The sequence below is a fragment of the Monodon monoceros genome, unplaced genomic scaffold, assembly GCF_005190385.1.
Source record: "Monodon monoceros isolate NGI ecotype Baffin Bay Population unplaced genomic scaffold, NGI_Narwhal_1 Super_Scaffold_18, whole genome shotgun sequence".
Taxonomy (NCBI): domain Eukaryota; kingdom Metazoa; phylum Chordata; class Mammalia; order Artiodactyla; family Monodontidae; genus Monodon; species Monodon monoceros.
In genome coordinates, this window is record NW_021703774.1 from 160363118 (window position 1) to 160433408 (window position 70291).

General features: G+C 51.1%; 1 protein-coding gene and 1 pseudogene across 5 annotated transcripts; one reads left to right on the forward strand and one right to left on the reverse strand.

Annotated features, from left to right (window-relative positions):
* Positions 1 to 7952: 7952 nt before the first annotated feature.
* On the reverse strand, positions 7953 to 44294 carry RPS6KA1 (ribosomal protein S6 kinase A1). 5 transcript variants are annotated; one of them, XM_029228470.1, is made up of 23 exons: positions 44142 to 44182; positions 39435 to 39480; positions 38034 to 38078; positions 29701 to 29817; positions 29346 to 29427; positions 27372 to 27452; positions 27111 to 27190; positions 25603 to 25709; positions 24839 to 24876; positions 24349 to 24491; positions 23901 to 23971; positions 23498 to 23586; positions 22474 to 22538; positions 22116 to 22218; positions 20560 to 20690; positions 18870 to 18995; positions 18559 to 18648; positions 18020 to 18178; positions 11004 to 11165; positions 10684 to 10760; positions 10285 to 10402; positions 9238 to 9375; positions 7953 to 8899 (listed from the first exon to the last, which is right to left on the reverse strand). In XM_029228470.1, the coding sequence occupies exons 5-23, from the start codon at positions 29374 to 29376 to the stop codon at positions 8777 to 8779; spliced, it is 1932 nt and encodes a 643-aa protein (XP_029084303.1). In that variant the 5' UTR covers positions 29377 to 29427; positions 29701 to 29817; positions 38034 to 38078; positions 39435 to 39480; positions 44142 to 44182; the 3' UTR covers positions 7953 to 8776. The 5 variants fall into 5 exon arrangements, with proteins under 5 accessions (XP_029084303.1, XP_029084301.1, XP_029084300.1 ...); XM_029228468.1 differs by lacking the exon at positions 39435 to 39480 and having other exon boundaries at positions 44142 to 44294; XM_029228467.1 differs by lacking the exons at positions 38034 to 38078; positions 39435 to 39480; positions 44142 to 44182 and adding exons at positions 30665 to 30852; positions 32587 to 32641.
* Positions 44295 to 48325: 4031 nt separating this feature from the next.
* LOC114898021 lies at positions 48326 to 50099 on the forward strand (annotated as a pseudogene).
* The last annotated feature ends 20192 nt before the right edge of the window (positions 50100 to 70291 follow it).

The window sequence follows — 70291 nt, forward strand, 5'->3', positions numbered from 1 at the left end:
GGTCATAGTCAAGGATTTGCCACCTGCAGGCAGCTCACCAGCACCCCCAGGAGGTTTGCCTGCACCTCAGCTCCCTCACTGTGACCCCAGGGCCTTTCTTATGGAATGCTGATCCTGCTGGTCTTGGTTAGCCAGAGGGAACTTGGGCAAGCCACAGACCTGGAGGACCCCTCTACTGAGACAAAAGTGGCCAGCTTTGCAGTCAGAGATTTGGGGTTCCAATCCCAGCAGTAGGCTTCCTTCTAATCTCAGAAGTCTGTGAACTTGGCTAAATCACTTATCCGCTCTGAAGCCTAATGCTCCAGAAAGGCAAGTAGTGTTCATCTTTGCATCTTCAGTGCCTGGAACATACATGTCTACTGAATGAACTACTGCACAGTGCTGGGACAGGAAGGCTGTTCTACATACTTGTAAAGTAAAAGTCTAATTATCTGCTCCCCTGGACACAATGCTTCTTAACATTTTAGGGGATCACAAACCCTTCTGAGAATCTGATGAAAACCCTGAACCCTCTCCCTGCAGAAAACTACACATGTGTATACCATTTTACATATCATTTCCACATTCCTGGGAAGCCCATGGACCTTGAGTTAAGATCCTTGGTTCTGGAACCTTCAGCTCTGAAGGTTCTATCAAGCATTTTTGCAACACAGCTACAATTTGTTCTGCACTTAATCTCTGCCAGAGCCTCTACTCTTATAACCCTCTGAGGATGGTTTACAGATAAGGAAAATGAAATTCAGAGAGGCCAAGTAACTTGCCCAAGATCACACAGCTAGTCATGGCTGATGTTGAGATTTGACTTCATTCTCATGCCTTCTGATTCTAACCCTCTGCTCATTCCTCCAGGTGAGAATTTAGACCATTCAGATGCTCTCTGAAGCTCATGCCAAGGGTCTGGGAACTATAAAGCTCTGTAGTAACAGCAGGAATGACTGCCCCAATCCGGTCCTCTGGTAAGAAGATTCTGCAATGGGTGAGTGACTCCAGGCCCATCCCAGGTGCAGGCCCCAGGCCCAGCTCAAACACGTGTCATCTGCCGCTTTATTTCTCAATTCAGCCCACAGCCCGGGGAGTGGTTATGGAGCGGAAGAAGGGAAGAGAAACAGAGGAAATTACTTATAAAAAGAAGTTTCAGACTGAGTCATAAACATGAGTTATAACTCAGAGAGAGGCTCTGAGGTAGGAGAGGAAAAGAGAGAGATGGTCCTTACAAGAGGGCTTCTTCTCCTCGTGGGACAAAGATGCTTAGATGAGTTGACCGGTATCTCTGCTCTAGAGAGAGAAACTGAGAGGGTGGAGTCTGTGCTTGGGGAGGAGGGAGTGGGTAGTAGCCAACGTGTGTTAAAGATTTCCTATGTGTCAGGCCCTGTGCCGTGTGCTTCTGATACAGTGCCTAGTTTACCTTCACCAGAGTAGATACTACTATTAATCCCCATTTTATTTATTTTTTTAACATCTTTAATGGAGTATAATTACTTTACAATGGTGTGTTAGTTTCTGCTTTATAACAAAGTGAATCAGCTATACATATACATATACATATATCCCCATATCTCCTCCCTCTTGCGTCTCCCTCCCACCCTCCCTATCCCACCCCTCTAGGCGGTCACAAAGCACCGAGCTGATCTCCCTGTGCTATACGGCTGCTTCCCACTAGCTATTGGTTTTACATTTGGTAGTGTACATATGTCCGTGCCACTCTCTCACTTCGTCTCAGCTTATCCTTCCCCCCCTCCCCGTGTTCTCAAGTCCGTTCTCTACATCTGCGTCTTTATTCCCGTCCTGCCCCTAGGCTCTTCAGTTAATCCCCATTTTTAAGATAGGGAAATTGAGGCAGAAAGTTTAAGTGACTTGCCCAAGGTCACACAGACAAGGGGTCCAAATTGGATTCTAACCCAGAAATGCTTATACTTCAAAAAAAAAGTTAAACAGCAAAACCAGGACAGCCCTGACCCCAGAGTCCGTGCCTAACCACAGCTCTAGACTTCTTTCTATGTCCTGGTTGCCATTTGCTTATAACCAAATGGCTCTGTAGACATACCCTCTCCTTTAATGCTCACAGCAGCCCCATTTGACAGTTGGGGAAACCTCAGGGCAGTGAAATGACTCTCCCAAGGTCACACAGCAGGTCAGTGCTGGGGCTGGGGTGTGATTTCAGGTCCGTCTGACTGCAGGTCCAGCGCTGTTCCCACCACCACTCCTGCCTTCACAGAGAGCTGGGCGGGAGCGAGTAGGTGGGGTCCACTGCACAGCCCGAGGGACGGGGATGGCCCACAAAGCCCGCCTGCTCACCTCCACGTCTTTCTCTTTTGACAGCACAGCCTTAAAGGCAACCATTTGCCTGTGGCTGCAGCTGCCTTCACTGGGGGTGGAGGTGGGAGTGTCATTTAGATTTCCCTCCTGCTACTGCTGAGTCATTTCTCCCTCCAGTCCTTGGAGTTAGTGGGAACCCCCCCCCCCCCGCCCAAGAAATGGAAGCTACTCAGAAGACCTCAGTTCAAAGTGGAGGAACTTTCCAGCCATACGGGGGACTGCCTTGTGATGTGGTGGGGTCTCTGTAGTGGTTGGCGGTATTTGAGAAGAAACCGGATAACCATCTATGGGAGATTCCTGTCATGGGCAGAGACTGGGTCTAGGCCTTTAGAACCCTTCTAACTGTGAGCTTTTATGAGTCACTGTAAGGTGAAATTTAGCCCATGCAGCAAGGTGGCTTAGTATGAGCTTTGGGGCCAAATTAGACCTGGGCTCAAAACCTGGATCAGCCACCTCGTTTGTTGCTGGAGACCCGTGGGCCAGCTTCCTCTCTTAGCTTCAGTTTCCTTGTTATAAGATGGAAATGATCATACCTACCTCATGAGATTGCTTTGAGTATTAGGGGTGATGTATATATTGTGCCCCGTAAAAAGTGGGAACTCAATCATGCCTACTATCATAGCCATTAAATGAATGGCCAAATCAAGGATTAAATCCATGTGTTAACCAAAGTACCAAATGTTTGGATGCATAACATTTGGGGGAAACCAGATTTTTCTCTGAGGGTGCCTGTCTCAGAAATAATCATGAAAAACACAAAATGTAAGTGGGTGAAAACAGGAAACAACTAGGGGCTTCAATGCCTGTGCCAACAACTGAGAGTTGGCGTCTCTGACTCAGACGGGGTGTGTAAAATCATCTAAAGAGTCCCCGACTGGGAACAGGAATATTCTCTAAGACCTTGACAAGTCCCATTAGTTCTCTGCATGTGCAGCCCAGGCGATGGGGAACTCACTACCTTCTGAGACTGTCCACAGGAAACTCCTCAAATTCCCTAAGGTGTTTCCTGCTGTTTGCCAGCTGGTAAATGTAAGTTTCTAACAGCTACATCTTCTAATTGAGACCAGACCCCAATATTATAGGAACCTTTATGACCACATGGCTGGCTGAGGGGAAAAGTGATAACCAGACAGGTCTGTGGAACATGTAAGTAGATCTTGGGCATCTTGGAAGCAGAGAGGTGGGACATCACCCTGTTAAGAGTGAGTTTCAGGGACTTCCCTGGTAGTCCGTCCAGTGGTTAAGACTCCGTGCTCCCAATGCAGGGGGCCCAGGTTTGATCCCTGGTCAGGGAACTATATCCTTCATGCATGCTGCAACTGAGTCTGCATGCCACAACTAAAGATCCCGCATTCTGCAACTAAGACCTAGCACAGCCAAAATAAATAGATTAAATAAACTTAAAAAAAAAAAAAAAGGGTGAGTTTCAGAACCACACAAACCTCGATTTGAGTTCTGCTCTGCCACTTAGCTGTGTCCTTGGGCAAATCACTTAACCTCTTAGCCTCAACTTTCTCATGTGTGGAATGGAATTAATCATATCTCTGGGAATTCCTGGTGATCCAGTGGTTAGGACTCTGCTCTTCCACTGAAGGGGGCACGGGTTCGATCCCTGGTCGGGGAATTAAGATCCTGCAAGCCACACGGTGAGCCAAAAAAAAAAGCATATCTCCTTCACATGAGGATCAAATGAAATAAAGCCTGGAAAACACCTGGCATCCAGCATCTCCACATAGTATTTGTTTAATAGACTGGAAAGGGGACTTCCTGGTGGCACAGTGGTTAAGAATCCGCCTGCCAATGCAAGGGACACGGGTTCGAGCCCTGGTCCGGGAAGACCCACATGCCATGGAGCAACTAAGCCCGCGAGCCACAACTACTGAGCCCGTGTGCCACAACTACTGAAGCCTGCACGCCTAGAGCCCATGCTCTGCAACAAGAGGAGCCACCTCAATGAGAAGCCTGTGCACCTCAATGAAGAGCCACCCCCACTCCCCACAACTAGGAAAAGCCCACGCGCAGCAATGAAGACCCAACACAGCCAAAAATAAATTAATTTAAAAATATGTATATTAAAAAAAAATAGACTGGAACGGATATTTCATGGGAAGGGGCATCCTACAGGGTGGAAGCTCAGGCATTCTTATTCAAGTGTTGAAGGGAAGAGTGACTCTGGAACTTGGGGACATCTGGACTGACAATTTTTTTCCCCAAGCCGGGTAATTTCTATTAGTGGGTTTTGCGCAAAGAGTCAGCACTCAGGAAAGTTCCTGGCTGAGATGTTGGTGGCTTGGAACTGTGTTTCTGGAGTCCACTGAGTTCCTGGGGGGCCGTCCCGAACTTATAAAAGTTAGAACAAGCTTGACTGTACAAGCCACACTTTTTACCTTCCAAAACATGTTCAGACTCACTTGCTCATTTGATCTTCAGGTTATGCTATGAGATGAGCAAAGATTATGATCCTCATTTAGCAAGTGAGAAAACTGAGGCTCAGAGAAGGGAAGTGATATTTGAGTTTTGGGGTTTAGCTGCTGAGAAAGCAGTTGTGGACTCCCACTCTACCCATCACCATTTCCTAGTTCTTGAATCTTCCCTCTGGTGCCTGGGGCAAGACACTGCTTGTCTTGTCTCAGAGCATCAGCTTCCTTTCCTCCTCCCTAGATGCCTTTCCAGGCTCCTGCAACTCTGTGGGTGAAGTTTCTATACTTCCTCCAGCACTACCAAGTCCACTGTTCCTGCATTCTCTCTTGCTCACCCATTCAACAAACACTAGCTGAGGACCAATATACTGTGTGCCGGGCCTGGTGCTAGGTGCTTGGGATACAGAAATGAACAAAACACAGCCCATACCTTCGAGTTCACAGACTGGGTAGGGAGAAAACACATCATCAACTAATTCCAAAGCTGTGTGATATACAAAGAGATGCAGTGAGAGCGTCTGGGGATCCCAAAGGAGGACTGCCAAACCCTGTCTGGGATGTCCTTGTTGGCTTCCTGGAGGTGTCATTTGAATTTTCCTAAAGGATGAGTAGAAGTTAGCCATGCACAATCCAGTGGAGGCAGGAACATGTTCAGGTCTTGTGAGCAGTATGGGGATAAGTTATGAGAGCTGATGCTGGGGCTCAGCGGGGACCAGATCACACAGGACACTGGCTGTCAGGCTAGGATGTCTGGGCTCTCTCTGTGGGCAGAGAGGAGCCACTCCAGGATAGATGCTGGGTCAGATTTGTGATTATAATGGAGTATGCTGCGGACACAAAAGACTGAAGGGGGGACTTCCCTGGTGGCGCAGTGGTTAAGAATCCACCTGCCAATGCAGGGGACATGGGTTCAATCCCTGGTCCAGGAAGATTCCACATGCCGTGGAGCAACTAAGCCCATGCGCCACAACTACTGAAGCCTGCGCACCTAGAGCCCCTGCTCTGCAACAAGAGAAGCCACCGCAATGAGAAGCCCGCGTACCGCAACGAAGAGTAGCCCGCGCTCACCGCAACTAGAGAAAGCCCGCGCGCAGCAACAAAGACCCAACGCGGCCAAAACTAAATAATTAAAAAAAAAAAAAGACTGAAGGGAATTAGTAGCCTGTGGCAAAGAACAAAAAATGCGGTAAACGGGGAGAATGGAGAGGATGGGATGGATCCCAAAAATATTTAGGGAACGATATTGATGGGACCAGGAGGAAGACTGGATGTAAGAAGTGGGGGAAGGGGTCAGGGATGGTGCTCAGGATTCCAGCTGTGATGATGGGGTCCAGGGTGGACAACCTAGGGTGGTGGGTGGGACAGAAAATGTTGGTTTCACTGCACAGAGAAGTGGAACATACCCAGGTCAGGGACTCAGTACTATGTGTGTCAGTGGTGTTCACCAGAGGTCCAGTGCAGCATTCCCTGCTCCTGTGGGGAGGCTGCTAGCTCAGAACCTGCAAGCCGAGGCCAGCTCAGAAGCTGAGCTGCTAGTGTCACAATCTCCTTCCATCATAAGAGGACTTACCTCTTGGGCCCTTACTTTCTTATCTATAAAGTGAGGAGGTTGAGAAATACCAGAAGCAAAAGACCCTCGTTGATAAAGCTTTGAATCTTGCCAGACTGGCAGGTCCCCACTCACTGACTGTTATCTCACAGTTTCTTTTGCTGGTTCTCCCCCCTCCAGGTCACCTCTAAATGCTAATAGGTGCTAGGGCTCAATCAGTCTCCTCGTCTGCTCAGTCCCTACGATAGCACTTCTCAGGCTCTAACTGTGCACGCAGATCTCATTGAAATGTAGACTCTGACTGAGCAGGTCTGGGGGTGGGCCTGAGATTCTGCACTTCTAACAAGCTCCCAGGTGATGTGGATGCTGCCTGTCCATGGACCACACTATGAAAGTCCAGCTTCCTGGCTCTACAAACTTTCTCCAAACTAATGACTCCCAAATTTATACTTCCAATCCAGACCTCTCTCTAGAACTCCGACTTCTAATTACAACTCTTGGTTGACACCTCCATTTGGATATTTTAAGGCATCTCCCAGAGTTCTCAAACCTGCTTCCCCCCAATTCTCCTTCAGTACTCAACTGCTCAAGTCAAAAACCTACAAGGTATCTGTGCGTCTCCTTTTTCTCTTAGCCTCTACATCCAAACTGACAGCAAGCAAGTGCGGTCTACTTTACCTCCGAAGCATATCCGGACCCTGTCTACTCCCTCCCCATCTCCACTCCCACCACCCTAGTCCAGGCGACCTCCTCTCTCGTGTGAGCTACTGCAGAAGCCACCGACCTGGCCGCCCTGCTTCTTGCCTGCCCTCTCCCCGCATCATTTCTCTACACATTAGAGTGGTCTTTTTAAAATATAAATCAAGTCATGTCACTCTCCTGCTTAATTAAATTCTTTTAGGAGCTAGCATCTCATCTAGAATTAAATCCTAACTCCTTACTCTGGCCTATAAAGCCCAGCATGCCTGGCCCTGGCCCTGACACCACAGCCCTGTCAGCTTCTCTCCAGTCCCTGAGCATGGCCAGCCTGTTTCCTCCTTGGAGCCTTTGTCCTGACTCTGCCCTCTGCTTCCTGGTCCTGGCTGGGCCCTTCTCATCATTCAGATCTCAGCTTGTGGGTCACCTCCCCGGAGAGGCCTTCCCTGATCACCCCATCTCTCATCCCAATTTAACTCTGCATGTCTCATCAGTAGCTGACCTTTGTTTACTTGTCTGCTTCCCCACTGGAAGCAAGACCCAGGAAAACAATGACCTTGTTTTCTACTTGGTTCACCGGCATCTGGAACAGGGCCAGCATAGGTACTCAGAAAAAAATTGTGTTAGGAAATGTCATTCCCCCAATGAGCCTCAGTTTCCCCATCTACTAAACAGCGATAATAATATAATAGCATCTTCCTCACAGGGTTGTTAGGATTAAATGAGAAATACGTGTAAGGCCCTGGCACTTGGTCACTAGTGGCTAGTAATCCCATTACTATAATCAATACCATATTGGAATCCCTGACAGGAATGTGTGGGCAGAGCCAGCGGGACTCCCACATGCTCCCCAGCTGAGCTCCAAGCAGCTGGGCTAATTGGCCCTGGCCCACTACTTGTCACTGCCAAAGTCCTCAACACCCAATAGCAGAGGGAGGGCAAATCCAGGGATGACAAGTGGAGACAAGCGAGCTTCAACTCAACTGTAAGTTTATTAGAAAGGCCGTGGACAGATGAACCCTGAGTTACCAGCTGAGGAAGGAATGAAAAAAGCCCCTGCCCCTCTTGGCCTGCCCCACAGGCCTCCTGTGAATTCTGTCCTGCGGCAGACTCCAACAGAAGTCAGCCAAAAAGTGCTTTCCAGATGCTCCTTCAGGGGCTGCCCGACCTGACTGCAGAGGACCCAGTGGTACGGCCAATGTGGATGCTGGTGCCTGGAGCTGGGAGCCACGGGGCCTTGGTCCTCTCCTCTAGCAGAAAGTGGTTCCAGAACCCCCAACAGAACAGAACAGAAAAGGAGCCGATGGGGATAGAGCAAGTTCTGCCAAACAGCCAAGGGCTCTGGAAGGTGACGCTGGACTGCCTTGGAGGTGGGTGCAGATGGCTACAGATGGCCAATTGTAGGGGTCCCCCCCAGGGGGACCCTAAAGCTGCTCTAAGGAGTCTCAGCTACAGACAGCCCTAGTGTGACTCAGTACCCCTCCTGGGGCTGCACTGGCTACTTCTGCTCCCAGAAAGGCAAATGGATCTTGTAAAAATCCATGGTGGTTGGTGCCATTTTTTTCTTAAAAAAAGACAAGAGTTTGTACAGTGAATCGATTTCAACCAGCAGAGCCTGAACCGAGAAGAGTGCGTCCTGGGGGAGGAGAAGGCACTTCTCACGCCCTCCCCGGGGTGATCTGGGCCCCCTCGGGGCTCCGCTCCCTCTGGCCCTGTGACTCAGGCCCGCTCCCTCTGGGAAGTACGCTGCCTCCGTCGAGCTAGCACTGCCCTGCGGCCCGGATGCTCTGGCCCCTCACAGGGTGGTCGATGGCAGCTTCCTCACCCGCCGCTGGGCCAGGATAGACGACTCGATGGGCTTCAGCTGAGGGGTGGGCTTGGAGCTGTTGAGCGCAGAGTATGTAGCTGCCATGGCTCCCTGGGGGAGGAGGTGGCAGTCAGTTCCCGAGGGTGGGAGGCGCGTGTGCTCCAGGGCCAGGCCAGCCCCTCCCAGTGTTCCACAGCCCCCACAGGCCCCTGTTAATCCCGCCTTGGTGGTTCTTCATGGTCATCAGTCCTGCCTTATCCATCAGACTGGAGGCTTCAGAGCTCAGGGGCTGAGCCCCCTAGAGGAGCAGGGGGGCCATGAGTGCACTGTAGACACCCCTGCATGTCAGACTGGGGCTCCCTGGGAAGAGACACACATGGCATCTCCTGGCTCTGCCACCCCAAGTCCCTGCCCATGGAACCTTGACTTGGCAGCCTGGGTGTCTATACCTTCACAGTCTGCAGGTCCTGGTGGGATAGCTGGCTCTGGGGGAGCTTGTCTTTCTGGGTGATCCACGGGTGCTGCAGGACCTGCTTAGCTGTGAGGCGCTGGTGTGGGTCCACATGCAGCATCTTGGATACCAGGTCCTGGAGGAACAGCAGGAAGGGGTTGGTGGGAAGGGCTAGCAGGGGCGCACACAGCTGTGTCTGTAAGGCAGCCATCTCCTGCCATCTCCCACCTGGACCCTTGCAGTGGCCCCTTCGATCCACTCTCCACACCACTCCACGGCCTCCCCGAGCACATGCCCTTCTTCAGGACTTCTTCCTGGAAGGCCGTTTCCTTTCTCTTCCACCTTCTAGAAGCCATGCAGGAAGGTGGGAAGAACCTAAGGCTGGGGTTGGGCAGGTTCAAAACCTGACTCCCCTGCTCATCAACTGCATCTCCTGGGCAAGTTACTTTAACTCTCTGAGCCTCAGTTTCGCCTCTGAGAAACGGGATAACAAAAATACCTGACTCATAAGGTTAATGCAAGGTGGCACTGTTCATTAAGGGCTCAACCTCTGTCTGACACAGAGGTTCCCATGACTGGAACCCATTGCTAACAGTGAAAGCTCAAACGTCCCCTCCTCTGAGAAGGCCTCTCTGCCCGGTAACCCGGGGCTCTGCTCGCGTCTCCACTGCCTGTACCCCTGACCAGGAGGACCTGCCTCTCCGCACCTGGCATCTCTGTTCCTTGCGTGCAAGCCTGTCTCTCACCTCACACTAAGTTTCCCCACGGCAGGGGCTGTGATGATGCAGCCCTCTGTTCCCCTACAGGGCCCAGAACACGGGAAGGGCCAGTAAATGATCACCAAGTTGTTTCCAAACAAGGTGTGGGGGGCAGTCTGCCTGGGAATCTTTCACTTGGAGAAATATGGCAACAGAGATTTGTGGGACATTCCACTTGGAGAAATGAGGCTGCAGGTCACCTGTTTGTGAAATGCTGAAAAGCCCTGGGATGGGACCCTGCCTCCCCCCCCCACGAATGAGCAGGGTCCAGATCCTTACAGACTCACCTTGGCTGTGTCTGAAACCGTGTTCCAATTTCCCCCGCTGAGGGTGAACTTCCCACTGCCGATTCGGGTCAGGATTTCCTCTGGTGTGTCACTGGGTCCATTGGCAAATGGAGTGTATCTGGGGAAAAGTCCACCCAGTCTGGGTATAGCCTCTGGCCTCCATCCTGGGGCCAGGGGTGGGGAGGGGTGGGGGACTGTGTCTCCCCCTTCAGACGGGGTGCTCCCAAGGGTGGCACTTCCTCCTCCAGGTGGAGCTCCCAAAGGCAGGGCCATGTCCCTGTCTTCAGGCCTTCCTGAGGCAGGGCTGAGTCTCTCCCATCAGACAAGCACCACCCCAGCTACACTAGGGCTGGAGGAAGGGGCGGGGGGCTGAGGGGGGCAGGCCAGTGGGGTACTCACCCCGCCAGCATGGTGTACAGCAGAATGCCCAGGCTCCAGATGTCGCAGCCCTCGTCATAGCCCTGGCGCTTCAGTACCTGGCAGGAAGGGAGGCAGGGGAGGGTGGTCTGTCTGAGGGGCTGTGGCGAGTGGCCCCATATGCTTGCCTGCTCCTCCCCAAAGGGTAGGACAAGGGTCCCAGGCCTGGGCTGATCCTCCCTTGGTACCCGGGCCAAGGCCACAGAGACGGGTTCTGGGCAGCGTGGGGCCTCTGGAAGGGACACAAGGCTCCCCGTGCCAGGTCCCCTCACTCTTGCAGCTGAGGAGGCCAGGCCACTCACCTCAGGCGCCACGAAGTTGGCGGTGTAGCAAGGTGTCATGAGGAGCCCGTTCTCAGCCCGCAGCTGCTTGGCAAAGCCAAAGTCGCAGATGCGCAGGCACTCAGGGTTCCCAGACTCGTCCACATACAGGATATTGCTGGGCTTGAGGTCCCTGTGCACAACCTGGGGGAAGAGGGCCCGGGTCAGTTCTCCATGTGGGCAGGCTGCCGGTGGCCCAGGTCCACTGCCAGGGATGGGAGAGTTAGAAGACGGGCCCAGAGAGGGGGCAGAAGGACCCAGAATCTGAGAGGGGAAGGGGCTACAAAGGGGCCTTAGTGCTGCTGGTATTGCCGACTTGAAACTTCTAGGTCAATGTCTGTGAGGCAGCTCTAACTTCACTGTCCACACGGAACTCCTCAAATCCGCCATCACACAATCTCACCTAATGGCAACTCCATCCTTCCCATTGCTTGGATTGAAATCGTAAGAGTCATTCTCAATTCCTCTTTTTTTCTCGTATTCCTCAATCAATCCATTAGCAAACTCTGCTGGCTCTACCATTAAAATATACCCAGAGCCCAAGCACTTCTCAGCCCCTCTCCTGGCAGCACGCTGATCCCAGCCACTATCATCCCTCCCCCGGGGTTACGGCAGCAACCTCCTAACTGGTCTTCCTGCTTCTGACCTCACCCCCTACAGCCTGTTCTAAACAGAGCAGCCAGAGCGATCCTATTAAATGTAAGCCAGATCATGTCCTCTCCAAGGGTTCTGCTCTCAAGAGGAAACGTCTTTACGATGGCCTGATGGCCCCACCTCATCTCTCCCCTGCCCCCTACCCACGTCGCTTGCGCTCTCTGGTCCTCTAGCACTCTCCTCCTTGCTCAGTTGGCTTTGGCCACAGCAGCCTCTTTGCTCTTCCTTCAACATGCCAAGAGCCTTCACACTTGCTGTTCCCTCTTTCTGGAATACTCTTCCCTTAAGCATCGGCCTGGCTCATTCTCATTTCTTTCAGGTTTCAGCTCAAATGTCACCTTATCAGTGAGGCCTTCCCTAGACCACTCCATATAAAATAGCAATCACGGACCTGCACTCCTTAGTCTCCTCACCCTGCTTTATCTTTATCCACAGCATTTACCACCATTGGATATTTACTTAATTGTCTTCTGAACCCACCCACTGGAATGTAAGCTCCACGGGTGTTTTGCTCACTGCTGCATCCCAGCGTTTAGAATAGTTCCCAGCACAAAGTAGGTATTCAATAAATAACTGCTGAATGAATGGATGAATGACACTTAACTAGTGAGGCCTTAAGCAAATGACTTTCCTCTGGCCCCGTTTGCTCATCTGTAACCTGAGGGGGCTGAACCACTCCACTTACTTTTCAACCACCCCCTCTCCCTTGGCATGGTTCTATTCATAGTCATTCCTCTATTACCTAATTATCGACAACTCTCAGATCTCTGACACTAACCCACAGCTTTCCTGAGTCCAGGCTCATATAGCTGCTTACCAGACTGCAACCACTGAATGTCCCATAGGCCCTCAAACCCAACACATCCCAGACTAAACTCATTCTCACCCTCCTTCTCCTCCTCCCATGAGCTCATGGTACCGCCTTGAGCACTGTCAAAGACCTTCAATGGCTCCCTACTACTTGCAAGATAAAGCCTGAAGTCCCCATCCTGGTGTGGAAGGCTCAGCTGTCCGTTCCAGCCTTTGTCTACCACATCCCTCAAGCGCCCTGAGCTCAGGCCAGTGGGGGTTCCTTCAGCCATAAATAGCCGTATCTGTCTGTGGAACGCTGGCTCACCCCCAGCACCGAGCACAGGGACTCGCACAGGGCAAGTGCTACGTGAATGCTGTGCAATGAATGAATGAATCACACCTCTGAAACACACAGAGACCTTGCAGGTTAGATCAGCTGAGTCTCACAAGTTAGTTGGCTTCACGAGACGGTCCTTGCATATTCCCCGTAGAGCCAGGCCAACAGGCTCAAGGGGCAGTTGCTGCGCACTCCAGCTGACAGTCACCATACAGCAACTCGGGCCCAGGTTTCAAAAGCAGCCAAATTACCAAACCAAACCAAATCCCAAACAAGAAAACACCCGCACTGTGGAGGCCAAATGCAGCCACTGAGCCAACAGGCTGTGGCTCGGGTGGAGTTGTGATTTCAGTCAGGAGGCAGATGGGCCAGAGTGTGAACCCTGGCTTTACCAGCAGTAGCTGTGTGGTCTTGATGCGTCACTTAACCTCTTTAGTCCTTGGTTTTCTCACCCGTAAAATGGGGCTGATGAGAGTGCTCGGCCCCCAGGGTTACAGGAAGGAGCATATGAGTTATGTACCAGAAATATTTAGCACAGGGCTTCGAAAATGGCAGCTGCTGTCATAGTAACGCCAGCACTCCCTGGGGCTGAGCCCCACCATCATGCTGGACATTAAGATACAGTGAGTGCTTGTTAGGACGCCCTTAAAAATTAGAAGACAAGAAGGGTAGGAAAATGAAGGGACAGATGCTGTGCAAAGCAGCATCCGATCACACACAAGTTAGGGGCACAGACTCTGGGGACAGTTTAGCGATGAGGCTTTTACTTAAGCTCCCAGAGCCTCAGCTCCCTCACTTATAAAATGGGCAGAGTAATACTAATACCTCCTTCATAGGTTCGTTGGAACAGTTAAATGAGTTGATGTGCAAAGTGCTTAGAATGTGTCTGGCCTGTGGAAAGTGCTATGTGGAGCGGCGGCACCTCTGTCATCACCAGCACCATCGGAGGATGTGCATTAGGGCGCCTGTGACCAGCCACACACACACAAAAGGGTGAAGTTCTTCTACATAAATCATCTGGCTAAACAGAGAAGTCGAAGTGTGAAGCCCTGCTGAGTTCTCAGACAAGCTGCCCCCGGCATGCTGGGGCCCTTACAGAAACAATACGAGGGAAGCAAGAGACCTGAAAGGGCCCACGTATTAAACAAAGAACTCTTGCAAAATAGATGAAAAAGGCAGACAACCCAATTTCTTCAAACGGACAAAAGACTTGAACAGACATTCCATAAAAGAGGCTGTCCAAATGGCAATAAGCCCACGAAGAGGTGCTCAACTTCATCAGTCATCAGGAAAATGCAAGTTAAAACCACTGTGAGATACCATTCCTCATCTCCTAGAATGGCTGTGATTAAAAAGACGGAAAATACCAAGTGCTGGAGAGCACCAGAACTCTCACCGCCCCTGGGAGGAGTGTAAGTAGGTAAAACAACCCTGAAAAACTGGCAACATCTACTAATGACGAACATACACTGCGCTGTGACCCAGCAGTTCCAGTTAGGTTTACGCCCAGCGTTAAAATGGGCAAGTGTTCACGAAAGACAAGTGTAAGAATGTCACGGCAGCATTATTTGTCACAGTCAAAAAACTGGTAACAACTCCATGTCCATTAACGGTAGAAAGAACAGTTAAATTGTGGTCTATTCATACAGTAGAAACCACACGGCAACGAGAAGGAGTGAACTGCAGTCACACAACATCGCAGATGAATCTCAGAGAGTGCTGAGTGGCAGAAGTGAGATATGAAAGAGTACGTTTATATAAAATTAGAAGTTCACGGGCTTCCCTGGTGGCGCAGTGGTTGAGGGTCCGCCTGCCGATGCAGGGGACACGGGTTCGTGCCCCGGTCCGGGAGGATCCCACGTGCCACGGAGCGGCTGGGCCTGCGCGTCCCGAGCCTGCGCTCCGCAACGGGAGAGGCCACGACAGTGAGAGGCCCGCGTACCACACACACACACACACACACACAAATTAGAAGTTCACTTAGAATGGTTATCCTTGGGGAGGGGAGGGTGCAGGGACTGGAAGGGGCTCGAGGGGGTTGGGGGGAACTGGAAATCCTTCAGTTCTTGATCTGGGTGCTCAGTTACATGGGTGTATTCACTTTTTGAAGATTTATTGAATTATACATGATGATTTGTTTATGTGATATTTCAATAGGAAGGTAACGTTAAAACAAACAGGAGCTCCCAGTGGACCCTGCTCCTGGTCAGCCCCTTCCCATTCCTCGGCTGTTATGAGATTCCCAGCTTCTAGACCACAGATGCTGCCAAAGGATAATCAGCCCCGAGAATCTCCCTCCAAATACCTCCAAGAGAGCTTCCCATTTCCTCATCATCTACCCCTGGTATTTGGAAAGGGCCAGAAGCTTTAGAAGCCCATAGATTCCAAAATCCCAAAGATTTCCTTTGGGCAAGAAACAATATTCTCCCATGACACCCCACCGAGCAGCTGTCTGTACTGGAGCGCACTACCCCTCGTGGAGGGGCTCACTACTTTTGGAGGCAGCTCCCACTCTATAAAGCCCTTCCCTGCTCTGAGTTTAGGGGGCCCACTGGAAACGCACTGCTTCAGCTCTGTCTTCTAAACCTTCTTTGGGTAACATTACATTAGCTAGTACTCACGTGAGAACAAAACAGGAAAAGGAAGCACATTTACTGTCTGACCTGACATGTTTCCATATCAGTCTGTTTGCACTGGCCATATCAAAAAACTAAACCACTTCAAACATGACCATTAACAGTACATGTGGTAAACAAACTGAAGCTCTGGTTATGAGGTAAAGATCTTTTTCACAAAACTTTTACTTTATTTTTACAAACCCTAATGAAAGGATTGATTCAGGCCAAGGTCCTGAAAGGCTGAAACCATGGCATGAAGGGTCGGTGAGGACCTTTATGATACACCTCAGGCCCACCCACTGCCCGCCACCCATTCACGCATCCCCAGACTGTGACCACCGACACCACTGATGACTAACGGGGGCAACGAGATGTTGGCTCAGGGACGTGATGCTTTGTGAAGTACGCTGTGCCTCCCATGGAGTGTTTATTGACTCCTTGATCCCCAAAAGAAGTTGAAGCTAAACCTAATTAAGACTTTGGAGCACCTTGCAGTTTACAGGAAATATAGGCAATAGAGAAACAATTAAAATGATGCCATGAGGAAGCAAACAGACACATTCAGAATGTGGGACAGGGAATTCCCTGGCGGTCCAGTAATTAGGACTCCACGCTCTCACTGTCAAGGGCCCAGTTTCGATCCCTTGTCGGGGAACTGAGATCCCGCATGCCATGCGGCACAGCCAAAAAAAAAAAACCAAAGAAGATTTGGTGAATCTTGGGACTTCCCTTACGGTCCAGTGGTTAAGACTCCATGCTTCCACTGCAGGGGGCGCAGGTTCAATCCCTGGTCAGGGAACTAAGATCCCCCGTGCCGTGTGGCTCAGCCAAAAAAAAACCCAAAAAAGATTTGGTGAATCTTAAAGGGAAATGTTTTTCCTTGTACTATTCTCTTCTTTTTTTAAAACTTTTTATTTCATATTGGCGTATAGTTGATTAACAATGTGTTAGCTTCAGGTGTCCAGCAAAGTGATTCAGTTATACATATACATGTATCTATTCTTTTTCAAATTCTTTTCCCATTTAGGTTTTTACATTATATTGAGCAGAGTTCCCTGTGCTATACAGTAGGTCCTTGTTGGTTATCCATTTTCAATATAGTGCTGTGTACATCCCTTGTACTATTCTTTTAACTTTTATATAGGTTTGAACTTTTTCCTCAATAAAAAGTGGGGGAAAATACTCCAGCAACAACAAAAAAGAAAGTAAGAAATTGAAAGAGGGAGAAGGAGGGAGAAGGAGAGGGAAGGAAGAAAAGAGGGAGGGAGTGGGGTAAAAATCTTGACAATTCTTGAATCTGGTTACGGGGGGTTCATTATTCTATTCTTGTACATTTTGTATATGTTTGAAATTTTTCATACTAAAAAGTTAATGTTGGGCTTCCCTGGTGGCGCAGTGGTTGAGAGTCTGCCTGCCGATGCAGGGGACATGCGTTCATGCCCCAGTCTAGGAAGATCCCACGTGCCGCGGAGCGGCGGGGCCCGTGAGCCATGGTTGCTGAGCCTGCACGTCTGGAGCCTGTGCTCCGCAACGGGAGGGGCCACAACAGTGAGAGGCCCGTGTACCGCAAAAAAAACAAACAAACAAATAATAATAATAAAAAGTTAATGTTAAAAAAGAAAAGGCATAGCAATGATCTGGTCCTGTTTCCCCGTAATGTTTATGTGGCTTTTTCCAGGGGCCCACGCTGGACCATGGTGCTTCCCTGGCACAGCACCTCACTTCATGCCTCATCCAACCTGTGAAGGGGCAGCTCTTACTGTCATGAGTTTGCAGATGAGGGGATGGCTCAGAGAGGTGAGAGGTTTTCCCAACCTAACACGCAGAACTGGACACAGCCAGTCTCATTCCAGAGCCTGCGTCCTTAACCCCCGTACTGCCTGACCAGAAGCACCCTAAAACATCATCTCGTCCAGAGAGAAACTCATGCGGACTCTGTTTTCAGCTTTGATACCCTATAAGGACCTTTTCTAGCTCCGCCTTGTGCAATGATGAGGACAAGTCCTACGGTTCGGACACACACTCTTCTGTAGCACCTGCTGTGTTTCCAGCAGCATTTCCTCTTGCATCCACTTCCTCTGTCCTAACAGCAAAACCCATGGCCGGATTCACCACCCTGAAGCCTTGCAGCTCCCACAGTGATCCTGCTCGTTCTTAACTTAAAGCCTCACTCCCCATCTGTAGCTCTCCACCCAAATTCCTCAGTCAGACATTCTGGCTCCATTCTTCCTGGACTGTGTGACCTTGGGCAAGTGAGCTCACATCTCTGAGCCTCAGCCTTCTTACCTGTAAAGTGAGGCCAATAACAGCACCTACCTAACAGGGTTGTTGTGAAAATCAATTGAGATAATGTAAGGAAAGAAGTCAACATGACGCCTGCCTCAGTCCTGAACAAATGTTCATTTTCACAGTTTGGCCTCATCTCTCCCTCCCTCCCTTCCTTATGTCCATCCACTTGCCCCCTCACCCATCCCAAGTCTCCCCTCTGTCTGGCTGGTTGAAGACTGCCTGGGCCAGTCATGGTTCATACACTCTGTTTACGGTACGACCCTTGGCCGCCCCCCATGCCCACTTGGTGCCCCCGACCCAAGACTTACCCCCTGGGAATGCAGATACTCCACGGTCTTGCCGATGGTATGCAGGACGAAGCTGGCCTCACGCTCTGAGAAGAATTTCTGCCGTAGGATCTTATCCAGCAGCTCCCCTCCCCGCATCAGCTCTGTCACCAGGTACACGTGTTTGCCATCATCGTACACCTACCAGAGACCTCACCATCAGGCCCCTCCCCTTGATGCCAGGCCTGGGCCCCTTGGCCACCAGCTCACCAGGACAGGAAGGAAGGAATGACGTGAGGCTTGGGCGTGTGTTCTGCTCTGTGCTTCAGTCACCCTGGCAGGGCCTTCACCTATCTGGGCCCCTGGACAGGATGCTGGCTCTGTCCTGATGGGCAGGAAAGCTCTCAGAGACTGCCTGGGTGTGAAGTGGAGGGCACTTGGGTGCAGCCAGATCAGAGGCACTAAGGGGCCTCCCCATCCATAAGCACAGGAGGATCAGAAGCCAAAGGAATGGCAGCCCCGAGACGGTCCTAGAGTCGAGGGCCCCCATCCCCAGCCCACTCTCGAGGACCCCCACTTACATCTTTCAGAGTGATGATGTTGGGGTGCTGCCCGTACCGCAGAAGAATCTCAATCTCTTCCGAGGGATCTCGCTTGCTCTTGTCGATGACCTGAGGAGAGGGGTGCATGTGGTGGTGTCCAAGGGACCGACTCCAGACACCCTTCCCGCCACAGAGCCCACGCTGCAGGGCGTGGAGTCTCAGCCGCACACCTTTCACCCATCCACAGAGCCTCAGGCACCAACTCTCCCCCACCAACGGGCCAGGGCTACGTGGCCCCCCACCTCCACCCCACCGAGTGGCCTCGGCCGAGACAAGGTCGAGAGGCCTACCTTGACAGCATACTCCATGGTGGTGGCCTTGTGGACACAGCGCTTGCACTCGGAGTAGGAGCCCACACCGATTGTCTCTTTTACCACATAGCCGTCGCTAAAAACCAGGTTCTTTCCGTGTAGTTGCTGCAGGAGACCAACAGGTAGGACTGACCCCGAGCTCTAGGATGCAGAGGTCATCCCCCCAGAACCCGAGGCCCTGGCACTGTGTAGATGGCACCGGGCAAGAGGCTGGAGGCCAGGGGTAGAATGTTGGCTGTGTGACCTCAGGCAAGAGTCTGCCCCTCGGGCTTCCGCGGTGGCGCAGTGGTTGAGAGTCCGCCTGCCGATGCAGGGGACACGGGTTCGTGCCCCAGTCCGGGAAGATCCCACATGCCGAGGAGCGGCTGGGCCCGTGAGCCACGGCCGCTGAGCCTGCGTGTCCGGAGCCTGTGCTCCGCAACGGGAGAGGCCACAGCAGTGAGAGGCCCGCCTACCGCAAAAAAAAAAAAAAAAAAAAGAATCTGCCCCTCTCTGGGCCTGTTTTCTACACTATATGATGGGCACACTCACTCTCGCCAGGGTGCCTGGCTGCAGTCTGTGGTTAGTGGGTGCTGGAGGGGGCAGGCAATAGGCCACAACACACGTGGAGCGGTCTGAAGCTCCGAGAAGCCCAGGCAGGACTGAGAGGGATGCAGGAGTCCTGAGCCAGGTCCCAGCTCTGCCACTTACGTGGCCTTCAGTGAGTCGCCTCCCCTTTCTGGGTGACACAGCCCACCTCAAGGGTGTCTCGAGGCTCTGAGACATTAACAGTATCAGATGCTGCCATGGTGCTGAGGGTGTGGCAGGCACTATTCCGAGCACTTTTCACCAGGTGACCCACAGCCCGTGGACGGCCCTGGTTCATGTCTGTTGTCCTCACATCCAGTCTGGTTTAACGTTTGTCCGCGACCAAGATATCCCAGGTGGATAATAAATCACATAGTCACCTTAACTTTACACACATCAACTCACATAATCCTCGAAACAATCCTTGGAGAAAGGTTTTATCATCAACCCCATTTACAGATGAGGAAACTGAGGCACTGGGAAGGTGGATGTCCCCTCCACAGTCCCTGACCTTGGAAGCTCTGACCCAGGCAGGGGGCTCCAAAGTCTACATTCTTTTTTATTTTGTTTGTTTGTTGTTGTTGTTGCTGTCGTTTTGCGGCCACACGGTGCAGCATGCAGGATTCTAGTTCCCCGACCAGGGATTGAACCCACAAACCCCTGCAGTGGAAGCATGGAGTCTCAACCCCTGGACCACCAGGGAAGTTCCCGAAGTCCACCTTCTTGCCTCTCGACTCTAAACTTCCTACAGAGCCGGGAAAGTGTGCAAATGGGGGACAAGTGGAAGGAGACCCGAGGGCCACGCCACCCACCCCCGTCAGGACCAGCCACTCCCCAGCAGCACCACCCTGGGCACTCCCTGGCATTTACCCAGGCCCTACAATGTCCTGGCTCTGTGTCAGGAACCTCATAACCGTGCTGTTATCCCTGTTTTACAAATGGGGAAACTGAGGCTCAAGGAGGCTGGAGGCCCAATGGGCTCCACAGTGGCGTCAGGGTTTGAACCCAAACCTATCCAAGTCCAGAGCCTGTGTTCTCAGCCGTCTGCCTTGTGGCTTCTAGGTGGAAAAGGACAACTGAGCAGCAGCCTCCTGCCCCTCACCTGTACCACCGAGTGCAGGGGCGCCTGCGTGGCCCGAGGCTTGCCGTCATCCTCCATCAGGCCAGTGGCCACGAAGCTGAAGCCACGGAACAGCTGATGGGCACCAGCGCTGGGGGGGATGCCTGGGGAGTCTGCAGGGGCAGGAGAGGGATGTGAGCCAGAGGAGGTACCCTTGACCCGAGGCAGCCCAGCAAAGCGGACCACAGGGGCTTCCAGGCCTGCCTCAGCAGCTGGTCGTTGTGGCAGCCTGAGCAGGGCCCCTCATCCCCGGCCTTAGTTAGCCCATCTGCCCATGTGTGTTTAGACCAGCCCAGCCCTTACACACAAGGAACAGAAAGACCCTCACCTCTGCCACCCGCCCAGGCCAAGGCACTTTATCCCTTTCTGGAGGCCTCCCTGCCTCTGGTCTGCCCCTTCAGGTCCATCTTCTGCGCAGCAGCCAGAGGGATAGTTCCAACCACAAGTCTACCCCCTGCCTGTACCCTTCAAATGCTCCCCTCTGCCCTCAGGAGAGCCCAGCTCCTCTCTCCCCATTCCACAGCTCAGCCACGCCAAGCTTCTCAGGTCCTTAAGGAAGACTCCGAGCCCCTGCACATGCTGTTCCTGCTAACTACAATCCACTCCTCGTCCATCCTTTGAGGCTCAGCTTACACACTGTCCTCTGAGAAACCTGGCCTCATGCTGCTCCTCCAGGCCCTCGCCTCATCAAGCTGCACTTGTCGTGCTGCCCAGAGCTGTCCTCATGTCTCTTCCCCCACTACAGCCTGAGCCATATGAAGGCAGGGCCTGGGTCTGTCCTGTTCACCATCAATGCTCCCATGGCTGGCACACAGTAGGGACTTGGTACGTATTTGTCAGATCAACAAATAAAGATGGGACAGACTGCTTGGAGAAGTGCTAAGCTCCCTGACATCAGAGATGTGCAAGCCACAGTGTGAAAAGCACCCCCTCTGCTAAACCTGCCCCTCCAGGAGACCTTCCAGAACGAACACTCTTCCCCAATATCTAGCCAAAATGTTAGGATTTACCAAGTTCCCTCCCAGAAGCCCCCCTACTTGGCTTCTAGCAGTAACCCCAGAGACTGAGTGGGTCTACGGCTGAGCCCACGCTTCAGATGAGTCACTGAAGCCCAGTGGTCAGAGTAGCCAAAGCCGATTCCCACGCTTGCCCCTGACCTGTGGGCACTGTCACCTCTGCTGCCAGACCGTCTCCACCTCATGTTTGCCGGGTCAGACACTTCAGCCCTGACGTGAGTGTGAGCCTGATGCGTCTGGTCTTCCCAGTGGGCTGAAGATGCCTGGGGCAGGAGTCCTGACTTCTCTATTGTGGCCTGAAGGCCACCCCCACCACCTCACCCAGGCACAAAGAGGCCCACAGAATCCCGGAGTGGGACGACCAGGCAGAATGAGATGGAGACAAGGAGTCAGAGACCCATCCACCTGTCTGCCCACACACCTGGGCCTGCCGCAGCCCTGAACACCCCTGTGCCCTAAGAGGCCCCTGACTCCCTGCTTCCCTCCTGTACCAGTCCAAGACAAACCGGACAAAGGGCGCACCCTTGGGCGTGCGGGATGTGAACTCAGTGTCAAAGTAGAAGGTGTCATCGGGTTGTGCCACAGCCGGCTTGAAGGGTGGCTTGATCTCGCGCCGGTACAGCTTCTGCAAGGCGGGGCGGGCACAGTGGTCACCTTGGCACCTCCATAGCCTGCCAGCGGCCCCGTGCAGGAGTCAATGGCCTGGACAGAGCACAGGCTATGCAGACAGGGCATGACCGCTTGCCCTTGGGATGCGAGCCCATGCCTCCAAGGCCATGGTGTCACCTCTGCTTCTTATGGGAGGCCCTAGGCAGTAGAAGCCCCCTCCGACCACAGCTGAATCCCTGACTGGGGCTCTGGGGTGGACAGACACACTCACATTCCAGTCAATGGTGGAGTAGAAGACATGCCGCTTGATTTCCTCTGCCCCATCAGGGCCGGAGCCTGAAAAAGCCCAGATGAGAGGTCTGCCTTGGGATGCTCCAACCCGCAGACACCCGCCCTGTCCTCCGAGCAGCCTCGCCTCACTGTGGTCTGGGACCAGTGGCTGGGCTCACGCTGCCCCAAATCCATCCAGCCATCACCCCGAGGCCTACTGCCCACTCAGCATTTTCCACTGTCTGGAGCCCCTCTATGAACAAGCTCCAATGTACTGACAGGAGAAGGAAAGCCCAGAGAAGAGAGGCCAGGCAACGTGCCCAAGGCCAAAGTCAGGACAGGCCGAACCTGTTCCGAGATCTGCAGGGGGCCCCCACCTCCCTCCCAGCTCAGGCCTCATCTCTGCTGCTCTTATCCCATTGCCCTTGTCAGCCACCAGACAGGCTCTCACTCCATTCAAGCCCAGGGACCTGGACGGGACCTTACAAAGCTGGTCATGATCCAGGTGAACCCGGGAGCCAAGGAGTCAACACATACTGAGCAGCTGCTACAGACACATTCGCTGACTTCACTTAATCAACAGAGCTTGAGATCATTGTCCTCCATGGAGACGAGGACCTAGGGCTCTGGGGGGAGAAGTCAACTGCCTTGGGTCACTTCGCTCACAAATGGTACTCACTCGATCAACAAATATTTGTGGAGGGACCACTGTGTACCGAGGCAGTGGGGTCCTGTCATGGGGCTGGGACTGGGGCCTGAGCCTCTGACGCCTGAGCTCGCGCTCCTTCCGTGCGGGGCCTCTGTCCTCATCCCCAGGGGGAGTACAGATGACTCAGTTCCTGCCTTCCCCCTACACACAGCTCACCCCACTGCCCCAAACGCCACACATGGAGCCAGAAAGCAGGGTGGCCAGAGGCATTGTCTCCCCACACAAAGGACAACGGCCCCTTTCAGCCCCAGATGTGGCCCCGTGGCCTAGGCCGCAGCTGTACCTCGCTCCCCTCCCCTGAGCTGGGGCTGCTTACCGAGCCGGTTGGCAGGATTCCGCTTGAACAGGGACCGCAGGAGGCTCTGGGCTTCCGTGCTCAGAAACTGGGGCATGCCTAGCTTTGCCCTGAAATGGCCCCCAGGTCTCGTCAGGGCTGAGCTCCACCCCAGAGGCCCCGTCTCACCTCCCACCTCTGTCCACGTCTAGTTTCCAGCTCAGTCCAGACAAGCCATCCTCAAACTCCCCTCCCAATGACTCAGGGATTCCCCTCCCACAGGCCCCTAAGGATGAAAAGGGAGCCCTAGAAAGCACAGTGCTCAACCCAGAGGAGTGTCTCATTAATGGGGAATCTGAGGCAGGTGCAGGGTGTTACTCTGGCCCCCAAACTGGGGCCAGGCGTGGAGGAGACCCTGAGGTGTCAGAGAGGGGCTGGAGCTTACTTCAGAATCAGTGTCATGGTCTCCTTCCGGTCCTTCCCCTGGAAGGGCAGGGAGCCCGTCAGCATCTCAAACTGCAGAGGCCAAGGGTCTGTTCAGGCTCTGGTCCCATCTCCCATGCCCCCCACCTCCTCCCACCCCAGCCACTCAGCTCCAGGCCTAGGAGTTCCGCCTGGATCAAGAACTGCATCTGCCCCTCCCCAATCTGTCAATCAGACCACGAGGAACAGTACTAGGGGTCCAAAGCTGGGGAGAGGCCCAGCACAGGGCTGGGGGTTGAGCCTGGAATCCTTCCAAGGAAGGAAACTGCAGCTGGGTGGAGGGTGAGGCCAGCTTAGCTGTGAGAGGACAAGAGGAGAGCCTTAGAGACCATCAACCACCCCCTTACACAGATGGGGAAACTGAGGCCCAGGGCCTGGGCTGGATGCTTTACCCCTGCCTGGGCACTCACCATCAGCACCCCATAGGACCACCAGTCTGCACTGTGGGTGTGGCCCTGGCGGTTGACGACTTCGGGGGCCATGTACTCCACCGTCCCACAGAAGGAATAGGCCTTCTTCTCGTGGTCAATGGCCTCCTTGCTCAAGCCGAAGTCTGTGGCAAGGAGGGCAAGAAGACACATCTTCAGGACCCCCTGCCTTCCTTGCTGCCATTCCCTGCACACCTATCCCTCCTGCCCAGAGGCCTGAGGGCATCACCCCCATCACACTCAGGAGGAAGCTGAGGCCCAGGGAGGTTAGGCGACCTGCACAAGGTTACACAGTGGGGAGCTGGGATTCAAACCCAGGCCCTTCCAGGTCTGGGGCCTGGGCTTTTGACCGCTTCCAAGCGCCTGGCACAGCCTCTCAGAAAAAGCGGATCCCCTGGCACTCAGCCCAGGCCCGTCAAGAGCCCATCCTGCCCTCCCCTGAAACCGGAGGGGTCAGGTGCCCTCCACTCACCAGTGAGTTTGATGTGGCCTTCCTCATCCAGAAGGATGCTGCAATGGAGAGATGGGAGTCAGGGCGCCCCAGCTGTGGGCCCTCGGTGAGTTCAGGGGACACCATGGGGCCTGCGGGGGTCGGGTCCAGCCCAGAGAAGGTGATCCACCCAGGGCCGCTCATCTGATGAATGGGCAGGTGGAGTGGGTGTTGGTGGTGCCCTGTAGGTGTGTTGCCTACCTTCTTGCTAATTCTTGAAACAACTGTGTGAGGCAGGTACTTTCATGGCCCCATTTTAACAATGGGGAAGCTAAGGCTCAGGGAGGTTAAATAACTCCCCCGGTCATAGAGCTAGTAGGTGGTAGAGACAAGATTTGAAATCGGGTCTGCCTGACTCTAAAGCCACATCTCATTCCACCTCAGCACCTGCCCCTGGCTCCCAAGTTACCACTTGAGAATATTCAGATGTTAAGGAAAATTCTAGAAAGGGCCATATCAAGGAATGACCTTCAATGGTGGCATCTCAGATGTCACACTGGATTGGCAAAAAAAGTAGGCAACACCCAGGCACAGAGGTACCTGGCCCTTGGTAATGGCATTACTAGAGATCAGGCAGCCCCTCGGGTGAGCCTGCTGCCTCCACCACTCTGCTCCACCCACCCGTTCATGGGGCAGCCCATCAGGCTGGCTCCGTATCCCAGCAGGCTGGCTCTGTCCTAGAAGAGGCCCCAGGGCCTGCCTCTGTACACCCTAGGGAGGCCGGGCGCGGCTGGGCCTTCACTCACTTCTCAGGCTTCAGATCTCTGTAAATGATGCCCAGGCTGTGCAGGTGGTCCAGGCCCAAAGCCAGCTCGGCCAGGTAAAATTTCACATCCTCCTCCGTGAACATAACCTGCAACAGGCGGGAGAGGGCTTCAGCTGGGATCACTTCTTCCTCAGGAGCTGGGTCACTGGGCAGTCAGCAGCTTCCCAGTCCTCCTTAGAGATTCCAGTGCCATACATCCTTCTCTGTATGAAGGGGTCCGAAGAATAAAATGACTAGCGTCCAAGTCACTCATGGTAGCACTGAAATGCAAACAGCGAAAGGCTGGAAACAACCCAAGGGTCAAGCAGTAGACTAGAATAAACTCTCTCCCCCACATAATGGAGTGCTATGCAGCCATAAACCAGAACAAGGATTCCTCCATGTTCTGATATGGATCCATCTCCAAGATACACTGTTGTGAAAAAAGCAAGATAAAGAACGGTACATACAGAACAGTACTTTGTATGTAAGAAAGTAGGGGTCAGGATTCAGAACACACAATGAATTGGTTTGTATTTCCAAAGAAACGTGGGAAGCTTAGATAAAAACCAATAAAATGTTTATCTGTGGGGGGGTGGTAGAGGGGGCTGGAGTGGGAGGAAGACTTCTCAATGAATATTTTTCTTTTCAATCATGTATTATCTATTTAAACGTTAAAATAACATTTTAAAAATTTAAAAAGTTTGGTTCTAAAAAAAAAAAAAAGTTTGGTTCTCTTCTAAAGTTTAAGTTGTATTAATGGTCCCATTTTTATATTTGGCTCAAATTCTTTTTTTTTTTCCAAATAAATTTATTTATTTATTTTTGGCTGCGTTGGGTCTTTGTTGCTGCGTGCGGGCTTTCTCTAAATGTGGCGAGCGCGGGGCTACTCTTCATTGCATTGCACGGGCTTATTGCGGTGGCTTCTCTTGTTGCAGAGCACAGGCTCTAGGCGCACGGGCTTCAATAGTTGTGGCATGTGGGCTCAGTAGTTGTGGCTCGTGGGTTCTAGAGCACAGGTTCAGTAGTTGTGGCGCCTGGGCTTAGTTGCTCCACGGCACGTGGGATCTTCCCAGACCAGCGCTCGAACCCGTGTCCCCTGCATTGGCAGGCGGATTTTTAACCACTGCGCCACCAGGGAAGTCCTCAAATTCTTTTATGTGAGTTCAAAATCCTTTTGGTTAACGGGACATAATGTTAAAGCATCTAGCTTTCTAGGTGGATTGGGGCTTCTCTGCATCCTTCATAGCCCTGCGCAGAGAAGCCCTGAAAGAATGGAGGTGAAAGAGGTGAGAGCCACCCTTAGCTTCTGGAATCAGGGCAGCATCAGATCCAGAGCCTGATTCTCCTCAGACCACCTTGGGGGAAACTCTCAGAGGCTTTGCCAGGGAATGGGCTCTGTCCCAGGGTGGGTCAGGGACTGCTGGGCAGGTCTGGGGAGTCTCAGGTTGATGTCTCACTGCCGTGCCAGCTCCATCCTGGTGCCCTGGCAGTGGGGTGTCAGCTCACCTCTTTAGAGAGCCGTGTGAAGAGGTCTCCGCCACGCAGGAAGTCCAGAATAAGGTAGAGCTTGCCCTCAGTCTGGAAGGCTGGGGAGATGGGAAAAGGCCATGGTGGAACCAGCTGGGCCCTGGGCCCTGCCCCTCTGATCCCAACTTCCTTAGCCTGCTGGGTGGCAGACAGGGCAACATACAGGGAAGGCAACAGCCCACCAGCAAGGGCAAAGGCTGGCAGGTAGGGTAGGAGCTCAAGTAGGGTCTGCAGTCTCACCGTAGTGCAGCTTTACCACAAACGGATGGTTTACATCAGCCAGGATGTCTCTCTCCATCTTGGTCCGAACGCGGTCACGCACTGGTCAGAGGAAGAAGGAGGTTACCAAGGGTCTGGCCACCCAACACAGCTACGCCCAGCCCTGGTTAAGAAGGACTCTCTTTTCTACTTGTTCCTCCCATCTCTTGGCAGTGCCCAGGGCTGGCCCTTGGCCCTGCCCATCTCTCTAGCCCTGTCTCTTGCCATGCCCCAAGGAGGCCATTCAATCCAGCCAGTCTAAGCATCCTGTTCCTTGTGTACCCTTAGCCTCTGCCCCCGTGGCTCCCCCTGGGATGCCTTCATCAGCCCCCTCTCCATCTGGCATAAAAATCCCTAATTCCAGTCTAGGGCAGATTCTCTGGGCCTGAAATTCAGACTCACGGGTCTCAGCAGACATCCCACAAACACTTTTTTTTTTTTTTTTTTTTTTTTTTGCGGTACGCAGGCCTCTCACTGTTGTGGCCTCTCCCGTTGCGGAGCACAGACTCCGATGCGCAGGCTCAGCAGCCATGGCTCACGGGCCCAGCCGCGCCGCGGCATATGGGATCTTCCCGGATCGGGGCACGAACCCGTGTCCCCTGCATCGGCAGGCGGACTCTCAACCACTGCGCCACCAGGGAAGCCCCCCCCCTTTTTTTTTTTAAGGAGTAAAAGTCCCGGAACTTCCCTGGCGTTCCAGTGGTTAAGAATCCGCCTGCCAATGCAGGGGGCACGGGTTCAAGCCCTGGTCCGGGAAGATCCCACATGCTGTGGAACAACTAAGCCCGTGCGCCACAACTACTGAGCCTGTGCTTTAGAGTCCTCAAGCCACAACTACTGAGTCCACACGCTGCAACTACTGAAGCCCACGCGCCTAGAGCCTGTGCTCCGCAACAAGAGAAGCCACTGCAATGAGAAGCCCGTGCACCACAACGAAGAGCAGCCCCGGCTAGCCGCAACTAGAGAAAGCCCGCACGAGCAACGAAGACCCAACACAGCGAAAAAGAAATAAATAAAATAAATAAATTAAAAAAAAAAAAAGGCTACTCCCATGTGAGCCCACACCCTTTGAGGCTACAACCCACGCTCTCCCGGGCTCCCTGGCCACAGCACCAACTGCACCGCGCTGCAGAGTCTGCTCAACCTCTCCTGCCCCAGCCTGGGAGCCCTTCGCAGCATTCTTCTCCTCCCACCATCCCTCCTGGGGAAGGACTCCCATCCCTACCAGGATGGCCCTGGAGCACCACAGCTGCATCACCCCACAGACAGCCCTTTGTGGCTCCATGACCCCAAGGCCAATGCCTCCTATTCTCCGCCACCCACCAGCCCAGCCGGGGCCCGCTTCACTTGGTCAGTGGCCACACTGGTTCCCAGGCTGGTCAAAGAGACACTACTGGGCCCAAAGCCCACTTCCAACCACCCTCACGCCCTCTGCAAGTCCGGGATTCTAGACCTGGGCTCAGCTCCCTTCTCTGAGCCCATCCATCTCTGCGGCCTTGCCTTGACCCACCCTCTCCTACCCACCCAGCTGCCTCCTTTCCCGGGTTCCCTCCTCTCCTCTCATGCCCTTCTCCACCCCGAGACGTCTCCCGCTGACTCTCCTAACATTGCGAAGCAACTCTGCTGACAGCACAAGGCCCCCCGCAAACACAGTGCACTCTCCCCCTGCCTCCTTCCAGGCACCTTCAGCTACAGTCAGCACTTGGCTTAAGGGGAGCAGGAAGGGGTGGGGTTAATCCCCAGAAGTCTGTTCTTCTGAATGGACCCTGTCTTTGCTATCAGCTGAGGTGGGGGATGAGGAGCGGCTGAGAATAGGCCTGTTTCTGTACCTTCAGACCAGGTACTCCTCGTGACAGAGCTATCTCCTCCATCAGACCCAAGGCCCTTGAGAGCTGGGCTGTCTCCTTCAATCTGTGCCCAGCCTGGGCTCCGCATGGGGAGGTACCCCCCACTCACCTTTCAGTGTCGCCTTCTTTAGTACCTTCATGGCATACAGGTGCCCACTGTCAGGCCGGGTGACCTTCCGCACCAGGAAGACCTGAGAAGGCAGCGGGGGGGGGGGAACCAGGGGAGGAGCTGGGCAGGGGTCGAACACATCAGCTCCCACACGCTCCAGGTCCTAGGCTGACCTCCAACTTCCCTAAGCACCAAGTTGACCTTGTGTCCCCACTGGGTACCACGGTGACCTCTCTCCTCCTCCCCTTAGACCCATCAACCCTTGCCCTCTGATCTTTTAAGCTCCAAGGTGACCCTCCCACCTGCCCTCTGACATGACCAGCGCTGCCCTTCCAGCTGTAGGCTTAGGACTCACTTTGCCAAAGGATCCCTGGCCCAGAACCTTGAGGAGCTCAAAATGGGAGGGGTCGGCTTTCTCAGAGCCAGCCTTGACATGGTGCGTGATGGAGATCTCCTTGAGGACGTCTTCATCCTGATGGAGGAACAGAGCTGGTGAGCATGGTGGGCCCCATTCAGGTCAGCATAGGGCATGTCCCCCCATCCAAGTCTACTCCCACCGGATCTCAGCAGACAGGGTCCTACAGGCCCAACCAGCCAGCTACCCTGACAGGGCCTCCCAGTTCATCAAGAGCAAAAGCCGGGGAGGGGAAAATTACCAAGGTGCCAGGTCAGGTGAGCTCCTATACCTCCTGCTGCTCCAGCCTGCTCAGGCCCAGAGGGATGCCCAGGCATGGCCGGGTGGAGGCAAGCCCAGGCTCTGGCTGAGGCCCACGAACCTGCCCCAGGTCCTCCCTGTGCGGCTCCCCTCCCCCTGCTGCAAAGGTTTTGGTTTTGCCACAATAGGAAGTAGGGTTTTTTCTCATACTGGGAAGGCACAACTGGGCTTTTGTTCCTGGTCAAGATGGAAGATGGGCTGTCTCTGGCTAGAAGGACAGGGCTGAGATACACAAGAACCCAAGAGTCACCTCAGACTCCCCCACCAACTGGGTAAGTGCCAGTCTGGGGTGGGTAGGAGCTAAGGCCAGAGACTCTATGCTCCACCCTCTGAAACTTCCTTCATACAAGTCTACTAGAAAGCCCTTGCCATGTCCCAGTTGTTCTAGGACCCCTCTGCCCTCCCTCCAATCTGTCCATATGGCCCTGGAGCCCTGAAGTGCCTCCTCACTTCCCCAGGAAGCAAGTCTGGGCAGGGTCCAATCACCCAGTAGGGACAGGCGTGGGCAAGGAGAGCCCAGAGCCAGCTGAGGCTAAACTGGCTTCCAAGGCACCTGCTCCAAGGGCCACAGTCAGGCCAGGCCTAGACATCTGGGCACACTCACCGAGTCCCGCCTGGGGCCAGGGCCAGGGCCAGGGGCAGGCAGAGAAGTCTGGCTGATCCTGGGCCGCTGCTTCCTGGGCAGCCAGGGAAGCAGGGCCCAGAGCCGCAGACGGGGCAGCTTGGGATCCCGCTCCATCCGCCTGGGCTGGGCAGAGGCACCATGGCAGGAGCAGGCGGCGTCCGGGGCTGCTGCGGAGGTGGCCAGGCCCAAGGCGGATGTGCAGGGTGAAGGCGGGGGCTGGGCCCAGCCCAGGACTGCCAATCACTCAGGGTCTGTGGTTTCCCAGCTCCCTTACCACGCTCCCTTCCTCTCTCTTCCCCCTCCCTATTGCCTGAGGGCTGCCCTCGGGCCCTCCTCCCCATCCTCCCTGTGGGCCTTCAAAGGGAAAGCCCCATGCCAACCCAGCTACTGAGGAGTAGATAGGTACCCAACAGGGAGAGACAGGCAACTAACATCTAGAGGCAGATAAAGAGGGACACCCAACAGGCAGAGGCAGGCATCCTACAGATGAAGACAGATGAAGGTGGGCATCCAACAGATGGGTAGGAGAGTCCACATGCCCAACAGGCAGGGATGGATAGGGGCATGTGCCCAACAGGCAAAGGTAGGAAGAACACACATCCAATAGGCAGAGACAGATGGGGACATGTACCCAACAAGCGGAGGCAGGAAGGGACTCATACCTAATAGGCAGAAGTGGACAGAGACTCATACCTAACACGCAGAGGCAGATGGGGACACATATCCAACAGGCAAAGATAGATGGGGACATGTACCCAACAGGCAGAGACAGATGGGGATCCAACAGGCAGAGGCAGATGGGGGCCTGCACCCAACAGGTGGAGACAGATGGGGACATGTACTCAACAGGCAGAGACAGAAGGGGACACGACCCAACAGGCACCCAGTACGTGACATGTACCCAACAGGTGAAGACAGACACTCATGAAGTGGAGACAGAGACAGGAGCTCAACAACAGAGGCAGGTGGGCAGCAGTCAGCATCAGTGAGGCCCAAAGAGACTGACAGATACCCAGGGCACACATACAGGCAGGAAAGACACAAAGACACCCCGAGAGTCAGACTCTGGACTTAAGGGAAGACCTCCAGGTTCCTGCTAGTCTGCCTGGGGGCAGGAATGCGATGGGACATCACCTGCAAACTCCCAGCACTTGGGAGAGCAGTCTGGTATTCGTGGCAGACTCATCTCTGAGGAATTCCATTTCTCTGGAGTTTCCTTCCCATGCTATGGCCTGAGGGGCCCAGGATCAAGACACTGGAGACCGAGATGGATGTCTCCTGAGTGCAAACTGATAGCTTTGATCCAAATATCCCAAAGCTGTCATCCCCCACTTCAGGAACAAGAAACTGAGGCCCACAGGACAGTGACTCACCCAGGCTCAACGTGAACAGGTGGCAGAGCCAGCTCAAACCCAAGTTCTTCCCCTGGTTACTGCCTGGCCTGGGGTCAGCAGACCTCAAGTACCAGGAAAGCGTGGGCAGGTAAGTCAGCCAGAGCCATGTCCTGCCTTTCCAAGCCTGCCCCCTCCCTTAGTACCAGGACAGTCTGGGGACTTCCCATTCTAGATGCTGACCCTCAGAGACACAGCCCCATCTTCAGGGGATCCTGAACAGCCACAAAAGCTGCAGGCTAATCAGGCCCCTGAGTGCAACCCAGTGGGTGGGACAGGCAGAAAGCCCAGCTCAGAGAGGGGCTGGGGAGGGCCAAGACCACACAGCAACCCCTACCCACCCCATCCTGAGGTCTGAATCTCCATGTGTCTGTCTGCCTCTGACTGAGAACACTCCCTGGGGACACAGGCAGTCACCCGGAAACCCCAGGGGACACAGCCACCCCCAAACCCATTCCTTGCCCAGAGTCATGACAGACCCCGCTGGAGGCAGGCCAACCCTCTGCTCACCTTTCTGGGATAGGGGAGTGAGTCTCTCTCAACTCTGGGGAAATCTGCCAGGGTCTGCATGGTGGGGCCCAAGCTGGCGGTCAGAGGGCCCAGTTACTCCCCTTACTTCTGCTTTTTCAGCTTTCCTGGCCGAGCAGGCAGGGTCCCTGACCCCCTCCTTCTCACTTCCCCCTCTTCAGGGAGGAGGGACAGAAGACAGCTTAGGCTCCCCTGCTAAGGAGGGGACAGTGCAGACACCAAACCCAGGGCTCCAGGGTGGGCCCAGAGAGACACCCCTCATCTCCTCTGATCCTAAGGAAAGGAGACTAGAACACAGACAGAAGTTACAAGGAGATGAGGCAGTGACACAGTGGGTACCCCACACCTGCAAACATCCCCTGGAGAGAATGGGGGGCAGAGGTCACCAAGGCCACCATCTCTGACTGTCCCGGTCCAGAGCATGGGAAATCCTTCCCCCGTAGTGACCTTCCCATGGCTGGGCCCGCCCAAAATGGCAGCCCACAGAGCGGGCACCACCCTGCCCTAAGAAGCCTGCCAGCCCAGGGCCCTGGGACGGGCAAGGGGGCAGAAGGCCCTAGCATGAACCTCACAGAGGCCTGAGAGGAGGAGCAGGTAGCCATGGGGCAGGGGTTGACCAGGCCCAGCCCTTTGCCACATGGCCTCACCACATCACTGACACCAGTACACCCACAGAAAATGACACACACAAATGCACACAGTCCGATGATCGGAAACCATTTCCACAGACATCCCCTATGTGGAAACGCTCCCACGTACACCGAACTTCCCCTTCCAGTCCCCACAGGGCCTCCAATAACTGCCTGATGACGGCCTGCTGGGTGTTGTGAAAGATGCTTCCTTAGACCGAGGCCTCTCATTGTACTCCAGCTTCTTCTGGGGCGTCTGGGGTCTGGAGGCTGGGGCAGTCCTGAGAGCCCCAAAGCTCTCTGGTCCAGTGCCGGCTGGGGCCCCCCAACCCTTGCATCCCTCGGAAGCAAAGGAAGACTCTCCATGGCTAGCAGGATACGGGAAGGGGCAACAGGAAGGAAACTGTCTCGGAACTGCCTTCACTGAAGGGAACGTGCAGGGCCTGTGAGGCCGCTGGTGGCAGGAGTAGGGAGGACAGCACCAGACCCCATCCCCTGGTCCCTGCCCCATTCCCCCTAGAGATACTTCCTCTTATTTACTTCCTCCCACAAGGCAGCTGGAGAGAAGCCCAGATCCCCCCCACCTGATCCCTGGCCCGTAGGGTCCCCACACTGGGCCTCCCTCCAGCAGCTGCAACCCAAGCCCACCTGCTAATCTCTGGCCCTAACGTACACCAACAGCCCCTCCCCCAGCTGGCACCATCTGCAGGGCCTCCCAGGACTGCCCCCTCTGACGGGACAGATGTCCCCAGACGCCTCTCCCAGCATGCCTCTGGGCAGGTGAGGAGGGATCTACATTTCCCAGGCATCCTTGATAGGGGAGGTGGCTTTGGGCCCGAGGCCAGGACTGGCATGGAATGACAATGAGAATTGTGCCTATTAATTGAACATTTATTGCATGAAGTCATTCTTTCCCTCAACTTTTGTTGGTGTGGATTCTGCCAGGTCCTGTGTCCTAGCTCCAAGGAAGTACTGATCCCATTTCAGGGAGGAGAAAACTAGACTCAGAGAGAAAGTAACTTGCCCAAGGCCACATGGCCAGAAAGGGGGAGAGCTCAGGGCAAAATCAACCTGTTTACTTCCAAAGCCTACACTCTAAGCATTTCATTATCACCTTCCTTGCAAGCCCTGCCAGCCTGCCTCCCCTCTGGAAATCACTCACAGCTACTGGCCCGCTGCTCTGTCCTCAGGCCAGGAACCAGACACTAGGAGGCGCACATGTTAAGGCAGACCTGTCCCCAAGATAAATACACAATAACAAGACACAACTGTCCTGGGACACAGTGCAGTCAAGGTGCTGTAGGTGCCCAGAGGCTCTAACTGTCTACCTGGGGTGAGGTCCAGGAAGACAGGGCAGTCCAGCTGGACCCTGGAGATGAACAGGAGTTGGCCAGGCAGAGAGGAGGACAAATTTAGACACTCCGTGTAGGAAGAGACCAGCGTGGAAAAGAGGCTTGAGGCCAGGAGTACAGCGTGGGGAGTTAAGAACCGTCTACTCACTAGCTGAGTGTTCCCAGGCAAATCTCTTTCCCTGTCTGAGCCTCAGTTTCTTCTTCTATAAAACAGAGGTCAAAACTAGATTGTTCCACCCTCAAAAGGTTGTTTCTAGAAGCAAAATGGGCCACAGAAACAAAGGGATGTGGTAAACAGAATTCCCTGGATTACACGGGCACTCTTACTGCCGCAGGGTCTCCTCTGGGCAGGCTGAAGGGACAGAGCCCAGCAGGTCTCAGGTGCTGGGAAGGTGGGCTAGCCTGCCCTGGCTAGTCCCAGGGAAGTTCCCCTCAACACCTGAAGCTCCCAAGGCTCCCCGAAGTCCACAGTCACATCCTGCCTGAGCTCCAGCCAGGGGGAGCATGAGGGATCCGGGAGGGATCAGGGTTTCATAAACAGGAAGAGAGGAGGGGAGGGGGGAGACGCTCAGCTCTCAAAATAGACCTGCAGGAGCTTCAAAGGGGTCCAGCTCCGGAGATAGCCGGGGGAGGGGGCCTGGGGCACCCAGTCCACCCCCAGGAAGGGAGGGAGGGTGAATGGAGCCCCAGCATGCCTAAGGGCACCAGGTGCACTCCAGGAGCTCTCACCCTAGACTGCAGTCCTCACTATAGCTGCTAAAACCCCAATCTCCCCTTCTGCCTGAAATGGATAAAATAAACAAGCATTAAACACCAACATTATGCCTCAAACCCTGTTGAATTCTTCACTTTATACACATCACATTCCCTCCTCTGGGTGGCCCTGTGGGGTGGACCCTATTCTTTTACAGAAAAGACATCTGAGCCTCAGAGGGGCAAATCACTTGCCCAAGGTTACACAGCAAACAAGAAAGAGGGGCAGGATTCTGAACTCAGAGCCCCTGCCTCCCAAGTCCCCCTCCAAGTCAGGCCTCTCCTCCACCTGGAAGGCCCACTTTTCTCTCCAGTTGCCCAAATCCTGCCTTTCGAGGCCCAGCCAAATGCCAGCTCTGCAGGGAAGGTGACCTGGTGCCCCACGGCCCATCCCAACTCTTCCTCTTCTGCCACACACAGCAGTGACTGTCCTGGTCCACGCTCAGCCCTGAGTTCAGATGCCACTGGCTGGGTTCCCCGGGATGCGCTCATCTCATCATGCCCCCAAGAGACATGTAGGAAGGTGGTATATTTCACTGCCCACTATGAGGCCTGGCGCAGAATGGAGGTCTTAGGTGCCCACAGCCTGTTCTTCCCCATCACAGTGCCCTCTACACAGCTTTCCTGTTACCACCGTTCCCCCAACACTGGGAACTCCCTGAGGGTGGGTGTTGAATTCATTTTGGGGTCCCCAGTGCTACAGCAGGGTGCACTGAAAGTCTGATGTTGCAAAACATAAACCAGCTTGCTGCCAGCTTGTTCCACTAAACAAAGGGATGAGGTCCTGACCACAGGCTGAGCGCTCCCTGGTGTGTTGAGCCCAGAAGTGGGCACTGGGGATGCTAGGAGGTTCTGGAGCAATGGAGAAGGTGAATGAGCAGGTGCCGAGGAATGATGGAACTTGGGGTCACGGGGACCCAATGCTCCTCTTCTTCAGCACTCAGTGTGTTTCCTGGGCTGGGAGGAGGGTGGGCTCTCTGGTCAAGCAAGACCTGACCCTATCGCCCACCAGCTATTTGACCTTGGGCCTCAATTTTCTCATCTGTAAAATGGGGAGAGTTAACCTCCAGGGGTGTTATGAGAACCAAATGCAAAGCTCCTGATATGGCGCTTTCTCTCCCTTAACGTGGCATTCGAGGTTCTCCCTGACCCATCGTGTCCAGCCACATCTCCCTTCCCAGCCCAGGATCTGCTCTAGAGCAAGAAGGAGTCCCAGGCTTGGGATCAAATGTAGGTCGCCCGCCTGGGTAAGTTCCTGCCCTTTCCCAACCAGCCTCTCTAGCACTGAGGTGAGAAGCTGCACTCACCACCAGCTCCCTCAAAGGTGCAAGCACTTCTGCAACTCCCAGAACCACAGCCCCAAGATCTGAACATTCTGGGTCTTCACTGGAGACCGACAGCCCCTTCATTCTGTTACTAGGCAACCAGGGGCAGCTCCTTTGTGGGGAGAGATTCTCCAGACATGGGGCTGAGATAAGCCAAGGGGCCCAGTCCACACCACGTGGACTGCTTTTGGTGGTCCAAGGTTGCCATAGTACCAAAAAAAGGAGGGGGTGGGAGCCTACTTCTGTCAGCCTGCCCTACCCCGGGTAGCTCAGCTCCCTTATCTTAGGAGGCTGAGTCAAGGCAAACATCAGGACCAGCTCTGGGTCTATCTCAAAGGTCGAGCTCGTGGTCCGGTGCCCAGGCAGACCCAGGCCAGGAGGGTGTGGCCACTAACAGTCAGTGGCACTGAGCAATACAGCAGGGCGTCCACGCTGCTGCTGCTGAAGGCGCTGTGTGGCAAGCAGTTGCTACCTCCCTTGTCCTTCACGTCACTCCTGAGAAGTAGGTTACTATTACTCCCAAGGTACAGCTGAGGAAACCTTTGAGAAGCTTCTGGTCAAATGGTGATGGTGGAGCCAGGACTCGAACTCAGGTTGGCTCTACTGCCAGAACCCATACTTTGTCCTGCCTGGCGGCTTCCAAAGCCCCTCCACAGCCAGCAGCTCTGTGACCTCACAGCTCCTCGAGAATTGGAGGAGCTCAACGTGGAGATGAGAAAGCCCAGGCCCAGAGGAAACAAACGACCCACCAAAGGTCACACAACTGTCACCCAGCCCTGGTACTTCTGTCAACACACAAAACGAGCAACAGGAGCTGAGGGGCTGAAGGGAGGAACCCAGGGGAAGCAGAGAGAGCAGAGGAGAGGGAGCCAGCCTGGGGCTGGGAGGTGGGGTCCCTGAGAAATGGCCTGTGCGCCACATGCCAGGCACTGGGCCCTGGTTAGATTTGAGGCCACCAGGTTCCCTCCAGCGCCAGGTGCCCAGATGATTCCAGGCCCACGTCAGGCCCAGCAGACCTGAGCCTCTCTCAGCACCCCTTCACCGTCTCAATACAGTCGGCCAAGCTGCCACGAGTAAATAAACTGAGGAAGTGTCCTGGTCTATGTGATGGGTAACCAGAGTTCTAGCCTGGATTCTGACCCTGTCTGGGCCACAGTCCCCTCACCTGAGAAACAAGAAGGTTGGAGCAAGTAATCCTGACACACAGGGCTGCCTCGAGGATTAGGTGGGACCAGAGAAGGAAGGCTGAGCTGGGCCAAAGGGCCTCACACCCGGGGGGAACGAGGGCAGGCCTCCCTCCTCTTCCACTCCATGCAAACGGTCCCCCACCCCTGACAGTCCCTAGCTCTGGTGCTAGCCCTGGTCCTTACCTTGGACGGCTGAAGTCCAGCTTCTTCCCCTGAGGCTTGTCCATTCTGGAAAAGAGAAGGGAGATGAGAGAACACTGTCAAAACTTACCAGAGTGGCACAAAGCAAAGATAGACCCCATGGGGCAACCCCGCCCTCGGCTGCTCCCAGTAGCTAGGGGGCCATGGAGGTGAGGGCAGGAGTTCTGGCTGTGTCCTCTCTACCTCCACTCTCACAGGGAGGGCACAGGCATCAAGGCTCCTGCAACAGCCCCTCACAACTCAGGCGGACCATTTCCCGGCATCTCTCCCTCAGGCTCTCTGCCTGGCAAATACCTCATCTTTGAAGGCTCAGCTCAAATGTCACCTTCTCCCAGTGAGAAGGAAAGGACTCCCAGCTCTGCCACAGACAAACTGTGCATGCCAACTAACCAACTCAAGAGGCCTCAGTTTCCTGATCTGTAGCAGGAGGGTATTTACATCACCTCCCAGGGTTGATGCAAGGGCTGAAGGAAACGAAGTCTGGAAGAGTGTCCAGCCCAGTGATGGTGGGCACCCTGGCCCTGCCTGCTCTGGGACCCCTCCCTATCCTCGCAGAATCACTGCTGCTCCACTACGGTCCTGCGATCCTTCATTTTACCACTTATCACAACACAGGGACTATTTACACACGGGCCTGCCCCTCCTAAAAAACGGGGAGCCCTGGGAGGGCAGAGATTAGGGCTTGGTGCTAACAGCTTTCCTCTTCCGAGCCCCTGCCACATGCCCGGCACTGGGCTCAGTGCCTCACACCTGTGGCACCATTAAACCCTCCTGACCTGGGAGGCAGGCCCTGGTCCCACTTGGCAAAGGAAGAAACTGAGGCGCAGAGGGGCCTAGTGATGGCGCATAAGGTTACACCGCTGGTAAGGGATTCAAAATCCAGTCTCTGACGCCAGGAGGTGCTCAAAAGAGGACTGAGGAAAAGCAGCCCACTGCCCAGCCAGGGGAACTACCTGCAGAGAGGCAGGCACTGGAGCCCGCCCCTGGGCAGTCCTCCAGCCCCCAGACCTCACCCTCAGGTGGGTGCTACTCACCCTGGGGTACACCATCCCTTTCCTGTGTGATATGAGGTGAGTAACCTACCCCATCTGGGCCTTGGGAAGCCGAAAGAAGCTGTCCCCACCCCTCGTGCACAGCGAGAGTGTGGAGAGGCCAGGAAGACCCAGGACTTTGGAGCCAGGGGCCAGGTCCACAGGGCAGCTGCGGCTTTGCTCGGCAGCAGCAGGCATAGCTGTGCTCTGCCCATTACATAATCTCCCTGCCCCTGGAGCAGCCCTCCCCTTGTTGCTCCCAGGACATCCTGCCCCCTGAGCCCCTTTAATGCCCCTAATCCTCCCCAGGGGCCAGTGTTCTACAGGCCCCACCACGCACGCATACACATACCTGTCATCTCTCAGAAGCCTGGGGAGAAGCACCAGGTCGACCAGGGCTGGGGGGAGGGGGAGGCACGGTGCATTTGTAGATGGAGTTCCACTTCACCCAGCATTCTAGACTCTTGACATAATTCCCCCAGATGGTAACAACGGCCTATACACCAGCCTCCCCCATTCCAAATCCTCACCCTTCCTAAAACTCAACTGTAATCGTTACACTTGAGTGATCAACTCCCTTGGTCACTCACTCACTCCTTATTGAGAACCTCCTACGTACCAGGCCCCAAACCCTTCCATGGCTTCCCACTGCCTGCAGGATAAAGTCCCAGCTCCTTGGCATGGCGTTCAAAGCCGTCATCAGATTAATGTGGGTTCTGGAACCTGACCTTGTGGGTTCAAATTCTGGCTTCTACCACCTGCATGACCCTGAGGTTACTTCATTTCTCAAGGTCTCAGTTTCCTCATCTGTGAAATGGGGATAAAAGTAATGTACCTCATTGGGTGGCTGTAAGAAGCAAGCAAAATAGTGTCTGTAAAGTACACATGCCTGGCACGTAACTGGTCCACAAACAGTCCCCATTATTACTATCAGGCCCTATTACGGAGCTAAACTGATCAACCTGAGACCCTGAACAGACCAGCTTGTTTCACATCCCCATGCATCTGCACGGTGGCTCCTCCTACCAAGAAAACCTTTCCTGCCTGGTCACTTTGGCAAACCCCTGGTCTTCTTTCAGGACTCAGTTCTAATGTCATCTCCTCTGTCCACACAGTCTCAACCCCTTTCCTCCCTCCTCTGGGCCTCACAGCACCGAGCAATCTGCAGATTAACTCAGGGAGGAGCCATGACTTGTCCAGCATCATCTCCTTGGCACCCAGATCAGGGTCCAGCATGTAGCCTGTCAAATGAAAGCTCAACCCAGCAAAGAGAGCAAGGAGGCCAGAGCAAGTTTTGTTTGTTTGTTTGTTTTTTTGCCATGCCATGCGGCATGCGGTATCTTAGTTCCCCGACCAGGGATCAAACCCATGCCCCCGGCAGTGGAAGTGCAGAGTCCTAACCACTGGACCGCCAGGGAATTCCCCAGAGAAAGTTCTATTACTCCCATTTTTCAGACAAGGTTCAGAGAGTTGAGGGACTTACGTGTGGTCCCTAAGACATCAGGCCATGACCCAGAGTCATGTGGCTGCAAGCCTGAATCCCTGATGAGGGAGGGGAGGAGGTGGTGGGTGTACCCAGAGGTGTGCGCTTACAGAGCAGTATCTTGGAGGATTCAGGGGGCTCCACAGGCCCTATTTGGTTGCCTCCAGTCCAGGGGTCTCTAGCTTGGATGCCATCCTCATGGAGCCCCATGCCTGTAAGAGCTGTTGCACAAGGTCTCTAGAGGGGAATGGGCAGCCCTGGAGAAAGGACTGGAAGTGCAAAGAGGACCACAGGTGAGCTTCCCCCCTTTGAGCCAGGGTCCTGGGAAGACAGGGCTCATTTGCCCCTCTGGTCTGACTGCTGCACAGATGGTGGAAAGAACACAGGTCTGCAGCCACAAAGACACAGCCACTAATGCTAGCTCTGCCAGCCTCTCATTCTGACCTTGTGTCTGTCACATTACTTCTCTGAGCCTCGGTTTCCTCATCTGTACTACGAGGGCAGGTCCATCTTGTTCACAGCTGTACCCTGCTGCTTGGATTAGTACTTGTCACATGATAAGTGCTCAATAAATATTTGCTGAATGAACGAATGAATGAACGAAAGAGGACAATGATACTGACCTTGCAGAATACTGAATGAAAGACCTTGTCTAAAAAATCTGGTATAGGAAAGGGCTTTTGGCCTCTTGGAGGATGGAGACCCACTCTCCTCCCTCTTCCTCAGAGAGCACTACTCATGGGGACAGCTGCGGAGGGCCTCCAGACCACTGTGCCCCCTCCCCAGAGGTCAGAGATGGGTTTCACCATGCATCCTTCCTCCCCACCCAACCAGCTCTGTCTCGGGAAGAGGGGCCAGGGCAGCGTCTGGAGAGGCCGGGCAGCAGATGGACAAAGACAGCACGTGCCCCACAGGCAGGAAGCAGCCCCAGGAGTTGGGTTCAGAGCCCAGCACTGGCAGCCCTGAGCGCTGCTGGAAGCTGGGGGCCAGGTGCCAGGGCCGGCTGGTACCACCAGCCCTCAGCAAAGGCTGGACAGGAGAGTCTGCCAACATCCGGAGCCTCTCTTGGAGTACCTTCCACCTGGGCAAGCTTGATCCCAGCTCTTCCCTGTCCTTAAGCCTCCCCCAACTAGGCTGGAGACAACAAGAGATCTGGGTTCCAATTCTGACTCTGACATTAATTCACAGGCCAGTTCTCCTCTCTGAGTTCAGCTGTTCCATATGAAAATGGGGGTAATAATCCCTACCTTGAGAAGTTGTTTTGAGAGTTGTTTTATTTTAATAAGGTAACAGTGGTGAAGTGGGGTGGGTGGCACATAATGAAGCTCTGTACACAGCGAGGCTGGGCCTGGGGTCAAGGTTACTGCTTTCAGCAAGGCCAGGGAAGGCCCAGGCAGAATCGTCAACCACACTTCCAATGGGTTTACTCCACCTGGGCCACACCCCAGACAAGGCCCCGCCTCCCAGCAGCCCATTTTCGGCAGCGTCATGGGGAGGGCAGGGCAGTCCATATCCCAGGCCTCTGCCAAATGCCCCCACCAGCCCCTCTGCCTGCCTCCTTCCTGGCCAGGAGCCAGCAGCAGCGCCTATACCTGCAGGTCAGGCTGCTGTATCACTTACATGTCACCTGGGCTAAGAACAGCGAGGCCCTGTTCTCCAGTGAAAACAGCCCAACCCGCGCCCTGGCTGCCCCATGGCTCCTGTTACCCAAACAATAACACCCAGTCGCCTGGCACCTCCATGGAGTGGGGAGGAGGAAAATGGGCAGTGGTACTCGGGACTCTGTACCCTCTCAGGCCCAGAAAGCAGAGGCCAGAACCCAGCCCTGGCCATTGGAGAAACAGAGGCCCAGAGAGGCTAAAGACTGATTGGGGGGTCACACAATGTTTCCAAGCTGAAGCTCCTAGAGAAATCACAGCCCCCCTAATCCTAGGAAATAAGCCAGTCTCTTCCTCTCAGAGTTCAGCTGCAGCAGTACTAAAACTGAGTTGAGTTTCCTGTTTAAACCTGGCCCCTGCCCCAGGATTCCCCAAAGAGAAACAGGAAGTAGTGCCCTGGACTGGGAATTGAGCTCCTGGGTGTCTTTCTTCCCTACTAGTATAACCCATGGTAAGTCCTCAGATTAAGTCTCTCCCTGGCCCCTCCCAGTCCACCTTCCTCTAGGGAGGCCTAGGTCTCAACGGTATGCCAAGGCAAAGGAATCCACCTCTGAGCACCTCCCCAACCCCCTGTGCCCCAGTCCTTGGGGGGTGGGCTGTGGTGGATAGGGGCTGCAGAGGGCAGTGTTCCTCACCTCAGAGGGTGAGTCAGCGAGAGAACTTCTGAACTGAGCAGGGCCCGTAAAAACCCCATGGCAGGGATCCCAAAGCAATTTACTCCAAATTGCGCCTTCAGGTTGGCTACCTAATCCTGCCATGCGCCCACCCTCCAATAGCCAGTGTCAGCCATGACCATCCCTTTAAAGGGGCAGCACACCCTGGGTTCTGGGGACCGGGGATGCTCACTCTGATCTCAACCTGTGACCCTGAGAGGCAGGGCACTTGGTGGTTGCCCCAGTTAAGAGAGGGCAGAGGAGGGGATCTAAGCAGGGGCTCCGAGCCCAAGCCAGAAGAAAATCACCTTGGCTCCCAGGCTCACTGAGGTTTCCATACCCTCCCTGCATATCCCCACATCCCCTCTGGAAAGGCAGTATCACCTACCTCCTTCCCAGAATGAGGCTAAGGGAAAAGTTTTTTTTCTCCATCTGCTGGCAGATGGGCTTGACCTTGACCCTGGGGGTCAAAGGGCACAGGAAGAGCTGGCCTTCTGCAAGCTTAGGGCCTAGCACCATAGAATCCTCAGAGGGCAGGAGGTGCTTCTGGGAGAGGCTAGGCAGGCAGAGGCCAAACTCCTCAGGGGCCCAGTCCTTCCTATGGGAGGGGGCAGGAACCAACGTTCTCCTCATCTCCAGGAATAATTTTCACAGTGTCTAAGGGCTTTTCCCCATTCTCTTCCCCCCAGCCTGGAGCAGGTGACACAGGTGTCCTCTGACCCTAGGCTGGGGCAAAGAAAACCAAGAGTTTCAGCCCCAGACGGGCGATGTCACCCCAAATTCCACAACTGCTAGGGTCAAGAGGGACAATCCTTCTAGGGTCAGCAGCCGAGTAGCGGGAGCTCTTGGGGTAGGGCGCTGGGAGACATCAAGGAGAAGTGGGGGGGGGGGTCCCATGATCCTTGTCTCTTGTAGAATCCGAGACATCTGACACCCCAGCCCTGGCCGTCTGCCCTAACGAAGGAAACTCCGACAGCTCCCGGTACAGGTCCTAGGTGTGTGGGGTGAGGCGGGGGTCAGATCTCAGCGCACCACGGCATACCCTCTCCGGGCTAAGGGGTTTCTCGGCGCTGTGGCGGAACTGTCCCTCGCGCACACACACCCGGGGCAGAAGGGGGTGGAGCCGGAGAGGGGGCAAGAGATCGGAGGGCACTCGCGTCCGCGCGGGCGCCCGCCAGGCTACAGAGGCGCCGCGGGCCGCCCCGCCCCTGTGGGGACTCGGGCTCGCCGGCCGCCAGCGCCCGTCCCCTGCCCAGCTCACTCACCTCCGGGTCCAGCGGCACCAGCTCCATGAGCGGCCAGGGCTCCTTGAGCTGGGCGAGCGGCATCGCGCCGCCGCTGGGCGGCCCGCGCTCCACCGGCGGTCCGGGCCGCCTCGCCTCCCAGGTCCCGTGGTCCCAGGCTCCGCGCTCCCGCGTCCCCTCGTCCCCGCGCCCCCTAACCCCCTCGCGCCCGCCGAGACCCTCTCGCTCTCGCTGGGCCGTCCGCGCCGCCGCCGCCGCGGCACTCGCACTTCGGCTCCCTCCGTCACCCGGCGCCGCCGCGCCCATTGGCTACCTGCGCGAAGGGCGGGGCCAATGAAGCCCCGCCCCGGCCCCCGCGGCGCGGCATTCCCAGCACGGACCCCCAGCCCCCGCCGCGAAGAGAGTGCGGGCCCCGCCTTCACCGCGAGCCCTGGGCCCGCGCTCTGCTCAGCCCAGAAGAGGCCCTCCTGGCTCCTCCCTCCCAAACCTGGTTCCCGGAGGGGACCATGCCAGGGCTACCCATCACCCCCACTCACCTCGTTTGGAATAGCTCCCCAGATGTTCTTTCTCCCCCCCCAACGGGGGCTGTTTCCCCCTGCCACACACACACACACACACACACACACACACACTCTGAATGTCCTGGGCCTGACCCCGGCAAAGGCTAGAAAGGAGCCTGGGCCCTACTCCCCCCATTACAAGGCCCTAGGACCCCCTAACCCCGCCCCGGAAGGCGACACTGGAATCTCCTGCGCCCCGGCTCCAGGTAGGGTACAAGTCTTTCACCACCATCAGGACCCACAGTGCCTCCAAAGTGATGTCTTAATACGCATGTTTTGCTCTTTTCAAGCCGTCTCCCCGAATCTCTCCCAACTGCAGGCCCAGCTCTGGGCTCATTTGGGCTTGTGCCCCCTCTGAGGAGAGCAGGGACCAGGTTCCCAGGATTGACCGACACTTGGGCTGCGCCTGGAGTGCAGGGAGGCCAGGGAGACAGATTTCCCCCGGAGAGATTCAACCTCCGTCTAAAGAGGTATTAGGGGTTCAGGTGTGATGAGATTTATTCACACGTGGGGGAGTGGAGAGATGGGCTTGTGGGTTTCATGGGTGGGGAAGAATGTCCATTTGCAAAGCCGTTCTAAAGCAGGATTGTTTATCAGAAGACTTCTTCCAGTCAGGCTTCACCAATATATGATCTCCTTGGATCCTCACCACCACCTAGTTTACACATCATAAAACAGCCTCAAAAAGATGAGGTGACTTACCCAAGGTTACACAGCAGATGGGGAACAGATTAGGACTTAAAAAAATCAAAGTCCATGAGGATTTCTCCTAAATCCAAAAAAATCAAAGTCCATGAGGATTTCTCCTAAATCCAGATGCTCCTGTTATTCCATCACTTTCCAAGGGTAGCACCTCAGCTGTTAAAGTGAATTGAGTTTTGAGTGGAAAAGACTTTGGAACCGAACAAATCTGGATTTGAATCCTAGCTCTGCCACCTCCTTAACATTGGAAAACTCATTTCATGTCTCTAAACCTGTTTCCTTATCTGTGAAAGGGGAATCATTAATATAATTCCAATCTTTCAGGTAGATCCTGAGGACTAGATTTAATTCAATAAATATTTATGGCTATATATTACAAGCCAGGCCCTCTTCTTGAGCATGCATTGTAAACCAGCCCTGCTCCTCATTCCTGTGGATATAGCAATGAACAAAAGAAAGTCCCTGTTCTCATGGAGTTTCCATTCGGTCTGGTGTGATTAGATAAATTATTAGAGCTAACATTAACATAGCACTTACTATGGACCAGGCACTATTCTAAGCACTTTACCTGTAAACTCATTTAATCCTCACAACAACCTTATGAGTTAGGGGCTGTTATTATCTCCAGTGTATAGATGAGGAAACCAAGGACAGAGAAGTTAAGCGTTTCATTGTCTGGGTCCCTCCAAGGTCACACAGCTGGAAAATGGCAGAGCTGAAAGACAACCCTGGTAGTCTAGGCCCAGTGTTCATTCCTTTTATTTTTTTTTTTTAGCTGCGTTTGGTCTTCATTGCTGGGCATGGGCTTTCTCTAGTTGTGGCGAGTGGGAGCTACTCTTCATTGTGGTGCGCCGGCTTCTCATTGCGGTGGCTTCTCTTGTGGAGCACGGGCTCTAGGTGTGCAGGCTTCAGTACTTGCAGGGCTCAGTAGTTGCAGTGCGCGGGCTTCAGTAGTTGTGGTGCACGGGCTCTAGAGCACAGGTTCAGTAGTTGTGGCGCATGGGCTTAGTTGCTCCACGGCACGTGGTTGCTCCATGGTATGTGAGATCTTCCCAGGCCAGGGATCGAACCTGTGTCCCCTGCACTGGCAGGTGGATTCTTAACCAGTGCACCCCCAGGGAAGTCCCTAGAGTGCATTCTTTTGTTCACTCACTCTATTACCTCCTTAATGAGGGCTAAACTGGAGGCAACCTGGGCCAAAGTTGGCAGCTGTTATTGACATCAGTGTTAGTATCAGTTGCCTGGAGTTTCCGATGACCCAACCCCTGCTGCTCAGGGCTAGCGTTGTAATGTTTAGACTAAAAATTATACGAAAAAATGCTTATTGTTTATCTGAATTCAAATTTAACTGGGTGTCCTGTTGATTTGCTAAATCTAGTCATCCTACTCAGGGCTCAGAACAGATTGCACACAGGTGCCAAATATCTGGCTGCAAGCCGGTTTAAGTTAAACTTGGGAAGAGACATTGAGACCTAGAGAATGAGGGCAAAGGACTGCTGGGCGAGGAAAATGAGGTGGATGGGTGGGAGGGGCATGGGCGAGGGGAAAACTGGAGTGATTCTACCTTCAATCTGCCCCCTTCCTGGGGCTCCTGGCCTCTTCCTTCCCCTTTTTACAGGAAAGGATTCCATATCAAGTGCATCATCTCAATTTAAGGACCCAGTAGTGACTGTGCTTTCCTATGAATGTTTCACTTCCTGTGTCCTCTCTCCCAAGAGTATTGGGTTATGAGTGGGTTATGCTGGAAAAGGGGGGTGCCCAGAGGACACCTGGGCCCTGCCTGGGAGCTTGGGCAGGTCAGCTTGCCCATCATTGTTGAAAGGATGTTACAGTCACTCAGCAGAGAGCTATAGAGACCAATCCATAGCCTACAATGTGCTGATCCCGCTGCAGCCTCCGCTCACAGTTTTCTGTTTCTCTCTAGGCTGCAGCCACACTGACTTTCCTTCAGTTCTACTGCCCCAGGGCCTTGCTCCTTGTTCTTGAAACTGTCTGTCTTCCTCAAGCCAGTTTATCTCCACAATCACTTCCTCCAGGACATCTTCCCTTACCTGCCTGTTATATACACTCATGGCAATGGATACTTCTCCTTAGTGCTCCTCAAGGTGTACTTTTACATTTGTTTTTGTGATTACCTGATTAACATCTAGCTCTCCAATTAGACAGGAAGCTGTGAGAGGGCAGTAATCGGGTCTTCTAGGCTCTTGTCTTCCTGGCACCGGACACACTACCTGGCACATAGATGCTCAAAGAGGCTAAGTGATATGTACAACATCATCTAGCTACAATACAGTAAATCTAGGACTCATGCTCTGAAATGCTACACTCTGAGTCGTGGATAAATGATAGCTATTATTATTATTCATAATGGGGTGAGAACAGGCTGTTCGGGGCAGTCACTTGCGGTGTTTGTTAAGTGCGAAAGGGCTCTGCTGGACACAGTGAGGTTCTTATTCTGTACCTTGTGGAAGAGGTTATTCTGGCACGAAGCAGGGGGCTGAGCTGACAGGCTGAGCGCTGGGTTTTAGGTCCTTCTACCGCAACCTGGGCATGTGCTTGCTATAATGTTCAAGAGCACAGGTTCTGGATGGGCCCTGCCCCACAGGAAGAGAGTCTGTCATTATTCTTTCTTGGCCATTCAGTAGAGGAGGGTCTTCGCACATGTGTCTCCTGGCAGCAGGCGGAACAGCATAAGGGGAACAATCATAATGGTAGTTCCCTTTAACAAGTGATTACAAAATGCCAGAACTTGGCTCAGCATTTAAATAGTAACCATCATCAACTATGACAGCTGATTGAGGGAGAGCTCTGTGACCTGCCCGGCACTGTGAGTGTTTTAGACGCAAGAGCTCATCCAGTCGCCCCAACAACACCATGAGACAGAAATTATTGTCCCCATTTTCCAGATGAGAAAACTGAGGCTCAGGAGTGATGCGATTGCCCATGGTCCAACAGCTAGTAAGTATTACAGCTAGGCTGGGAACCCAATTCTCTCAGACTCAAAATCCAGTGCTCTTATTCACTTCACTACACTGTCAGCCCAGAAGGGGCTTCACGGGTACTCAGTATGCAGAGGTGGGTAGTGGTGAACAAGTAAGGGGGTGGATTCTCTTGTCTGCCCCATCCAGGTCTGAGGGATGGAGGTGCTTGAAACCCTCCTGTAGCTCCCCCTTAACACTTAAAACAAAATCCAAGGACTTTGCTGGGCCTGCAAAGTCCCGCAGGACCTGGCTCCCTACTCCCCCTGCCCCCTCCTCTCCTACCACTCACTCACTGCCCCCCTGCCACTAGTCTTGCTGCCTGCTCACTGACATGCCACACACACTCCCACCTCAGGCTTTGCTCCTGCTGTGCCCTCCACCTGGAACATTTCTTTCTTTAGCTCTCAGAGTTTGCTCCCTCACTTCATTCGCACCTCTGCTCAAATGTCACCTCTTCGGAGAGGACTGACCCTACCTAAGATAGCTCCCCATCGACGGTATCATCTTATGTTATCTTTTTTTCATGGCATGCCTCTCTACCAGGGATCATATTGTATATTTATCTGTTTGTTTATTGTTTGTTTCTCTCACTAGAACAAAGCTCCATGAGGTAGGACTTTATTTTGTTTACTGCTATCTCACTGGCTACAGCTGACATGTGGCAAGCCTTCAAAATATGCTTGTGTGGGGACTTCCCTGGTGGTCCAGTGGTAAAAAATCCGCCTTCCAGTGCAGGGAACGCAGGTTCGATCCCTGATCGGGGAATTAAGATCCCACATGCCACGGGGCAACTACGCCCACGTGCTGCAACCACTGAGCCCACGGCGCAACGACTGGAGAGCCCACGTGCCACAGCTGCGAAGGCTGCGTGCTCTGGAGCCTGCATGCCACAACTAGAGAGACCGCCCACTGCAACTACTGAGCCCGCGTGCTCTGGAGCCTGCTCGCTCACCAAAACTAGAGAGAATCCTGTGTGCCGGAATGAAAGATCCCACATGCTGCAACTAAGACCTGACTCAGCCAGAAAAAAATAAATGATAAATAAATAAATACTAGAAAAAAAAAGTTCCCTACTCAAAAAAAAAAAAAAAATGAGGCCAAGGGAATTCCTTAGTGGTCCAGTGGTTAGGACGCCGTGCTTCCACTGCAGGGGGTATGGGTTCGATCCCTGGTCAGGGACTAAGATCCTGCAAGCTGCGTGGCATGGCCCAAAAATAAAAATAAAAAAAGAATGAGGCCAAGAGCTAGGACAGCTACCTAAGGCTGTTGGTCAAGCTGTACAGGTTTCTGGCCTGACCAACCAACTCCTTCAGTCAAGTTGTGCTGAAGAGGTTGTTCGTGAGTTGCACCAACTGGTGGCCTCTATCCCTTTCCCAGATGATCCGGAAGGTGAAGCTTCCTGGAGGGGAAGGCAAAACAGGTGTGGTTATAGGGACTAAAACTGATCATGTGCATGCCCAGTAGGTGCCCGAACTGAAGGTGTGTGCACTGCCTCCGGAGCCACATCCCCAAGGCCTGGGGCAAGATCCTCACCTTTGACCAACTGGCCCTGGACACTCCCAAGGGCTGTGGCGCTGGCCTACTCTCTGGTAAAGACCAAGAGGTATACAGGCATCTCGGCAAGACCTCAGGAACACCAAACCCTACGTTCCAAGGGCTGGAAGTTCAAGCGCACCAGAGGCTGACAGGCCAGTTGCCACTACAAAAACCAGCCCCAGATCCTGCCTTGTTATTAAAAAGATTTTGGATGCTGAAAAAAAAAAAAAGAAGAATGAGGCCAAAGATAGGGTAGTCAGAGAAGAAGAGGAAAAATGGGAGCATGCAGATGGGACAGTCCCAGGGCTACTGGAGAACTAGCTAGCGGGCTCCTCCACTGACCTGGAGACGGGGACCGGGTGGGGGCAACAGAAGCTTGTTGCTGCTGGTTACAGAGAATGGGAGCTGGAAGTAGAGGTGGATATAGTAGCAGCAAGAGATGGGAATGGAATTGGAGGTAGAGGGGCAGAAGAGGAAGCAGTTGGTCATCAACAGATCCTTATGGACAGCTATGTGCCAGGCACTGTTCTGGGCACTGTGGACACAGCAAAGGAATACACAGAGAGGGTCTCTGCCCTCTAGAATAAGGGTGGGTAAACTATGAACGGCCTGTGGGCCAAATCTGGCCTCTTTTTATGTGCCTATGAGCTAAGAGTGGCTTTTACATCTTTAAATAATTGAAGAATATTTCATAATGTGCAAAAATTATATGAAATTCAGATTTCAGTATCCATAAATAAAGTTTTATTGGAGCACAGCCACGCTCCGTTTACGTATGGTCTAGGGCTGCTTTCACACTACAACAGCAGAGTCGAGTAGTTGCAACAGAGACCATATGGCTGAGAAAGCCTAAAATGTTTACTAGCTGGCTCTTCAGAAAAAAAATTTGTTAACCCCTGCTCTAGGAACTTACATTCTCTTTGGCTAAACAAGCAGGTAAACTAATTTCAGAGTGCTTCTGAGGACAAGAGCCAGCTGGCATCAGTAGTTTCTCACACCCTGCTTCTGCCTCAGCCACCTTCCCCTGGAAGAGGAGTGCTCCATCCAGCTGGGTTGTAATACAGCAGCAGAGGAACTGGGGTCATTGTGATCAGCCCCCTGCTTCTGGGCCAAGAGGATCAAGACTTTTCCTGGAAGAAAAAAGTCACTGTCAGTGATTTGCAAAGTCCAGCACCCGCTGGTTCCCCTTCCCCTAACCCAGATCCTCAATCTAGGAACAACTTATTTATGACTTCAGAGGAACATCATCACCTTTGTCATCAAGGCCTGCCACCTGTGTTCCTGCCACTTGTATGCAGTGCCTCCTTCTTTACAAAAAGTCTTCTCCCACACTACCTCATGGAGCCCTTATGGGGTAAGGCATGGCTTGGGGTTATTGTTCCCATTTCACAGATGAGGAAACTGAGACTTGGAGAAATAACCTGACTTACCCAGGGTCACATCGCTTGAAATAGCTTGCAAACCCACAATTAGAAAGTAGTGCAATGTCATCTTTGGAAGGGCCTTTGGGACTGTCTCATCCAGAGATAGGAAACTGATGGCCTGGGGCAGAGGTGAATCAGTTAAGGGTGGTGGCCAGTCCTCCATGTGCAAGAAATAAGGCATGCATTGTCTGTAGAGAAGTTTAAAACATTAATGAAACTGGGTGGGTCTGCTTTTTATCACTGTGCCCTGGCAATTCTAAACAATGTCGTTGGTGATAAAATCCTCCCTCCTGAAGAGATCTTTCTTGGTCTAAGTTCTAAATAATTGCTGCGATTACTATGAGATATATATATACTTCAAATTAGTACATTTTATCACCTAACCTTTAATAAATAACATATTCTACATGGAAGCTAATTTGAAGAACTCCCAGTTACACAACTGGCGCCAACATATACCTTCAGTTTGAGAGCTCATAGCAGGTCAGCATCACTGGAGCTCACATCAGGAGCGTTCATGTCCGCATGTCCCTGCATTTAAACAGCAGATTTGAAATCAACGGCGATAGCACAGTGATTGTAAAACTGTTACTGTAGTTCTGTCATTCTCTGTGCAAGTCATTCTCTGAACCTGCCAATTTGCCTCTTTTAGAGGCATTTCTTCATGTGTGTGTGTATGTACCTTTTTGTTAAAAAAATACATTAATATAACCATAAACTATTAGTCCTTTACTTTTTTCCCATTTGTACTATAATTTTTATTTTATTTAAAAAATTTTATTGGTCTGAGTATATATATGAAGTTCAATAAAAGCAAGTTTTTACTGTCTCTGTTGCTTTTCTGCCATTATTATTATTTGTTTTATTTCATGATTATTATTGAAGATAATTCTTGTCCTGTTGGGATTAAAAAATGATCTTTTCTACACACACTACTATATATAAGATAGGTAACTAAAAAGAACCTACTGTATAGCAGTAGGGAACTCTACTCAATATTCTGTGATAACCTATATGAGAAAAGAATCTTAAAAAGAATTAATATATGTATATGTATAACTGAATCACTTTGCTGTACACCTGAAACTAACACAACATTGTAAATCAACTATACTCCAATAAAAATAAAAATTTAAAAACATTTTTTTTACATTACCAGAAAATCTAAGAAGAAATTCAAGAAAAATAAAATTTGATAACTTGGAAAAAAAAACACATTTTGGGTGTCAAACACACTAGGTTCACCATTGGCTTAAAGACAGAATAGGGGGGCTTCCCTGGTGGCGCAGTGGTTGAGAGTCCTCCTGCCGATGCAGGGGACACGGGTTCGTGCCCCGGTCCGGGAAGAAGATCCCACATGCCGCGGAGCGGCTGGGCCCGTGAGCCATGGCCGCTGAGCCTGTGCGTCCGGAGCCTGTGCTCCGCAACGGGAGAGGCCATAACAGTGAGAGGCCCGCGTACCGCAAAAAAAAAAAAAAAAAAGACAGAATAGGACCCACAATGACATCATTATCTTCTCAATCATAATCATCATTATTTTTTATTGAGCACCTACTTGGCGCCAGGCACTGTTCTAAGGTTGGACGTGTATCATCCCAACTTTTTCCCCATTCAACAAATACTTATTAAGATCCTACCATGTGTGAGGCACCATTGTAGGTGCTGGTGATACGGCAGTGAACAAAGTCAAATGCTTTCTCTCTCTTACCCATGAACCACTGGGCCTGGAGGTAGGATGGGTGTTCTCCTTGTGTACCATCCTATTTTAAGAATAAAGCCAGGACCCCACAGACCCAGGATTAGGGTGAGGTGAGTTAAGGCCAAGTCACACAAGTGCAAGGTCATATCCTGTCTTCACTTAAAATGTTGCTATTTTGGTCATCATGGATTTTTTTTTTTTGCATTACTTTTAACTTTTGAAAATATATCTTGATTGTTGAGTTTTTTTGGCACCCCCTTAAATTTTGCACCCAGGATGATTCCTCATTAACCTTATTCTGTTAACCTCACCCTAGTCCTGTCCTTGCTTATGTGATCCTCACAACAATCACGTGAGGTAGGTGCAATAATTACCCCCATTTTACAGATAAGAAAAGTGAGGCACAGAGAAGCTAAATGACTTGCTCAAGGACATACAGTTAATTAAGTGGTAAAGCTGGTGTATGAACTTCCCTTACTTTAGAATCCATGTTCTTAACCCTACTTTACATTTTGTTTAGTCCATACAGGCTGCTGAATATCTCAAGTAACTTGCCATCACTTTAATTTAAAATTAAAAATACAGCACAGTGCATTCCACAGCCCCTCAGGACCGGGGTCGGGTTGGAAGACCCCTTGGTCCTGGGACACGGGGCGCAGCCAGAAAGGCAGCAGCCCCCTCACCTGTCACACAGCACACGTTGGTGGGGAACCTGGTGCTAAACCATTCATAGATGACCTGCTTCTGGGTCAGGGTTTCCTACATAACAGAGCAGCTCCCTCGCTGGGATCTATTGAAAGTCAGCCCTGGACAGACGTTTTGTAAAAAGAAGGTATTAAAAAAAAAAAAAGGAAGAAGAAAATTTAAAATACAGCTTTCCAGCCTCTTTAAAAGTCAGGCAAGGGACTTCCCTGGTTGCGCAGTGGTTAAGAATCTGCCTGCCAATGCAGGGGACACAGGTTTGATCTCTGGTCTGGGAAGATCCCACATGCCGCGGAGCAACCAAGCCCGTGTGCCACAACTACTGAGCTCGCATGCCGCAACTACTGAAGCCCGCACGCCTAGAGCCCATGTTCCGCAACAAGAGAAGTCACCACAATGAGAAGCCCACGCACCGCAATGAAGAGTAGCCCCCGCTCACCGCAACTAGAGAAAGCCCACATGCAGCAAGGAAGACCCAACGCAGCCAAAAATAAATAAATAACTTTTTTTTTTTTTTTTTTAAAAAGGCCACCTGTGCTCACATTCCAGTTTTGTGGCCATCAGCAGAATGGAGTGGCAGCCTCTCTCAGATAAAGCAAGCTCATCAGGTCACCACAGTCTCCACCACCCACTACTATCTCACTGACTCCCCCACTTCATTCACTTGCTACCTGTCTGCTCCTGGGGGCATTTAGATTTGGACCCCTAATCTGGTCATCTCACAGATGGGAGAATCCAAACCCCAGAGAGGAAGAGGTTACCCAATTCACACAGCACTTGGAGCCTGGGCTCCAAGCCAGCCCTCACACAGCCCTTCAGTGATAAGAGACACTTGTAACTTTACACTTGATGGGAGCTCAGAAAGGGAGTTCCCAGACAGATCAAGCTAACCCCTATTTGCTGAGCACTGCCCAATTTTTGCCTCCAAGGTGGGCATCTCCACATCAACATCTCAAGTGGCCCTCCCAACGACTCTGGCAGGTCAGCCTTGACAACCTCTATCTTACACGTGAGAAACTGTTGCTTGGGAGGTTAAGTGACTCTCCCAGGATCTCACTGCAAGCTTGTGGTAGGTCTAACTTCAGTTCACTAGCTCTTGACATAAGACCTCCTGCTCTCTCCCCAAAACACCCTCTCTGACTCTTACTAGGATTTTCTTGGACTGAGGCTGGAGTCTCTGCTGGCTAAATTTACTCTCTTCCAGAAGGATTCTAACACAGGGCAGCCCGAGAGCCAAGCTGGAGTTGTCAGAAATACCGACTATAGGCCAAGCATATGCTAGATGCTTTTCACAAAGCTTCTATATTCTTTGTGTTTATCTGCATCCTCTAAATTTTCCACAGTGACTGTATTTTACTTCCTGTACAAGGAATTGCTTGATCTAGGCCTGGAAATGATTCTACTGAAAGTTTGGGGAAGTTGAGGATATTGGCCCCCAACTTGCAGTTAAGGAAACTGAGGCTCAGATGGATGGCCCAAGGTTACACAGGTAAGAAGTGATGGAATCAGGATTCTGTCTGAGTCCAAGGCCTGTGCTCTTTCCATTCCACTACTCTGCTTGCCCTTTTTTTTTTTTAACACCTTGTTCCACAAAGGAGTTCAGGCAACTTATAAAAATACATTAAAGGAATCAAGCATTTATCCTGTCTTTCTTTGTACAAACTATTTCAGGAAAATCAAATAATGAATGAGGAAAAGTTATTCTTTTATTTTTTCATTTAAGTTTTTTTTTTTTTTTTTTTTTTTTGCGGTACGCGGGCCTCTCACTGTTGTGGCCTCTCCCACCGTGGAGCACAGGCTCCAGATTCGCAGGCCCAGCGGCCATGGCTCACGGGCCCAGCCGCTCCATGGCACGTGGGATCTTCCCAGACCGGGGCACGAACCCGTGTCCCCTGCATCGGCAGGCGGACTCTCAACCACTGCGCCACCAGGGAAGCACTCATTTAAGTTTTATTTTTAAATTATTTTTGTAATTTAATTTTATTTTTAAAAATAATTTTTATTGAAAAGTTGTTCTTTATGGAAGAATTCCAGCTAATGAATGCAAAAAGAATGACAGAGGGACTTCCCTGGTGGTCCAATGGTTATGACTCCGTGCTTCCATTGCAGGGGGCTCGGGTTCTATCCCTGGTCAGGGAACTAAGATCCCACATGCTGCTGGGCATGGCCAAAAAAAAAAAAAAGAATGACAGAATTAGAAAGTCATGGGGAATTCCCTGGCAGTCCAGGACTTGGCGCTTTCACTGCCAGGGCCCGGTCCCCATTTTGCAACACCTAATGAGATAACGGATCATCAGCAGATGCTAAAACCAACAGATAAAAGGTTGATGGGGAATTCTATAATGAAAAGAGCAGGCCAAGAGCCCTGAAACCGAGGACCAATCAGTAAAAATATTTAAACTAAGTATGTGCCGCTAGATGAGACATAATAATAAGTAGACAGCACCATCGCCAGTAAGGTATTCTTGCTAAAGACATTAAACCTGAATCTAATCAAGCTCTAGATCTAACTTTCAGTTTAATGGAAATACAACAGACAGAAGAACAAGTTAAACTACTCCATCAGGAAGCAATCAGCCAAATCTTCTGGGATGTGGAAACCTTTACAGGGCAAATGCTCTGGTTTCCTTTACAAATAAATAGCATGAAAAAAGAAGAAAAGTGAAACTGTTATAGATGAAAAGTTACTTATGACACATATCAACCAAATGAAATGTGTGAGCCTCACTTGAGTTCTTATTGGAACAAACCAACTATTAAAGAAATTTGAACATGAACTAGGTATTAAATGATTTTAGGGAATTTGTATTAATTTTGTTAGGTATGATAGTGGCATTGTAGTTATATTTGAAAAAGCCCTATCTTTTAAAGATATATGCTGAAATAATTCCAGTGAAATGATATGATATCTGGGATTTGCTTTATAATACTTCAGAGGGAGGGAAAAGTGGGGAGGTAAATGAAACAAGATTGGCAAAATGTTGGTAATTATTGAGGATGGGTTACAGGTGCATAACAGTTTATTACATTCTCTCTACTTTCATGTGTTTGAAATATTCCATAATAAAACATTTTTTAAGGCTTAAAGTAAATAATTAAGAAAATTGGGACAAAGAGAAAATACAGATCCAGAAATAGAATAGTTCTGAGCTTCTTAGCAGCCAAAACAAAGAGGGAAACGAGTCATGATGGCCAACTGTTGAGAAAGACAGTCTCATGCCTGCAGTTTTTTGACCCTTACTCAATTATGTAAGAATGGGCCCTGAGCCTGGAACACTTCCTAACCAAGAGATAAAGAGCCCACACAGCCTGTGCTGGATTTATCACCTTGTGTGGGAGTATCTTTCCTTGTTTCAGGTGTCATGAGTACTCTTTTGTCTCTGCTTAAAGCATGTCGGTCATATGGCATCTAGCCAGCCCCATGGTTATTATCTGTCCTCCTCTTGGAGGGGATAGGGTCCTTCCACTATGGCACAAGAAGGGTGAGCATAGGTGAAGTGCCCTGTGTTGATCACTGGGAGAGATCCCCCGGCAATGAGGGACCAACACCCACTACTGAAGCTGATCCTGCTGTCTCTTCTCTATGTGAGTAAAGCGTTGTTCCATCCGGTGCTTGACTGCATTGTGTCTTCCTTGACTACTCAGATACCAAGAGGAAATGGGTAGAAGTGTTTAGAGTCTTCCCCGGGGAATTATAACTGGTGCAAGGGTACTCCACTTGACACAAAGAGATTTCTAAAACCAACAAACCAGCACAGTTTCTTGTAATCAAAGAGATTCCGGTGCTGGCAAAATTCCTACTCAATATGGCCTATCAGTAGGGGGCCAGTCATCTGCCCTGATTTGGGGTATAATGAAGGACTTGCAAAGAGCTAGGGCCAACAGAAGGAGAGGAAAGAGGTGAAGAGAAGTGGACCTTGGAGGATGAGGGAAATGGAGAAGGACATGGGAAAGGCAGGGCATTCTAGGGGGAGGGTACTGAGTGAGCAAAGGCAGAGAGGTTATTTCATTTTCATAAAAGAAGAAATACAAAAAATGCATGTGAACCTGAAGAAAGCTGGTCTTTTATTTACTCTCTCTTTGGCAAAAGAAATCGATCCAACTCCAAAAAGCACTGACAGGAAACAAAAGTCTTTACCAAAGGTCTCTGGAGGACACTGCAAAGGGATTACACAGCACAGCTCACGGCAAGACATCCTTTCAGAATCCTCCTAAATCTCTCTTCCTCAAAGTTCCACACCATTACAACAGCTCCCCAAACCTCTTCCTTCTTTCTCTTTTTCCAAATTCCTGACCACCCAAACTCTGCCAGCTCCCTCACTCCCCTCCCTTCTCTCAGAAGCAGCTTTTCCTGATTGGGACTGGGCGGAAATTCCTCCAGGTCTCTCCACTCTTTTGCTTATAGGTCTATTTCTCTCCCTCTGCCCTCCTTACAAAGGCTCCTAAGCCTGGGAAGGAGGAAAAGCAGTGCATATTTACATGTGAGTATTTTTGTCCCGTGGCCTGGAAATAAAAAAAAAAAGATTGGAAGGAAAGACACCCGCATGTTAACAGGAAGATGCCAGCAAAGCTTTGGAATCAGATAAAGTTGGGTCCAGGTCCTGGCTCTGCCACTTTCTAGCTGTGTGACCTTGGGGAAGCCTCACTGGAGACATTTCTCCAAACCTCAGATTGCTGTTCCGTGAATGACTTAGCATGGTATCTGGCATATAGCAAGCGTTCCATAAAGTGTAGCTTACAAAATAAAGGAGTTAGTTACCTGTAGATAGGAGGAATATGGTGAACTTTATTTTGTCTTTATCCATATTTTTTGCCTTTATCAGTATTTAAAAATTTTACAGTAAGTACATACTTGTAAAAATAAAACAACATAAAGATCATTATAAACACAGGCGTAGGATTAAATGTTTATCAGTAGAAGATCAAATGAATTATGGGGTACCCATATTCTGGAATATTATGAACTCCTTAAAAATGGGGTATCTCTATAAATAATGACACGAAAAAATGTCCATAGTATACAGCAAGTTGCAAAACAATATGTGGTGTGACCCCCTTTATATATACATATATATAGTATGCTACAAATAAGAAAAACCGCAGCTATCTCATCAGTGAAGATGAGTGTTTTTCATTTTTCAAATCCATATTTTTGTAAGGTTTTAATTAAAAGACTCATGAATTACTTTTACATAAAAGAAAAACACTGAAAGGGGGGGAAAAACAGGCAGGTAGGGTTTCCCGTGTGTTTCCCAGGCCCACGGCGGAACAGAGCACCAGACAAACGAAGGACCCCAAGATTCTGCGCACCTAAGTCCTATCGCTGAGCCGGTTGAGCTCCTGCCAGCCACTAGGCTGGGCAGGAAGGGTAAACAGGGCACCCCATCTTCAGCCCTCGAAGGCTCCCCCCTGCGCCCACGTCCTGTTTCGCAGACTGCAATAGAAGGGAGCCAGTAGAAATTGCTCCCTTTCTCCCCATGGGGACCCTTCTAATACCTCTGCTAAGGAAAGTAAGGTTTGCTGGAGCAGAGAAGAGGGCAGGGGCAAGAGAAGGTCCTGGGGCCTAAAGATCTTTCTAGATGTATGTGGTCTGTGGCCCCCAAGACTTCCCCGCTCCCCGAATCTTGTTGAAACTGAAGATGGGGGGGCTCTGGAGGGACCAAGGGGCTTGCCGGGCTCTCAGGGTGGGACCCGCCCCGCAGCGTGTGGAGGGAGGAAGCTGCTGAGCCTCCAAACTCTTGGGGGACAAGCCTGAGCAGTTCCTGGAATGTGGGGGAAATGGGTACCCTATCAGCGCTCTCTATAAAAACCATCGCCTACAGAAGATCAAGCCCCAAGATTGAGTCCCAGGATTTCCTGACTAGTTCCAAGAACCCAACCTAGAAAGTGGGCGGGGTTCCTGCCTCCTCTTCCCCTCCCCACTCAGGCCCTTCTCGTTTTTTGGGTCCCCAGTCCAGGCCCAACCCCACGGCCAGCCCATTCAGCTCCCAAGTCTAGTCGGCCCTGCGCTCCCTCAAACCACCCCCAGTGCCCGCCCCGCCCCCAGCTCTGCGTCTCCCCCCGCCCCATTTCCGCTTAGTTTGCACTCCCGGCACCCCGCGCGCGCCTCGGGTACCTCCTCGGCCCGCGGCAACTCAAGCGCCGAGGCCCCGCCCCTCTGATGCCCCGCCCCAAAGCCCCGCCCTGGCACGTGCCCGCGCTTAGCTTGTTTACCTCTCAGTGCCTGTGAGGGGACCCCTCTACAGGTCAATCCCTGACTATATTATCAGCCCTTGGGACCTGCATTCGAAGTGTTGGGAAGGGGGTTCGCGGCGTTTAGAGAAGTTTGGAGAAGATGCAGGCCCGGAAGCGGAAGCAGAGAATGGAGAGGGCCGGAGGTCGGGGCAGTGAGGACCACAAAGCTCGAGCGCACGCCCACCTCCTTCCCTCCGGGCCGGCGCACTTGGGAGTGGGACGAGACTCTCGGTCTGGGTCCGGCGGGCTCGAGCCTGAATCTGAGCAAGGGCTGGCCCGGTACCCGCCAGGTGTGCTGCGCGGGACTGGCGGCGGGGCGGGGTGGCCCCGGGAACGATTGTCGGGGATGGAGGGCGAGTCAAGTGAGCTGGGAATGCCCGGCCTAGTATCGGGAATCGAGGGTCCAGTTGGAGGTATTGAGGTGAGGTGAGATTAGGTCCAACGGCTCTCTCGCCTGGATACCGTGACCTGTCCTGGCAACGGTGGGGAGCAGGAGGCCCAACCTTTGGGGCTGTGCCTCATTAGCGCTTCCCAGGTGGGGCGCGGAGCTTGACTCTACGCCGCCACCGTGTGGCCGCAGGGAGCAGCGCCTGCCTGGACCCGGAGACTCCTCAGCGCTGGGGCGGGGGACCAGGCCCTGGAGACCTTGGGAGAGGCGCCCCTGGGGAGACTGACTTTCGATACCCTGCTCCTCCCGAGCTGGGTACCAGGAATGGGGCTGAAGTTGCCATGGCGGCGGCGGAGCAGTCGCCGGGGCTTCCTCCAGCCGCTCTGAATCCTCCTCAGGACAGCGTGGGACTGTGGTGTGGACACCCATTATCCGCCAGCATGTTGTTGCTGCTCACTGAATAAGGAGGTGTGGAGATGTGGATGAAAATAATCCCTCCCAAAGGCAGCAAGGCCTCCAACAACCAACCAGCTTTTCCTAAGCATCTACTATGTGAAAGGCGTACAAAGATGAATAATTAAAATAAGTAGGGAAAGCCCTCTCATATTTGTGGCTCCCCACTCTCATGAAAATAACAGGTAACTTTTAGGAAGGCTTACTGTATGCCAGGCATTTACTGAGTACTTTTATATGCGTGATAACATTAAATTCTCACCACAGTCCTCTAAGGGTAGGCACTATTATTCCTATCCAACAGATGAGGAAGTTTAGGTTCAGAGAAGTAACTTGCCTAAAGTCATACAGCTAGATCGAATTTCTAAGCCTTGGCTTGACTTTTTTTTTTTTTTTTGGCCAAGCTGTGGGGCTTGCAGTATCTCAGTTCCCCAACCAGGGATTGAACCCGGCCCCTGCAGTGAAAGCCCAGAATCCTAACCACTAGGCCACCGGGGAACCCCCTTGGCTTTTTTTTTTTAATAGACTTAATTTTTTAGAGCATTTTTAAGTTCACAGAAAAATCGAGCAAAGATGCAGTGTTTCCATATGCCTCCTGTGCCAACACACAACTTCCTCTATCAACATCTAACACCAGAGTGGTGCATTTGTTAACAATTAGTGAACCTACACTGATACATCATTATCACCCAAAGTACAAAATTTACGTTTGATAAGCCTTAACCACCATGTCAATCTCCTACCCTAATTATAAGGCCACTTTGCTGAGCGGGGATTCAACTGGGACTTTGAAGGGTATGTAGAATTTTCCAAAGCAGGGGGTAAGAAGGACATTTCAGGCAGGAGAGTTGTTTAGAGAAAGATGTAGAGGGATTTTCAGGATACTTGGCAAGTTTGACTTGAGCAAGAGGCCCCAAGCTTTAGTTAGTCAATTGAGTATCGGCCTCATGAAGTTTGTCCTAAGCAATAACAGCCATGAAATCGTGAGTTTAGAATGCAAGTTATATTTTTGAATCCCCATTGAAATAAATATGTTAATCTTTGAAAAATATTTGGTTATATGCCACTAAAATTATCCCTAGAGCCACCAGTGATAGTCATGCCCCATTCTGGAAAACACTACCATAGGGAATTACTGGAGGTACCCTGGGGAGTTAGGATGAGGCCACTGTTTGTTGAGCAAGGGTCATCTGTGTCCCAAGTAAGCTGCTTGCTGCTGTTCATAATTCTCTGAGCCCCAGACCTACCAGCATATTTGATCTTATCTTTCCTGGCTAGCAACATTTTGGTGGCTCCTTATTCTCTTCTAGATAGAAGAGTAAATGCCTTAACATAACCTACAAGATCCTTGGGGATCCTGGGGTAGGCCCACCATGGCCCCATCAGGCTGGTGAAGAGAGGGAGATAGGAGACAGGATCTCCTGGAGGAAGTGACATCTGAGCTGAAGTCTAACGGATTTATGGGAGAGAACTAGGTGATGGTGGTGAAGAGCTTTTTTAGGTAGAAGGAACAGCAAGTGCAAATTTCCCGAGGCAGGAAGGAACAATGTGCATGTGAGCACCTGAGAGAGGCACTAGAGGAAGAGCCAGGGGAGAAGAGTTTGCAGGAGCCAGACCCTGCCTGCAGTATCTGGAGGCATCACAAGCATTGTGATCTTAATGCTGTGCATTACGGGGAGCCTTTAGGGCCTCAAGAACGGTGACTTCAGTTACTTGAATAACAAATACTTTTTGAACACCTACTTCAGGTGGAGCACTGGGAATTTTAATAGACTCTCATGGTCCCTGCCATCAGGAAACTTACATTCTTTTACAAACAAGAGTTATACATATGCATGGTTTAAAGAAATAACAAGTATTATAAGGTTTTCTATGAAAACAGAAGGCAGTTCACTGCCTTTTCCCTCATTTCCACTTTTGCAGAGGCATCTATTTTCAACTTTTTTAGCTGACTGTATTTTAGATTTATCTCCATTATCTCTAAGTAATCTTGGTTTTTTTTTGTTGTTGTTGTTATTTTTTTGTTTTTTGGCGGTACGCAGGCCTCTCACTACTGTGGCCTCTCCCGCTGCCAGCGGCCATGGCCCACGGGCCCAGCCGCTCCGCGGCACGTGGGATCTTCCCGGACCGGGGCACGAACCCGTGTCCCCTGCATCGGCAGGCGGACCCTCAACCACTGCGCCACCAGGGAAGCCCTGTTTTTTGAATTTTTGAATTTTATTTAATTTATTTTTTTATACAGCAGGCATGTATGTCAATCCCAATCTCCCAGTTCATCCCACCACGACTACCCCACCCCCCTGCCACTTTCCCCCCTTGGTGTCCATACGTTTGTTCTCTACATCTGTGTCTCTAGTTCTGCCCTGCAAACCGGTTCATCTGTACCATTTTTCTAGGTTCCACATATATGCATTAATATACGATATTTGTTTTTCTCTTTCTGACTTACTTCACTCTGTGTGACAGTCTCTAGATCCATCCATGTCTCTACAAATGACCCAATTTCGTTCCTTTTTATGGCTAAGTTAATATTCCATTCTATATATGTACCACATCTTATTTATCCATTCGTCTGTCGATGGGCATTTAGGTTGCTTCCATGACCTGGCTATTGTAAGTAGTGCTGCAGTGAACATTGGGGTGCATGTGTCTTTTTGAATTATGGTTTTCTCTGGGTATATGCCCAGTAGTGAGATTGCTGGGTCATATGGTAATTCTATTTTTAGTTTTTTAAGGACCCTCCATACTGTTCTGCATAGTGGCTGTATCAATTTACATTCCCACCTACAGTGCAAGAGGGTTCCCTTTTCTCCACACCCTCTCCAGCATTTGTTGTTCGTAGATTATCTGATGATGCCCATTCTAAATGGTGTGAGGTGATACTCATTGTAGTTTTGATTTGCATTTCTCTAATAATTAGTGATGTTGAGCAGCTTTTCATGTGCTTCTTGGCCATTTGTATGTCTTCTTTGGAGAAATGTCTGTTTAGGTCTTCTGCCCATTTTTTGATTGGTTTTTTTCTTTTTTAATATTGAGCTGCATGAGCTGCTTATATATTTTGGAGATCAATCCTTTGTCCATTGATTCGCTTGCAAATATTTTCTCCCATTCTGAGGGTTGTCTTTTCATCTTGTTTGTAGTTTGCTTTACAAAAGCTTTTAAGTTGCATTAGGTCCCATTTGTTTATTTTTGTTTTTATTTCCATTACTCTAGGAGGTGGATCAAAAAAGATCTTGCTGTGATTTATGTCAAAGTGTGTTCCTCCTGTTTTCCTCTAAGAGTTTTCTAGTATCCAGTCTTACATTTAGGTCTCTAATCCATTTTGAGTTTATTTTTGTATATGGTGTTAGGGAGTGTTCTAATTTCATTCTTTTTACATGTAGCTGTCCAGTTTTCCCAGCACCACTTATTGAAGAGACTGTCTTTTCTCCATTGTATATCCTTGCCTCCTTTGTCATAGATTAGTTGACCATAGGAGCGTGGCTTTATCTCTGGACTTTCTATCCTGTTCCATTGATCTATATTTCTGGTTTTGTGCCAGTACCATATTGTCTTGATTACTGTAGCTTTGTAGTATAGTCTGGAGTCAGGGAGTCTGATTCCTCAGGCTCCTTTTTTTCCCCTCAAGACGACTTTGGCTATTCGGGGTCTTTTTTGTCTCCATACAAATTTTAAGATTTTTTGTTCTAGTTCTGTAAAAAATGGCACTGGTAACTTGATAGGGATTGCATTGAATCTGTAGATTGCTTTGGGTAGTGTAGTCATTTTCACAATATTGATTCTTCCAATCCAAGAACATGGTATATCTCTCCATCTGTTTGTGTCATCTTTGATTTCTTTCATCAGTGTCTTATACTTTTCTGAGTACAGGTCTTTTACCTCCTTAGGTAGGTTTATTCCTAGGTATTTTATTCTTTTTGTTGCAATGGTGAATGGGATTATTTCCTTAATTTCTCTTTCTGATCTTTCGTTGTTAGTGTATAGGAATGCAATAGATTTCTGTGCATTAATTTTGTATCCTGCAACTTTACCAAATTCATTGATGAGCTCTAGTAATTTTTTGGTGGTATCTTTAGGATTCTCTATGTATAGTATCATGTCATCTGCAAACAGTGACAGTTTTCCTTCTTCTTTTCCAATTTGTATTCCTTTCATTTTTTTTTCTTCTCTGATTGCTGTGGCTACGACTTCCAAAACTATGTTGAATAATAGTGGTGAGAGTGAACATTCTTGTCTTGTTCTTGATCTTAGAGGAAATACTTTCAGTTTTTCACCATTGAGAATGATGTTTGCTATTGGTTTGTCGTATATGGCCTTTATTATGTTGAGGTAGGTTCTCTCTATGCCCACTTTCTGGAGAGTTTTTATCATAAATAGGTGTTGAATTTTGTCAAAAGCTTTTTCTACATCTCTTGAGATGATTATATGGTTTTTATTCTTCAGTGTGTTAATATGGTGTATCACATTGATTGATTTGTGTATATTGAAGAATCCTTGCACCCCTGGGATAAATCCCACTTGATCATGGTGTATTATCCTTTTAATGTGTTGTTGGATTCTGTTTGCTAGTATTTTGTTGAGGATTTTTGCATCTATATTCATCAGTGATATTGGTCTGTAATTTTCTTTTTTTTGTAGTATCTTTGTCTGGTTTTGGTATCAGGGTGATGGTGGCCTCATAGAATGAGTTTGGGAGTGTTCATTTCTCTGCAATTTTTTGGTAGAGTTTGAGAAGGATGGGTGTCAGCTCTTCTCTAAATTTTGATAGAATTCACCTGTGAAGCCATCTGGTCCTGGACTTTTTGTTTGTTGGAAGATTTTTAATCACAATTTCAATTTCATTACTTGTGATTGGTCTGTTCATATTTCTGTTTCTTTCTGGTTCAGTCTTGGAAGGTAATACCTTCCTAAGAATTTGTCCATTTCTTCCAGGTTGTCCATTTTATTGGCATAGAGTTGCTTGTAATAGTCTTTCTTTTTTAAAAAAAAATTAATTATTTTTGGTTGCATTGGCTCAGTTGCTGTGCGTGGGCTTTCTCCAGCTGCGGCAAGCAGGGGCTACTCTTCTTTGCAGTGTGTGGCTTCTCATTGTGGTGGCCTCTCTCATTGCAGAGCACGGGTTCCAGGCACGCGGGTTTCGGTAGTTGTGGCTCGCGGGCTCTAGAGCGCAGGCTCCGTAGTTGTGGCTCATGGGCTTAGTTGCTCCGTGGCATGTGGGATCCTCCTGGACCGGGGCTCGAACCCATGTCCCCTGCATTGGCAGGCGGGTTCCTAACCACTGCGCCACCAGGGAAGCCAATGTAGTACTCTTATGATGCTTTGTATTTTTTCTGCAGTGTCCGTGGTAACTTCTCCTTTTTCATTTCTAATTTTATTGATTTGAGTCCTCTCCCTCTTTTTCTTGATGAGTCTGGCTAAAGGTTTATCAGTTTTGTTTACCTTCTCAAAGAACCAGCTTTTAGTTTTATTGATCTTTGCTATTGTTTTCTTTGTTTCTGTTTCATTTATTTCTTCTCTGATCTTTATGATTTCTTCCTTCTACTTACTTTGGGTTTTGTTTGTTCTTCTTTTTTTAGTTCCTTTAGGTGTAAGGTTAGATTGTTTATTTGAGATTTCTCTTCTTTCTTTTTTTTTTTTTTTAATATATTTATTTATTTATTTTTGGCTGTGTTGAGTCTTCATTGCTGTGCACGGGCTTTCTCTAGTTGCGGTGAGCAGGGGCTACCCTTCGTTGTGGTGTGTGGGCTTCTCATTGTCGTGGCTTCTCTTTTTGCAGAGCATGGGCTCTAGGCATGCAGGCTTCAGTAGTTGTGGCATGTGGGCTCAGCAGTTGTGGCTCGTGGGCTCCAGAGCTCAGGCTCAGTAGTTGTGGCACATGGGCTTAGTTGCTCTGCGGCATGTGGGATCTTCCCAGGCCAGGGCTTGAACCCCTGCCCCTGCATTGGCAGGTGGATTCTTAACCACTGTGCTACCAGGGAAGCCCAAGATTTTTCTTCTTTCCTGAGGCAGGCTTGTATTGCTATAAACTCCCTCTTAGAACTGCTTTTGCTACATCCCATAGGTTTTGGATCGTTGTGTTTTCATTGTAATTTGTCTCTAGGTATTTTTTGATTTCCTCTTTGAATTCTTCAGTGATCTCTTGGTTATTTAGTAAAGTATTGTTCAGCCTCCAAGTGTTTGTGTTTTTTACGTTTTTTTCCCTGTAATTGATTTCTAATCTCACAGTGTTGTGGTCGGAAAAGATGCTTGATATGGTTTCAGTTTTCTTAAATTTACTGAGGCTTGATTTGTGACCCAAGATGTGATCTCTCCTGGAGAATGTTCTGTTTGCACTTGAGAAGAAAGTGTAATCTGCTGTTTTTGGATGGAATGTCCTATAAATATCAATTAAATCTATCTGGTCTATTGTATCATTTAAAGCTTGTGTTTCCTTATTACTTTTCTGTTTGGACGATCTGTCCATTGGTGTAGGTGAGGTGTTAAAGTCCCCCACTATTATTGTGTTACTGTCGATTTCCTCTTTTGTAGCTGTTAGCAGTTGCCTTATGTATTGAGGTACTCCTATGTTGGGTGCATATATATTTATAATTGTTATACCTTCTTCTGGGATTGATCCCTTGATCATTATGTAGTGTCCTTCCTTGTCTCTTGTAACATTCTTTATTTTAAAGTCTATTTTATCTGATATGAGTATTGCTACTCCAGCTTTCTTTTGATATCCATTTGCATTGAATATCTTTTTCCATCCCCTCACTTTCAGTCTGTATGTGTCCCTAGGTCTGAAGTGGGTCTCTTGTAGACAGCATATATATGGGTCTTGTTTTTGTATCCATTCAGCAAGCCTGTGTCTTTTGTTTGGAACGTTTAATCCATTTACATTTAAGGTAATTATCAATATGTATATACCTATTACCATTTTCTTAATTGTTATGAGTTTATTTTGTAGGTCCTTTTCTTCTCTTGTGTTTCCCGCTTAGAGAAGTTCCTTTAGCATTTGTTGTAGAGCTGGTTTGGTGGTGCTGAATTCTCTTAGCTTTTTCTTGTCTGTAAAGCTTTTGATTTCTCCGTTGAAACTGAATGAGATCCTCGCCGGGTAGAGTAACCTTGGTTCTTCCCTCTCATCACTTTAAGTATATCATGCCACTCCCTTCTGGCTTGTAGAGTTTCTGCTGAGAAATCAGCTGTTAACCTTATGGGAGTTCCCTTGTATGTTATTTGTCATTTTTCCCTTGTTGCTTTCAATAATTTTTCTTTGTCTTTAATTTTTGTCAGTTTGATTACTGTGTGTCTCGGCGTGTTTCTCCTTGGGTTTATCCTGTGTGGGACTGTCTGCGCTTTCTGGACTTGGGTGACTATTTCCTTTCCCCTGTTAGGGAAGTTTTCGACTATAATGTCTTCAAATATTTTCTCGGGTTCTTTCTCTCTCTCTTCGCCTTCTGGGACCCCTATAATGCAAATGTTGTTGCGTTTAATGTTGTCCCAGAGGTCTCTTAGGCTGTCTTCATTTGTTTTTATTCTTTTTTCTTTATTCTGTTCCGTGGCAGTGAATTCCACCATTCTGTCTTCCACTTATCTGTTCTTCTGCCTCAGTTATTCAGCTATTGATTCCTTGAAGTGTATTTTTCATTTCAGTTATTGTATTGTTCATCTCTGTTTGTTTGTTCTTTAATTCTTCTAGGTGTTTTTTTAAAATTTATTTAATTTATTTATTTTTGGCTGCATTGGGTCTTCGTTCTGTGCATGGGCTTTCTCTAGTTGTGGCAAGTGGGGGCTACTCTTCGTTGTGGCACACGGGCTTCAGTAGTTGTAGCACGTGGGCTCAGTAGTTATGGCTCGCGTGCTCTAGAGTGCAGGCTCAGTAGTTGTGGCACACGGGCTTAGTTGCTCCGCGGCACGTGGGATCTTCCCAGACCAGGGCTCGAACCCGTGTCCCCTGCACTGGCAGGCGGATTCTTAACCACTGTGCCACCAGGGAAGACCCTAGATGTTTGTTCTTTCATTCTTCTAGATCTTTGTTAAACATTTCTTGCATCTTCTTGATCTTTGCCTCCATTCTTTTTCTGAGGTCCTGGATCATCTTCACTATCATTATTCTGAATTCTTTTTCTGGAAGGTTGCCTGTCTTCACTTCATTTAGTTGTTTTTCTGAGGTTTTATCTTGTTCCTTCATCTGGTACAAAGTCCTCTGCCTTTTCATTTTGTCTATCTTTCTGTGAATGTGGTTTTCGTTCCACAGGCTGCAGAACTGTAGTTCTTCTTGCTTCTGCTGTCTGCCCTCTGGTGGATGAGGCTATCTAAGAGGCTTGTGCAGGCTTCCTGATGCGAGGGACTGGTGGTGGGTAGAGCTGGGTGTTGCTCTGTTGTCAGAGCTCAGTAAAACTTTAATCCGCTTGTCTGCTGTTGGGTGGGCCTGGGTTCCCTCCCCTGTTGGTTGTTTGGCCTGAGGCGACCTAGCACTGGAGTCTACCTGGCTCTTTGATGGGGCTAGTGGCAGACTCTGGGAGGGCTCACACCAAGCAGTACTTCCCAGATCTTTTGCTGCGAGTGTCCTTGTCCCCATGGTGAGCCACAGACACCCCCCGCCTCTGCAGGAGACCCTCCAACACTAGCAGGTCGGTCTGGTTCAGCCTCCTATGGGGTCACTGCTCCTTCCCCTGGGTCCCAATGCGCACACTACTTTGTGTGCGCTCTCCAAGAGTGGAATCTCTGTTTCCGCTAGTCCTGTCTAAGTCCTGCAATCAAATCCCGCTAGCCTTCGAAGTATGATGCTCTAGGAATTCCTCCTCCCATTGCCGGACCCCCAGGTTGGGAAGCCTGACGTGGGGCTCAGAACCTTCACTCCAGTGGGTGGACCTCTGTGGTATAATTGTTCTCCAGTTTGTGAGTCACCCACCCAGCAGTTATGGGATTTGATTTTATTGTGATTGCGCCCCTCCTACCGTCTCATTGCGGCTTCTCCTTTGTCTTTGGATGTGGGTATCTTTTTTGGTGAGTTCCGGTGTCTTCCTGTCGATGATCGTTCAGCAGTTAGTTGTGATTCTGGTGCTGTCGCAAGAGGGAGTGAGAGCACGTCTTTCTACTCCGCCATCTTGAACCAGTCTCCTAGTTAATCTTGTTTCGCCATTTCTAGACATTTCAGTTTTAAACACTATCTCTTGACTTTCTACTATGGAAGATAAAGTTTTGTCTTTCCCCATCACCTGCGCCACCATACACATATTCCCCACATCCTCAAATTGCGAACATAATTTTGGTTCGTTCAGTAGTCTTTGTTTACATTATTATATGTAAGCTATGATTACTTTTCCTTTCCTGTACAACTTTTTGTTTTTCCCAGAGTCAACAATTGTCCTGTTGTGTCACTTGCTTAGTTTCTGTGTATTCCACCCTCCACCAGTTATCTAAATCTCTTCTCAGGAGGTTCCTACATATCAGGTGTCTCAGATTGGTGTCTCTGGAAGCAGAGGTGGAGATAAGACAGGTTTACTAGGG

Coding starts and splice junctions, on each gene's coding strand:
- RPS6KA1 (XM_029228467.1), bottom strand. CDS start 30,799: ATGGAGCGGGATCCCAAGCTGCCCCGTCTGCGGCTCTGGGCCCTGCTT. Junction 29,428..29,700: donor GCCAGGGATCCTTTGGCAAA/GTGAGTCCTAAG, acceptor CTGCCTTCTCAG/GTCTTCCTGGTGCGGAAGGT. Junction 11,166..18,019: donor AGTATCTGCATTCCCAGGGG/GTAAGTCTTGGG, acceptor CTCTTCCCCCAG/GTTGTGCACAGGGACCTCAA.